The sequence below is a fragment of the Oncorhynchus tshawytscha genome, unplaced genomic scaffold (genome assembly GCF_018296145.1).
Source record: "Oncorhynchus tshawytscha isolate Ot180627B unplaced genomic scaffold, Otsh_v2.0 Un_scaffold_1381_pilon_pilon, whole genome shotgun sequence".
Classification (NCBI taxonomy): Eukaryota; Metazoa; Chordata; class Actinopteri; order Salmoniformes; family Salmonidae; genus Oncorhynchus; species Oncorhynchus tshawytscha.
The window spans coordinates 2,592-74,680 of record NW_024608852.1 but is presented as its reverse complement, the minus strand read 5'-3'; the positions used below and the strand labels follow the sequence as shown (position 1 = coordinate 74,680).

The 72,089-nt window shown below is 45.8% G+C and overlaps 2 protein-coding genes across 2 annotated transcripts; one reads left to right on the top strand and one right to left on the bottom strand.

Annotated features, from left to right (window-relative positions):
* Positions 1 to 21,355: 21,355 nt before the first annotated feature.
* On the bottom strand, positions 21,356 to 30,165 carry LOC121843893 (phospholysine phosphohistidine inorganic pyrophosphate phosphatase-like). The gene is made up of 6 exons (XM_042313757.1): positions 29,989 to 30,165; positions 25,511 to 25,698; positions 24,141 to 24,294; positions 23,171 to 23,234; positions 22,777 to 22,869; positions 21,356 to 21,451 (listed from the first exon to the last, which is right to left on the bottom strand). Exons 1-6 carry the CDS (start codon positions 30,117 to 30,119, stop codon positions 21,356 to 21,358), a joined length of 726 nt encoding a protein of 241 aa, XP_042169691.1. The 5' UTR covers positions 30,120 to 30,165.
* A 9,788-nt stretch (positions 30,166 to 39,953) lies between these two features.
* On the top strand, positions 39,954 to 66,662 carry LOC112240878 (ornithine aminotransferase, mitochondrial-like). The gene is given in 12 exon segments (XM_042313758.1): positions 39,954 to 40,153; positions 51,716 to 51,950; positions 52,677 to 52,901; positions 54,259 to 54,354; positions 54,597 to 54,724; positions 56,507 to 56,629; positions 56,996 to 57,037; positions 57,039 to 57,124; positions 58,902 to 59,016; positions 63,155 to 63,256; positions 63,258 to 63,300; positions 65,854 to 66,662. Coding segments are annotated over 11 exon segments (1,326 nt in total). The 5' UTR covers positions 39,954 to 40,153; positions 51,716 to 51,745; the 3' UTR covers positions 66,015 to 66,662.
* Positions 66,663 to 72,089: the final 5,427 nt, after the last annotated feature.

The following is a 72,089-nucleotide window of genomic DNA, read 5'->3' as shown; positions in this document are numbered from 1 at the left end:
TACAACACATTGTGTTCCCTCAGACCACTACTCTACTAGCACATACATATCTACAACACATTGTGTTCCTCAGACCACTACTCTACTAGCACATACATATCTACAACACATTGTGTTCCCTCAGACCACTACTCTACTAGCACATACATATCTACAACACATTGTGTTCCCTCAGACCACTACTCTACTAGCACATATCTACAACACATTGTGTTCCCTCAGACCACTACTCTACTAGCACATACATATCTACAACACATTGTGTTCCCTCAGACCACTACTCTACTAGCACATATCTACAACACATTGTGTTCCTCAGACCACTACTCTACTAGCACATATCTACAACACATTGTGTTCCCTCAGACCACTACTCTACTAGCACATACATATCTACAACACATTGTGTTTCCTCAGACCACTACTCTACTAGCACATATCTACAACACATTGTGTTCCTCAGACCACTACTCTACTAGCACATACATATCTACAACACATTGTGTTCCTCAGACCACTACTCTACTAGCACATACATATCTACAACACATTGTGTTCCCTCAGACCACTACTCTACTAGCACATTCTACAACACATTGTGTTCCCTCAGACCACTACTCTACTAGCACATACATATCTACAACACATTGTGTTCCCTCAGACCACTACTCTACTAGCACATTTCACAACACATTGTGTTCCTCAGACCACTACTCTACTAGCACATACATATCTACAACACATTGTGTTCCCTCAGACCACTACTCTACTAGCACATATCTACAACACATTGTGTTCCCTCAGACCACTACTCTACTAGCACATATCTACAACACATTGTGTTCCTCAGACCACTACTCTACTAGCACATATCTACAACACATTGTGTTCCCTCAGACCACTACTCTACTAGCACATACATATCTACAACACATTGTGTTCCCTCAGACCACTACTCTACTAGCACATATCTACAACACATTGTGTTCCCTCAGACCACTACTCTACTAGCACATATCTACAACACATTGTGTTCCCTCAGACCACTACTCTACTAGCACATATCTACAACACATTGTGTTCCCTCAGACCACTACTCTACTAGCACATACATATCTACAACACATTGTGTTCCCTCAGACCACTACTCTACTAGCACATATCTACAACACATTGTGTTCCCTCAGACCACTACTCTACTAGCACATATCTACAACACATTGTGTTCCCTCAGACCACTACTCTACTAGCACATACATATCTACAACACATTGTGTTCCCTCAGACCACTACTCTACTAGCACATACATATCTACAACACATTGTGTTCCCTCAGACCACTACTCTACTAGCACATACATATCTACAACACATTGTGTTCCCTCAGACCACTACTCTACTAGCACATACATATCTACAACACATTGTGTTCCCTCAGACCACTACTCTACTAGCACATACATATCTACAACACATTGTGTTCCTCAGACCACTACTCTACTAGCACATTTCACAACACATTGTGTTCCGTCAGACCACTACTCTACTAGCACATACATATCTACAACACATTGTGTTCCCTCAGACCACTACTCTACTACCACATATCTACAACACATTGTGTTCCCTCAGACCACTACTCTACTACCACATATCTACAACACATTGTGTTCCGTCAGACCACTACTCTACTACCACATATCTACAACACATTGTGTTCCTCAGACCACTACTCTACTAGCACATTTCACAACACATTGTGTTCCCTCAGACCACTACTCTACTAGCACATACATATCTACAACACATTGTGTTCCCTCAGACCACTACTCTACTAGCACATACATATCTACAACACATTGTGTTCCCTCAGACCACTACTCTACTAGCACATACATATCTACAACACATTGTGTTCCCTCAGACCACTACTCTACTAGCACATACATATCTACAACACATTGTGTTCCCTCAGACCACTACTCTACTAGCACATACATATCTACAACACATTGTGTTCCCTCAGACCACTACTCTACTAGCACATTTCACAACACATTGTGTTCCCTCAGACCACTACTCTACTAGCACATACATATCTACAACACATTGTGTTCCCTCAGACCACTACTCTACTAGCACATATCTACAACACATTGTGTTCCCTCAGACCACTACTCTACTAGCACATACATATCTACAACACATTGTGTTCCCTCAGACCACTACTCTACTAGCACATATCTACAACACATTGTGTTCCTCAGACCACTACTCTACTAGCACATACATATCTACAACACATTGTGTTCCCTCAGACCACTACTCTACTAGCACATACATATCTACAACACATTGTGTTCCCTCAGACCACTACTCTACTAGCACATACATATCTACAACACAACATCCATGTGTCCAATCTTCTGACTGGTACTGTACATCATTTTTGTTGGTCATTTTTTTCTTGTGGGAAGTCTGGTTTCTCTTTGCATCCTGATAGCCAGGTGTGTAGTGTCAGGTGTGTGTGTCAGGTGTGTGATGTCAGGTGTGTAGTGTCATGTGTGTGTCAGGTGTGTGATGCAGGTGTGTAGTGTCAGGTCAGGTGTGTAGTGTCAGGTGTGTGATGTCAGGTGTGTGATGTCAGGTGTGTGATGTCAGGTGTGTGTGTAGGTGTGTGATGTGTCAGGTGTGTGATGCCAGGTGTGTAATGTTACTGTGTGACTGTATGTTAAGCTACTACGGTATGCTACACTGTGTGATGTCTACTGCATGCTACAGGTGTACTGTGTGATGTCAGGTGTGTGATGCCAGGTACACTACTACTGTATGCTACACTACTACTGTATGCTACGCTACTACTGTATGCTACGCTACTACTGTATGCTACATTACTACAGTATGCTACGCTACTACTGTATGCTACATTACTACTGTATAATACATTACTACAGTATGCTACGCTACTACTGTATGCTACAGTATGCTACGCTACTACTGTATGCTACGTTACTACTGTATGCTACAGTATGCTACGCTACTACTGTATGCTACGTTACTACTGTATGCTACAGTATGCTTACTACTGTATGCTACACTACTACTGTATGCTACTACTGTATGCTACAGTATGCTACTGTATGCTACACTACTACTGTATGCTACACTACTACTGTATGCTACGTTACTACTGTATGCTACAGTATGCTATGTTACTACTGTATGCTACACTACTACTGTATGCTACACTACTACTGTATGCTACGTTACTACAGTATGCTACGTTACTACAGTATGCTACGTTACTACTGTATGCTACGTTACTACTGTATGCTACGTTACTACCGTATGCTACGTTACTACTGTATGCTACGTTACTACCAAGTGGTCACATATCGTTCGGGGCTCCACATCGTAAGAGGGGGGGGGGAATAAATGTTACAGAAATATTTTTACCAGCTCCTCCCACTTCCAATGTTGATCATCTCAACTAGACTCCTCCCACTTCCAATGTTGATCATCTCAACTACAGACTCCTCCCACTTCCAGTGTTGATCATATCAACTACAGACTCCTCCCACTTCCAATATTAACCATCACAACTACAGACTCCTCCCACTTCCAATGGCTTGTTGTAGTCTAACAAAGACTGTTGGGATATGAACTGAGCTACAACTCAGGGCCAAGGCTGTGCGTTGGGGACACACACACACTAGGGCCTTGAGCCCTTAAAAACAGTCTGATGACAATGATCACCAAGATGTGGCAGAACAAAATTACTAAAGAAAAATAAAAAATTTCCACATCTCTTGGGAGTTTTTATTTTTAAAATTTTATTTCACCGTTATTTAACCAGATAGGCCAGTTGAGAACAAGTTCTCATTTACAACTGTGACCTGGCCAAGATAAAGCAAAGCAGTGCGACACAAACATCAGAGTTACACATGGAATAAACAAACACAGTCAATAACACAATAGAAAAGTCTATATACAGTGTGTGAAAATGTAGTAAGATTAGGGAGGTAAGGCAATAAATAAGCCGTAGTGGCGAAATAATTACAATTTAGCAATTAAAACCTGGAGTGATAGATGTGCAGAAGATGAATGTGCAAGTAGAGATACTGGGGCGCAAAGGAGCAAAAATAATATGGGGATGAGGTAGTTGGGTGGGCTATTTACAGGTGCAATCAGTAAGCTGCTCTGACAGCTGGTGCTTAAAGCTAGTGAGGGAGATAGGAGTCTCCAGCTTCAGTGATTTTTGCAGTTTGTTCCAGTCATTTTCAGCAGAGAACTGGAAGGAAAGGCGGCCAAAGGTGGAGTTGGCTTTGGGGGTGACCAGTGAAATATACCTGCTGGAGCGCGTCCTACGGGCGGGTGTTGTTATGGTGACCAGTGAAATATACCTGCTGGAGCACATGCTACGGGTGGGTGTTGCTATGGTGACCAGTGAGCTGAGATAAGGCAGGGCTTTATCTAGCAAAGACTTATAGATGACCTGGAGCCAGTAGGTTTAACGACAATTATGAAGCGAGGGCCAGCCAACGAGAGCATGCAGGTCGCAGTGGTGGGTAGTATAAGGTGCTTTGGGGCTTTGGTGACAAAACAGATGGCACTGAGTCTGGAAGGAGAGTTTACAGTCTAACCAGACACATAGGTATTTGTAGTTCTCCACATAATCTCAGTCAGAACCGTCCAGAGTAGTGATGCTAGGCGGGCGGGCGCGGGCAGCGATCAGTTGAAGAGCATGCATTTGATTTTGCTAGCGTTTAATTTATTTTTATTTCACCTTTATTTACCTTTATTTAACCAGGTAGGTTAGTTGAGAACACCTTTTTTATTTAACCAGGTAGGCTAGTTGAGAACACCTTTATTTAACCAGGTAGGCTAGTTGAGAACACCTTTATTTAACCAGGTAGGCTAGTTGAGAACAAGTTCTAATTTAGAGCTGTGACCTGGTCAAGATAAAGCAAAGCAGTGTGACACAAACAACAACACAGAGTTACACATGGAATAAACAAACATACAGTCAATAACACAATAGAAAAAAAAGAAAGTCTATATACAGTGTGTGCAAATGGCGTGAGGAGGTAAGGCAATAAATAGGCCATAGTAGCGAAGTAATTACAATTTAGCAGATTAACACGAGTGATACAGTGGGGCAAAAAAGTATTTAGTCAGACACCAATTGTGCAAGTTCTCCCACTTAAAAAGATGAGAGGCCTGTAATTTATCATAGGTACACTTCAACTATGACAGACAAAATGAGAAAAAAAATCCACAAAATCACATTGCAGGGTTTTTAATGAATTTATTTGCAAATTATGGTGATCCAGTCCACTAGACCCAGTCCATCTCAATCCAGTCCACTAGACCCAGTCCATCTCCATCCAGTCCACTAAATCCAGTCCACTAGACCAAGTCCATCTCCATCCAGTCCACTAGATCCAATCCATCTCCATCCAGTCCACTAGATCCAATCCATCTCCATCCAGTCCACTAGATCCAGTCCATCTCAGGTAGTCATTACAGTAATGTTGTCCCAGTGTGCACAGACTCCTAAGAGCTGTGAGGTAGTACCTGGTGGGTTGCTGATTGGCTTATACTTTAAAGCAGTTAACTGTGTAAAATATAGTCATTAACTTACCTAACTAGCTGCCCTCTGACCATGAGGTTATTAACTTACCTAACTAGCTGCCCTCTGACCATGAGGTTATTAACTTACCTAACTAGTTGCCCTCTGACCATGAGGTTATTAACTTACCTAACTAGTTGCCCTCTGACCATGAGGTTATTAACTTACCTAACTAGCTGCCCTCTGACCATGAGGTTATTAACTTACCTAACTAGTTGCCCTCTGACCATGAGGTCATTAACTTACCTAACTAGCTGCCCTCTGACCATGAGGTTATTAACTTACCTAACTAGTCTGCCCTCCATCTTGGTCCAACATACCTAACTATCTCCTCCATTTGGCTATTAACATGGCTCTATCTCCTCTAATGACTGTTATTAACTTCTAACTCTCCTCCATCTTAACTTATTAACTTACCTAACTAGCTCTGTCTCTCCATGGCTCTCTATGTTAGTGGGTTACTAACTGTTGTCAGATCGTACCATGAGTAATCAACTGTGTGTAACTGGTGTATTGTGGTGGTGACCATGTGGTTCTTCCTGGTCCTCTCCTTACTGGCCCTGACGGAGCTTCAGGATGGTTTCCACAGCCTCTGCCATCTTGGCTCCAACATGGCCATCTCCTGTTATCTTGGGGTGCTTCTCATCACTGGGCCTATCTCCTCAGAAGACTGTGTTCTTCTATCTCCTCCATCTTGGCTCTATCTCTCCATGGCTCTCTATGTTAGACAGACTCCAGACAGTCAGATCGACAGACAGACAGAGTAATCACTGTGTGTGACAGACAGGGACAGGTGAAGGTGGACTTCAGACAGGCAGAGACAGACAGACAGACAGGCAGAGACAGACAGACAGGATGAGACAGACAGACAGAGAGACAGAGCCATCAGACAGACAGGAGAGATGGGTCTCCTCAGACAGACAGACAGAAACAGACAGACAGACAGAGACAGAGAAACAGACAGACAGACAGAGAGAGAGAGGGACAGAGAGACAGAGAAACAGACAGAGAGAGACAGACAGACAGACAGACAGACAGAAACAGACAGACAGAAACAGACAGACAGGCAGACAGACAGACAGACAGACAGGCAGAGACAGACAGACAGACAGACAGAGAGAGAGACAGACAGACAGACAGAGAGACAGACAGACAGACAGACAACAGACAGACAGACAGAGACAGAGAAACAGACAGACAGACAGAGAGAGAGAGGACAGAGAGACAGAGAAACAGACAGAGAGAGAGAGAAACAGACAGAGACAGACAGACAGAAACAAACAGACAGACAGAGACAGAGACAGAGACAGAGAGGGACAGAGAGAGGCTGAATGCAGTGTTGTGCAGCATTGAACATTGAGGAGGTCATACATGCCTTGTGTTAACTGTCTGTCAACAAATCAAATCACATTTTATTTGTCACATGCGCAGAATACAACAGGTTACAGTGAAACAGCGTACTGTACAAGCCCTTAGCCAACAGGTGTAGACCTTACAGTGAAACAGCGTACTGTACAAGACAACAGGTGAGACCTTACAGTGAAACAGCTTACTGTACAAGCCCTTAACCAACAGGTTTAGACCTTACAGTGAAACAGCTTACTGTACAAGCCCTTAACCAACAGGTATAGACCTTACAGTGAAACAGCTTACTGTACAAGCCCTTAGCCAACAGGTATAGACCTTACAGTGAAACAGCTTACTGTACAAGCCCTTAACCAACAGGTGTAGACCTTACAGTGAAACAGCTTACTGTACAAGCCCTTAACCAACAGGTGTAGACCTTACAGTGAAACAGCTTACTGTACAAGCCCTTAGCCAACAGGTATAGACCTTACAGTGAAACAGCTTACTGTACAAGCCCTTAACCAACAGGTGTAGACCTTACAGTGAAACAGCTTACTGTACAAGCCCTTAACCAAGTCAACAAACAGGTCACTGACCATCTCGAATCCCACCGTACCTTCTCCGCTGTGCAATCTGGTTTCCGAGCCGGTCACGGGTGCACCTCAGCATCACTCAAGGTAATAAACGATATCATAACCGCCATCGATAAAAGACAGTACTGTGCAGCCGTCTTCATTGACCTTGCCAAGGCTTTCGACTCTGTCAATCACCATATTCTTATCGGCAGACTCAGTAGCCTCGGTTTTTCGGATGACTGCCTTGCCTGGTTCACCAATTACTTTGCAGACAGAGTTCAGTGTGTCAAATCGGAGGGCATGCTGTCCGGTCCTCTGGCAGTCTCTATGGGGGTGCCACAGGGTTCAATTCTCGGGCCAACTCTTTTCTCTGTATATATCAATGATGTTGCTCTTGCTGCGGGCGATTCCCTGATCCACCTCTACACAGACGACACCATTCTATATACTTTCGGCCCGTCATTGGACACTGTGCTATCAAACCTCCAAACAAGCTTCAATGCCATACAACACTCCTTCCGTGGCCTCCAACTGCTCTTAAACGCTAGTAAAACCAAATGCATGCTTTTCAACCGATCGCTGCCTGCACCTGCATGCCCGACTAGCATCACCACCCTGGATGGTTCCGACCTTGAATATGTGGACATCTATAAGTACCTAGGTGTCTGGCTAGACTGCAAACTCTCCTTCCAGACTCATATCAAACATCTCCAATCAAAAATCAAATCTAGAATCGGCTTTCTATTTCGCAACAAAGCCTCCTTCACTCACGCCGCCAAACATACCCTAGTAAAACTGACTATCCTTCCGATCCTCGACTTCGGCGATGTCATCTACAAAATGGCTTCCAACACTCTACTCAGCAAACTGGATGCAGTCTATCACAGTGCCATCCGTTTTGTCACTAAAGCACCTTATACCACCCACCACTGCGACCTGTATGCTCTAGTCGGCTGGCCCTCGTTACATATTCGTCGCCAGACCCACTGGCTCCAGGTCATCTACAAGTCCATGCTAGGTAAAGCTCCGCCTTATCTCAGTTCACTGGTCACGATGGCAACACCCATCCGTAGCACGCGCTCCAGCAGGTGTATCTCACTGATCATCCCTAAAGCCAACACCTCATTTGGCCGCCTTTCGTTCCAGTACTCTGCTGCCTGTGACTGGAACGAATTGCAAAAATCGCTGAAGTTGGAGACTTTTATCTCCCTCACCAACTTCAAACATCAGCTATCTGAGCAGCTAACCGATCGCTGCTGCTGTACATAGTCTATTGGTAAATAGCCCACCCATTTTCACCTACCTCATCCCCATACTGTTTTTATTTATTTACTTGCTCTTTTGCACACCAATATCTCTACCTGTACATGACCATCTGATCATTTATCACTCCAGTGTTAATCTGCAAAATTGTAATTATTCGCCTACCTCCTCATGCCTTTTGCACACATTGTATATAGACTCCCCCCCTTTGTTTTCTACTGTGTTATTGACTTGTTAATTGTTTACTCCATGTGTAACTCTGTGTTGTCTGCTCACACTGCTATGCTTTATCTTGGCCAGGTCGCAGTTGCAAATGAGAACTTGTTCTCAACTGGCCTACCTGGTTAAATAAAGGTGAAATAAAAAAAATAAAAAAAATAAAAAACCAACAGGTGTAGACCTTACAGTGAAACAGCGTACTGTACAAGCCCTTAGCCAACAGGTATAGACCTTACAGTGAAACAGCTTACTGTACAAGCCCTTAACCAACAGGTGTAGACCTTACAGTGAAACAGCGTACTGTACAAGCCCTTAGCCAACAGGTATAGACCTTACAGTGAAACAGCTTACTGTACAAGTTTATTATACAGGTAAAGATCAGTAGTAAAATAACAATAGTTATGTGTGGAGTGTGGAGGCTATATACAGGTGGTACCGGTACAGAGTCAATGTGGAGGCTATATACAGGGGTACCGGTACAGAGTCAATGTGGAGACTATATACAGGATGTACCAAGTACAGAGTCAATGTGGAGACTATATACAGGGGGTACCGGTACAGAGTCAATGTGGAGGCTATATACAGGTGGTACCGGTACAGAGTCAATGTGGAGGCTATATACAGGTGGTACCGGTACAGAGTCAATGTGGAGGATATATACAGGGGGTACCGGTACAGAGTCAATGTGGAGGCTATATACAGGGGGTACCGGTACAGAGTCAATGTGGAGGCTATATACAGGTGGTACCGGTACAGAGTCAATGTGGAGGCTATATACAGGGGGTACCGGTACAGAGTCAATGTGGAGGCTATATACAGGGTATGTACCGGTACAGAGTCAATGTGGAGGCTATATACAGGTGGTACCGGTACAGAGTCAATGTGGAGGCTATATACAGGGGTACCGGTACAGAGTCAATGTGGAGGCTATATACAGGGGTACCGGTACAGAGTCAATGTGGAGGCTATATACAGGGGGTACCAGGGGGTACAGAGTCAATGTGGAGGCTATATACAGGGGGTACCGGTACAGAGTCAATGTGGAGGCTATATATAGGGGGTACTGGTACAGAGTCAATGTGGAGGCTATATACAGGGGGTACCAGTACAGAGTCAATGTGGAGGCTATATACAGGGGTACTGGTACAGAGTCAATGTGGAGGCTATATACAGGGGGTACCGGTACAGAGTCAATGTGGAGGCTATATACAGGGGGTACCGGTACAGAGTCAATGTGGAGGCTATATACAGGGGGTACCAGTACAGAGTCAATGTGGAGGCTATATACAGGGGGTACTGGTACAGAGTCAATGTGGAGGCTATATACAGGGGGTACCAGTACAGAGTCAATGTGGAGGCTATATACAGGGGGTACTGGTACAGAGTCAATGTGGAGGCTATATACAGGGGGTACCGGTACAGAGTCAATGTGGAGGCTATATACAGGGTATTACGGTACAGAGTCAATGTGGAGGCTATATACAGGGTATTACGGTACAGAGTCAATGTGGAGGCTATATACAGGGTATTACGGTACAGAGTCAATGTGGAGGCTATATACAGGGTATTACGGTACAGAGTCAATGTGGAGGCTATATACAGGGTATTACGGTACAGAGTCAATGTGGAGGCTATATACAGGGTATTACGGTACAGAGTCAATGTGGAGGCTATATACAGGGGGTACCGGTACAGAGTCAATGTGGAGACTATATACAGGGGGTACCGGTACAGAGTCAATGTGGAGGCTATATACAGGGGGTACCAGTAAGAGTCAATGTGGAGGCTATATACAGGGTATTACGGTACAGAGTCAATGTGGAGGCTATATACAGGGGGTTACGGTACAGAGTCAATGTGGAGGCTATATACAGGGGGTACCGGTACAGAGTCAATGTGGAGGCTATATACAGGGGGTACCAGTACAGAGTCAATGTGGAGGCTACATACAGGGGGTACCAGTACAGAGTCAATGTGGAGGCTATATACAGGGTATTACGGTACAGAGTCAATGTGGAGGCTATATAGAGGGGGTACCAGTACAGAGTCAATGTGGAGGCTATATACAGGGGGTACTGGTACAGAGTCAATGTGGAGGCTATATACAGGGGGTACCGGTACAGAGTCAATGTGGAGGCTATATACAGGGGGTACTGGTACAGAGTCAATGTGGAGGCTATATACAGGGTATTACGGTACAGAGTCAATGTGGAGGCTATATACAGGGTATTACGGTACAGAGTCAATGTGGAGGCTATATACAGGGTATTACGGTACAGAGTCAATGTGGAGACTATATACAGGGGGTACCGGTACAGAGTCAATGTGGAGGCTATATACAGGGTATTACGGTACAGAGTCAATGTGGAGGCTATATACAGGGTATTACTGTACAGAGTCAATGTGGAGGCTATATACAGGGTGTTACGGTACAGAGTCAATGTGGAGGCTATATACAGGGTGTACTGGTACAGAGTCAATGTGGAGTCTATATACAGGGGGTACCGGTACAGAGTCAATGTGGAGTCTATATACAGGGTGTTACGGTACAGAGTCAATGTGGAGTCTATATACAGGGGGTACCGGTACAGAGTCAATGTGGAGTCTATATACAGGGTATTACGGTACAGAGTCAATGTGGAGGTTAGATACAGGGGGTACTGGTACAGAGTCAATGTGGAGACTATATACAGGGGGTCCGGGTACAGAGTCAATGTGGAGGCTATATACAGGGGGAGACTACCAGGGGGTCCGGTACAGAGTCAATGTGGAGGCTATATACAGGGGGTACCGGTACAGAGTCAATGTGGAGGCTATATACAGGGGGTACCGGTACAGAGTCAATGTGGAGTCTATATACAGGGTATTACGGTACAGAGTCAATGTGGAGGTTAGATACAGGGGGTACTGGTACAGAGTCAATGTGGAGACTATATACAGGGGGTCCGGGTACAGAGTCAATGTGGAGGCTATATACAGGGGGTACCGGTACAGAGTCAATGTGGAGGCTATATACAGGGGTACCGGTACAGAGTCAATGTGGAGGCTATATACAGGGGGTACCGGTACAGAGTCAATGTGGAGGCTATATACAGGGGGTACCGGTACAGAGTCAATGTGGAGGCTATATACAGGGTGTTACGGTACAGAGTCAATGTGGAGGTTAGATACAGGGGGTACCGGTACAGAGTCAATGTGGAGGCTATATACAGGGGGTACCGGTACAGAGTCAATGTGGAGGCTATATACAGGGGGTACCGGTACAGAGTCAATGTGGAGGCTATATACAGGGGGTACCAGTACAGAGTCAATGTGGAGGCTATATACAGGGGGTACCAGTACAGAGTCAATGTGGAGGCTATATACAGGGGGTTACGGTACCGAGTCAATGTGGAGGCTATATACAGGGTATTACGGTACAGAGTCAATGTGCGGGGGCACCGGTTAGTCGAGGTAATTAAAGGTAATATGTACATGTAGTTAGAGGTAAAGTGACTATGCATAGATAATAAACAGAGTAGCAGCAGTGTAATAGAGGGGCCTGGGTAGCCCTTTGATTAGCTGTTCAGGAGTCTCCTGGCTTGGGGGTAGAAGCTGTTTAGAAGCCTCTTGGACCTAGACTTGGTACTCCTCTTGGACCTAGACTGGGTACTCCTCTTGGACCTAGACTGGGTACTCCTCTTGGACCTAGACTGGGTACTCCTCTTGGACCTAGACTGGGTACTCAGTGGACCTAGACTGGGTACTCCTCTTGGACCTAGACTGGGTACTCCTCTTGGACCTAGACTGGGTACTCCTCTTGGACCTAGACTGGGTACTCCTCTTGGACCTAGACTGGGTACTCCTCTTGGACCTAGACTGGGTACTCCTCTTGGACCTAGACTGGGTACTCCTCTTGGACCTAGACTTGGTACTCCTCTTGGACCTAGACTTGGTACTCCTCTTGGACCTAGACTTGGTACTCCTCTTGGACCTAGACTTGGTACTCCTCTTGGACCTAGACTTGGTACTCCTCTTGGACCTAGACTGGGTACTCCTCTTGGACCTAGACTTGGTACTCCTCTTGGACCTAGACTTGGTACTCCTCTTGGACCTAGACTGGGTACTCCTCTTGGACCTAGACTGGGTACTCCTCTTGGACCTAGACTGGGTACTCCTCTTGGACCTAGACTGGGTACTCCTCTTGGACCTAGACTGGGTACTCCTCTTGGGCCTAGACTGGGTACTCCTCTTGGACCTAGACTGGGTACTCCTCTTGGACCTAGACTGGGTACTCCTCTTGGACCTAGACTTGGTACTCCTCTTGGACCTAGACTTGGTACTCCTCTTGGACCTAGACTTGGTACTCCTCTTGGACCTAGACTTGGTACTCCTCTTGGACCTAGACTGGGTACTCCTCTTGGACCTAGACTTGGTACTCCTCTTGGACCTAGACTTGGTACTCCTCTTGGACCTAGACTTGGTACTCCTCTTGGACCTAGACTGGGTACTCCTCTTGGACCTAGACTGGGTACTCCAGTGTACCGCTTGCCGTGTGGTAGCAGAGAAAACAGTCTATGACTAGGGTTGCTGGAGTCTGACAATTCTTAGGGCCTTCCTCTGACACCGCAGGTGGTCTGCACTGAGAGATGTGAGGGTTATGTGAGCTGGTCAGCTAATGGGGTGGTGTGTGTGTGTGTGTACAGGGTGTTATGTGTATGTGTGTGTGTGTGTACAGGATGTTGTGTGTGTGTACTGGGTGTTACGTCTCCTGTGACAGGATTACTGCCTCAGTCCCTCACCTTTCCACCCACCAGTTCACACACACTGACACTAAGATACACACACACACGCTGACACTAAGACACACACACACTGACACACACACACACGCTGACACTAAGACACACACACACACTGACTGACACACACACACACGCTAACACTAAGATACACACACACACACGCTAACACTAAGACAAACACACGGCTAGAAAAGGCTTATTGTGTTACCTGAGGTGGTGATGAGACAATGACACCTTCTGTCTCTGTCCTCCAGTCACCTCTTCTTAAAATCTGCCCTGGTCTTCTCTCACCTAGTTAGGCATGCCTGTCTGCCTGTCCTGTGTGTGTGTCTGCCTGTCCTGTGTGTGTGTGTGTGTGTGTTTGCCTGTCCTGTGTGTGTGTGTGTTTGCCTGTCCTGTGTGTGTGTTTGCCTGTCCTGTGTGTGTGTGTTTGCCTGTCCTGTGTGTGTGTGTGTGTGTGTGTCTGTGTGTGTGTGTGTGTGTTGCCTGTCCTGTGTGTGTGTGTGTGTTTGCCTGTCCTGTGTGTGTGTGTTTGCCTGTCCTGTGTGTGTGTGTGTGTTTGCCTGTCCTGTGTGTGTGTGTGCCTGTCCTGTGTGTGTGTGTGTGTGTGTGTGTGTCCTGTGTGTGTGTCTGCCTGTCCTGTGTGTGTGTGTCTGCCTGTCCTGTGTGTGTGTGTGTGTTGCCTGTCCTGTGTGTGTGTGTCTGCCTGTCCTGTGTGTGTGTGTGTGTGTCTGCCTGTCCTGTGTGTGTGTGTGTGTGTCTGCCTGTCCTGTGTGTGTGTCTGTGTGTGTCTGCCTGTCCTGTGTGTGTGTGTGTCTGCCTGTCCTGTGTGTGTGTGTCTGCCTGTCCTGTGTGTGTGTGTGTGTGTGTGTCTGCCTGTCCTGTGTGTGTGTGTGTGTCTGCCTGTCCTGTGTGTGTGTCTGTGTGTGTCTGCCTGTCCTGTGTGTGTGTGTGTGTGTGTCTGCCTGTCCTGTGTGTGTGTGTGTGTCTGCCTGTCCTGTGTGTGTGTGTCTGTGTGTGTCTGCCTGTCCTGTGTGTGTGTCTGTGTGTGTCTGCCTGTCCTGTCCTGTGTGTGTGTGTGTGTGTGTGTCTGCCTGTCCTGTGTGTGTGTCTGTGTGTGTGCCTGTCCTGTGTGTGTGTCTGTGTGTGTCTGCCTGTCCTGTGTGTGTGTCTGTGTGTGTCTGCCTGTCCTGTGTGTGTGTGTGTGTCTGCCTGTCCTGTGTGTGTGTGTGTGTGTGTGTGTCTGCCTGTCCTGTGTGTGTGTGTGTGTGCTGCCTGTCTGCCTGTGTGTGTGTGTGTGTCTGCCTGTCCTGTGTGTGTGTCTGTGTGTGTCTGCCTGTCCTGTGTGTGTGTGTGTGTGTGTGTGTCTGCCTGTCCTGTGTGTGTGTCTGCCTGTCCTGTGTGTGTGTCTGCCTGTCCTGTGTGTGTGTCTGTGTGTGTCTGCCTGTCCTGTGTGTGTGTGTGTGTGTCTGCCTGTCCTGTGTGTGTGTCTGCCTGTCCTGTGTGTCTGCCTGTCCTGTGTGTGTGTGTGTGTGTGTGTGTGTGTGTGTGTGTTCATTAAGCAGCCTTTGTCATCTGCTCTGCCATGAATAATGAAGGGTAGCCAGGTCAATGAACAGAAAGTATTCATGACAGAGCAGTTAGTGGTTCTGCTGAGGTAATGGACTGGTACTGGTACTGCTGAGGTAATGGACTGGTACTGCTGAGGTAATGGACTGGTACTGGTACTGCTGAGGTAATGGACTGGTACTGCTGAGGTAATGGACTGGTACTGCTGAGGTACTGTAATGGACTGGTACTGCTGAGGTAATGGACTGGTACTGGTAGTGCTGATGTAATGGACTGGTACTGGTACTGCTGAGGTAATGGACTGGTACTGCTGAGGTAATGGACTGGTACTGCTGAGGTAATGGACTGGTACTGGTACTGGTACTGCTGAGGTAATGGACTGGTACTGACAGGTACTGCTGAGGTAATGGACTGACTGGTACTGCTGAGGTAATGGACTGACTGGTACTGCTGAGGTAATGGACTGACTGGTACTGCTGAGGTAATGGACTGGTACTGCTGAGGTAGTGGACTGATACTACTGAGGTAGGACTGGACTGCTGAGGTAATACTGGAGGTAATGGACTGATACTACTGAGGTAATGGACTGATACTGCTGAGGTAATGGACTGACTGGTACTGCTGAGGTAATGGACTGGTACTGCTGAGGTAATGGACTGGTACTGCTGAGGTAATGGACTGACTGGTACTGCTGAGGTAATGGACTGGTACTGGTACTGCTGAGGTAATGGACTGGTACTGGTACTGCTGAGGTAGTGGACTGGTACTGGTACTGCTGAGGTAATGGACTGGTACTGGACTGAGGTAGTGGACTGGTACTGCTGAGGTAATGGACTGGTACTGCTGAGGTAGTGGACTGGTACTGCTGAGGTAGTGGACTGGTACTGCTGAGGTAATGGACTGGTACTGCTGAGGTAATGGACTGGTACTGGTACTGCTGAGGTAGTGGACTGGTACTGCTGAGGTAGTGGACTGGTACTGCTGAGGTAATGGACTGGAATTGGTACTGCTGAGGTAATGGACTGGTACTGGTACTGCTGAGGTAGTGGACTGGTACTGCTGAGGTAGTGGACTGGTACTGCTGAGGTAGTGGACTGGTACTGCTGAGGTAATGGACTGGTACTGCTGAGGTAATGGACTGACTGGTACTGCTGAGGTAATGGACTGGTACTGCTGAGGTAATGGACTGGTACTGCTGAGGTAATGGACTGGTACTGCTGAGGTAATGGACTGACACTGCTGAGGTAATGGACTGGTACTGCTGAGGTAATGGACTGACTGGTACTGCTGAGGTAATGGACTGGTACTGTACTGCTGAGGTAACTGGACTGGTACTGCTGAGGTAATGGACTGACTGGTACTGCTGAGGTAATGGACTGACTGGTACTGCTGAGGTAATGGACTGGGTACTGCTGAGGTAATGGACTGACTGGTACTGCTGAGGTAATGGACTGACTGGTACTGCTGAGGTAATGGACTGACTGGTACTGCTGAGGTAATGGACTGACTGGTACTGCTGAGGTAATGGACTGACTGGTACTGCTGAGGTAATGGACTGACTGGTACTGCTGAGGTAATGGACTGGGAATAGGACTGTGGACTGGGCACTGGGGATGGGTCTGAAGATATCTGAATATACTAACTACTGTGATATGTGGTTGTCTCACCTAGCTATCTGAATATACTAACTACTGTATATATACTAACTACTTTCAGGTCACTGGCCCAACACTCTAACCACTAGGCTACCTGCCGCCCCTACACTCTAACCACTAGGCTACCTGCCGCCCCTACACTCTAACCACTAGGCTGCCCTGCCCCCTCTACACTCTAACCACCAGGCTGCCCTGCCCCCTCTACACTCTAACCACCAGGCTACCTGCCCCCTCTACACTCTAACCACCAGGCTACCTGCCCCCTCTACACTCTAACCACCAGGCTACCTGCCGCCCTCTACACTCTAACCACCAGGCTACCTGCCGCCCCTACACTCTAACCACCAGGCTACCTGCCGCCCCTACACTCTAACCACTAGGCTACCTGCCTCCCCCACTCTAACCACTAGGCTACCTGCCTCCCCCACTCTAACCACTAGGCTACCTGCCTCCCCCCACTCTAACCACTAGGCTACCTGCCGCCCCTACACTCTAACCACCAGGCTACCTGCCGCCCCCACTCTAACCACTAGGCTACCTGCCTCCCACTACACTCTAACCACTAGGCTACCTGCCTCCCCACTCTAACCACTAGGCTACCTGCCTCCCCCACTCTAACCACTAGGCTACCTGCCTCCCCCACTCTAACCACTAGGCTACCTGCCTCCCCTACACTCTAACCACTAGGCTACCTGCCGCCCCACTCTAACCACTAGGCTACCTGCCTCCCCCACACTCTAACCACTAGGCTACCTGCCGCCCCTACACTCTAACCACTAGGCTACCTGCCTCCCCACTCTAACCACTAGGCTACCTGCCTCCCCACTCTACACTCTAACCACTAGGCTACCTGCCTCCCCCACTCTAACCACTAGGCTACCTGCCTCCCCCACTCTAACCACTAGGCTACCCTGCCGCCCCTACACTCTAACCACTAGGCTACCTGCCGCCCCTACACTCTAACCACTAGGCTACCTGCAGCCCCTACACTCTAACCACTAGGCTACCTGCAGCCCATATGTATTAGGAATTGTTATTTTGCATTACACAAGCTACATATGTTTCACATAATACTTATGTCATACATTTGGGTTAAGACCGAACCATATATTATTGAAGTCTTTCTATAAAATGACTTATTTGTCAGGTCAATAGATATTTATCTCAGAGTAACAACGGGTTTCTCAATCTGTAACAGTACTGTGCGTGGTATGTGGTGAGTTTGTGTGTGTGTGTGTATAAGATAGTTGTGTGTGTCTATAATGATTGTGAGTTGTGTGTGTCTATAATAGATTGTGAGTTGTGTGTGTGTGTGTGTGTGTGTGTATAATAGATTGTGAGTTGTGTGTGTCTATAATAGATTGTGAGTTGTGTGTGTCTATAATAGATTGTGAGTTGTGTGTGTGTGTGTGTGTGTGTGTGTGTGTGTGTGTGTGTGTGTGTGTGTGTGTGTGTGTGTGTTCTTCAGGCCCATTTTATGTGCATATGAAATTGCAGAACTATTTGTAGCCTGAAGTTCGGGAGATTTACCTAGAGGGGATGGTTCCATGGAAACTTACCGTCTAAATGACGGGCCCAAAGCCTAGAGCCACACTGAGCTGAACACACACACACACACACACACACACACACACACACAGCTGACACACACACACACACACACACACACACACACACACAGGTCAAATGAAGAATTGGTTGCAAGAACCTCCATCTCTACTATGAGCTGTGTATCTGTTAAGGGGGAGGGGTTTACACTCAGCTACCAAACATTCCATCCCATAATAAAATGTTCAGACAACAAAAAAGCATGTTTTTTAAATATTTTTTCTTCCATTTATAATCTTATGGCCTTTACTTCCTAATCGGCTTTGGTATCACGATTCCATAACCCCAAAGGAGGATGAGGAGAAGGTCATAAACAGGGTCATTACTATCACATCTGGCTGGAGATATCAATAAGTGCCTTTCATCTCCCTCCGTGTTCTCCCTCAGTAGGGTACAATGCAGGTAGCCATATTGGAAGGTTCTGGTTAACAGATTTAGGAGGTTATAGCAGCCATATTGGAAGGTTCTGGTTAACAGATTTAGGAGGTTATAGCAGCCATATTGGAAGGTCTGGTTAACAGATTTAGGAGGTCATAGCAGCCATATTGGAATGGTTAACAGATTTAGGAGGTTATAGCAGCCATATTGGAAGGTCTGGTAACAGATTTAGGAGGTTATAGCAGCCATGTTGGAAGGTCTGGTAACAGATTTAGGAGGTTATAGCAGCCATATTGGAAGGTCTGGTTAACAGATTTAGGAGGTCATAGCAGCCATATTGGAAGGTCTGGTTAACAGATTTAGGAGGTCATAGCAGCCATATTGGAAGGTCTGGTAACAGATTTAGGAGGTCATAGCAGCCATATTGGAAGGTCTGGTAACAGATTTAGGAGGTTATAGCAGCCATGTTGGAAGGTCTGGTTAACAGATTTAGGAGGTTATAGCAGCCATTGGGAAGGTCTGGTAACAGATTTAGGAGGTTATAGCAGCCATGTTGGAAGGTCTGGTAACAGATTTAGGAGGTCATAGCAGCCATATTGGAAGGTCTGGTTAACAGATTTAGGAGGTTATAGCAGCCATATTGGAAGGTCTGGTTAACAGATTTAGGAGGTTATAGCAGCCATATTGGAAGGTCTGGTAACAGATTTAGGAGGTCATAGCAGCCATATTGGAAGGTCTGGTAACAGATTTAGGAGGTTATAGCAGCCATATTGGAAGGTCTGGTTAACAGATTTAGGAGGTTATAGCAGCCATATTGGAAGGTCTGGTTAACAGATTTAGGAGGTTATAGCAGCCATATTGGAAGGTCTGGTTAATAGATTTAGGAGGTTATAGCACCCATATTGGAAGGTCTGGTTAACAGATTTAGGATGTTATAAGCAGCCATGTTGGAAGGTCTGGTGGGAACTACACAGGAGGCCTGAGACAGAGCATTGACAGAGCAGCGCCTGGTTGACTTGGTCTAGTCCCAAATGGCACCCTATCCCCTACATAGTGCACTACTACTTTTGAACTACGAAAGGTAACAGGGTTCCATTTGGACCGTAACCTTGGAGACAGCCAGCTGTGTTTTCCCACATCTCGCTGTGGTTTATGGCTGTTCCCTGCTCTCCACAGAGTTTACGGGGTCATGCAAGGCTAAACGAGGCTAAATCTCACGTCTCACACTCACAATGTGAAAGTAGCAGATAGTGTTTGTGTGAGGCTGAACAGCCATCTGCACATCAGTTACATCACACACACACACACACACACACACACACAGCCCCCTTTGGCTCAGATCAGTGCCAATTTGTCACCGTGTGTATGTGTGTGTGTGTGTACACTACCGTTCAAAAGTTTGGGGTCACTTTATCTTGGCCAGGTCGCAGTTGTAAATGAGAACTTGTTCTCAACTGGCCTACCTGGTTAAATAAAAGGTGTTCTCAACTAGCCTACCTGGTTAAATAAAAGGTGTTCTCAACTAACCTAACTGGTTAAATAAAGGTGTTCTCAACTAACCTACCTGGTTAAATAAAAGGTGTTATCAACTAACCTACCTGGTTAAATAAAGGTGTTCTCAACTAACCTACCTGGTTAAATAAAAGGTGTTCTCAACTAACCTACCTGGTTAAATAAAAGGTGTTCTCAACTAACCTACCTGGTTAAATAAAGGTGTTCTCAACTAACCTACCTGGTTAAATAAAGGTGTTCTCAACTAACCTACCTGGTTAAATAAAGGTGAAATAAAAATAAATTAAAAAACAGAGGGTATGGATGGGATTGCGGGGTGGCAGGGTAGCCTAGTGGTTAGAGCGTTGGACTAGTAACTGGAAGGTTGCAAGTTCAAACCCCCGAGCTGACAAGGTACAAATAAATCTGTCGTTCTGCCCCTGAACAAGGCAGTTAACCCACTGTTCCTAGGCCGTCATTGAAAATAAGAATTTGTTCTTAACTGACTTGCCTGGTTAAATAAAGGTAAAATTAATAAATTGTGGCACAGCTGCATTTAACATTTGGATAACATAAAGATATTTTCAGCATATTCTTAATGAAATAAAGTAAACTCTAAATGGTCAGTTTCACAGACACAGAGTAATAAGCCTTGGACCAAGAAGTTCTCAAATCGGGACTCTCCATCGAAAATAGTATTTTTAGTCCTTAGATTGAGGTGTTGTGTTAGACCGCCCCCTTGTGGGTCGTTGATGGGACAGTTGGTTTCTGCCTGCATTCATTTCAACGATGTGAAGCCAAACATACGGACGGTCAACATACATAAACAAACACCTACCTGTATTTTCCTGTCCTCACTTGGACACCCTTCATTCCACAGTGTTGGGCCCCGCCCACATCATTCACCAGATCGTCACCAATCATCAGAGTCTGACAGACAGAGAGAAAGGAGAGAAAGGAGAGAGAGAGAGAAAGGAGAGAGAGAAAAAGGAGAGAGACAGAAAGGAGAGAGAGAGAGAGGAGAGAGAGAGAGAAAGGAGAGAGAGACAGAAAGGAGAGAGAGAGAGGGAGAGAGAGAAAGGAGAGAGAGAGAGAGAAAGGAGAGAGAAAGAGAGAGAAAGGATATAGATAGACAGAAAGAGAGCAGGAGGAGAGAGAGACAGAAAGGAGAGAGAGAAAGAAAGGAGAGAGAAAGGAGAGAGAGAAAGAAAGGAGAGAGAAAGGAGAGAGAGACAGAAAGGAGAGAGAGAGAAAAGAAAGGAGAGAGAAAGGAGAGAGAGACAGAAAGGAGAGAGAGAGAGAGGAGGAGAGAGAGAGAGAAAGGAGAGAGAGACAGAAAGGAGAGAGAGAGAGAAAGGAGAGAGAGACAGAAAGGAGAGAGACAGAAAGGAGAGAGAGAAGAAAGGAGAGAGAGACAGAAAGGAGAGAGACAGAAAGGAGAGAGAGAAAGAAAGGAGAGAGAGAGAGAAAGGAGAGAGACAGAAAGGAGAGAGAGAGAGAAAGAAAGGAGAGAGAAAGGAGAGAGAGACAGAAAGGAGAGAGAGAGAGAAAGGAGAGAGAGAGAGAAAGGAGAGAGAGACAGAAAGGAGAGAGAGAGAGAAAGGAGAGAGAGACAGAAAGGAGAGAGACAGAAAGGAGAGAGAGAGAGAAAGGAGAGAGAGACAGAAAGGAGAGAGACAGAAAGGAGAGAGAGAGAGAAAGGAGAGAGAGACAGAAAGGAGAGAGAGAGAGAAAGGAGAGAGAGAGAGAAAAGGAGAGAGAGACAGAAAGAGAGCAGGAGGAGAGAGAGACAGAAAGGAGAGAGAGAGAGAAAGGAGAGAGAGACAGAAAGGAGAGAAAGAGAGAAAGGAGAGAGAAAGGAGAGAGAAAGGATATAGATAGACAGAAAGAGAGCAGGAGAGAGAGAAGAAAGGAGAGAGAGAGAAAAGGAGAGAGAGAGAGAGAAAAGGAGAGAGAGAGAAAAGAGAGAAAGGAGAGAGAGACAGAAAGAGAGCAGGAGGAGAGAGAGAGAAAGGAGAGAGAAAGAGAGAAAGGAGAGAGAAAGGAGAGAGAGAGAGAGAGAAAGGAGAGAGAGAGAGAGAAAGGAGAGAGAAAGGAGAGAGAAAGGAGAGAGAAACAGAAAGGAGATAGATAGACAGAAAGAGAGCAGGAGGAGAGAGAGAGAGCAGGAGGAGAGAGAGAGAGAGCAGGAGGATGGCTCAGAATCCTTATTAAATGAATGTGTGTGCTGGACATTTTTTTGTTGTAAAATCTACCTGTTGTGACTGAATCCCCATGTCATCTAGAACTTTCTGAAAGAACATGGGGTCTGGCTTCCCGATGACCTCAGCTTCTACATCACAGGCATACTGATGGAGAGAAACACAACCACCGTTGAAACAGAGATGATGAAGTTCCCACAAGGTCTCAGGGAGATATCAACGTGCTTTGACTTAAAAAAATAAAATGTTTTTAAAAGTAGGTGAGTTTGACTTCTTTTAAAAATATATAAATATTTATTTTATACGCTCATCTGTTACTGTCACTTTGTCATATTGTTTTTGAATATCTTTTAATTTTTGTTTTGAATGTTAATAATTGTAAAATGCAAAAATAAAATATATATATTTTTAAACTCACCTACTGTGTGTGTAGCGTAATATCACCCACCTCCAATGCCTTCATGTAAACCCCAACATCCAGGTTCAGGCCTTCATCCTCTTTGTAGTACTTCCTATAAAGATCACACAGTGGACCTCAGGGTTAAAGTAGAGCTGCAGGTCACTTCCTGTAAAGATCACACAGTGGACCTCAGGGTTAAAGTAGAGCTGCAGGTCACTTCCTATAAAGATCACACAGTGGACCTCAGGGTTAAAGTAGAGCTGTAGGTAACTTCCTGTAAAGATCACACAGTGGACCTCAGGGTTAAAGTAGAGCTGTAGGTAACTTCCTATAAAGATCACACAGTGGACCTCAGGGTTAAAGTAGAGGTCACTTCCTGTAAAGATCACACAGTGGACCTCAGGGTTAAAGTAGAGGTCACTTCCTATAAAGATCACACAGTGGACCTCAGGGTTAAAGTAGAGCTGTAGGTCACTTCCTGTAAAGATCACACAGTGGACCTCAGGGTTAAAGTAGAGGTCACTTCCTGTAAAGATCACACAGTGGACCTCAGGGTTAAAGTAGAGCTGCAGGTCACTTCCTGTAAAGATCACACAGTGGACCTCAGGGTTAAAGTAGAGGTCACTTCCTGTAAAGATCACACAGTGGACCTCAGGGTTAAAGTAGAGGTCACTTCCTATAAAGATCACACAGTGGACCTCAGGGTTAAAGTAGAGGTCACTTCCTGTAAAGATCACACAGTGGACCTCAGGGTTAAAGTAGAGGTCACTTCCTGTAAAGATCACACAGTGGACCTCAGGGTTAAAGTAGAGGTCACTTCCTATAAAGATCACACAGTGGACCTCAGGGTTAAAGTAGAGGTCACTTCCTGTAAAGATCACACAGTGGACCACAGGGTTAAAGTAGAGCTGTAGGAATATCCTTCTGAATAAATCAGGCCTTTATTACTGGGTTGTTACTACACGATAATAACATTATTATCCAAGAATAGAGAGAGAGAGAGAGAGATCACACCTACCCTCTGCCCAGAGAGAACAGTACTGGTTTCTCCAGCCCTATGAGAACTCTGAAGGCATCGTTGAGGTTCTGGTAGGAGAACTTCTCTGCTGCGTCTCCTATGACAACACAGTTTGGGTTGGCCTTTTCAACACTGTCAAACTCAGGGACAACACCTGCAACGAACCAAACAAACACGGTATACATGATCACTTTGTATAGAAATTGACTAATAAAAAATAAAAAAGAGCAAGGCTAGGTAAGAGACAGGCTAGGTAAGAGGCAGGCTAGGTAAGAGACAGGCTAGGTAAGAGGCAGGCTAGGTAAGAGACAGGCTAGGTAAGAGACAGGCTAGGTAAGAGACAGGCTAGGTAAGAGGCAGGCTAGGTAAGAGGCAGGCTAGGTAAGAGACAGGCTAGGTAAGAGGCAGGCTAGGTAAGAGGCAGGCTAGGTAAGAGGCAGGCTAGGTAAGAGGCAGGCTAGGTAAGAGGCAGGCTAGGTAAGAGACAGGCTAGGTAAGAGGCAGGCTAGGTAAGAGGCAGGCTAGGTAGTAAGAGGCAGGCTAGGTAAGAGACAGGCTAGGTAAGAGACAGACTAGGTAAGAGGCAGGCTAGGTAAGAGACAGGCTAGGTAAGAGACAGGCTAGGTAAGAGACAGGCTAGGTAAGAGGCAGGCTAGGTAAGAGACAGGCTAGGTAAGAGGCAGGCTAGGTAAGAGACAGGCTAGGTAAGAGGCAGGCTAGGTAAGAGACAGGCTAGGTAAGAGGCAGGCTAGGTAAGAGGCAGGCTAGGTAAGAGACAGGCTAGGTAAGAGACAGGCTAGGTAAGAGGCAGGCTAGGTAAGAGGCAGGCTAGGTAAGAGGCAGGCTAGGTAAGAGACAGGCTAGGTAAGAGACAGGCTAGGTAAGAGACAGGCTAGGTAAGAGACAGGCTAGGTAAGAGACAGGCTAGGTAAGAGGCAGGCTAGGTAAGAGACAGGCTAGGTAAGAGACAGGCTAGGTAAGAGACAGGCTAGGTAAGAGGCAGGCTAGGTAAGAGGCAGGCTAGGTAAGAGTAGCTGTGTGTGTGTGTGTGAAACTTGTGAGCTGTGGAAAGATTCTCTTAATGTACAATAAACATCATTTGGGGGCTCCCGAGTGGCACAGCTGTCTAAGGCCCTGCATCTCAGTGCTTGAGGCATCACTACAGACACCTTGGTTCAATTCCAGGCTGTATCACAACCGGCCGTGATTGGGAGTCCCATAGGGCGACGCACAATTGGCCCCAGCGTCGCCCGGGTTTGGCCGGGTTTTGGCCCGTCATTGTAAATAAGAATTTGTTCTTAAAACTGTCTTGCCTAGTTAAATAAATAAAAATTACATTTAAAAAATATATAATTAACATCAATCAATACCGTCATAGACCAGCAGGTGGGGTCGTAGCCCCCTCTCCTTCAGGACAGCCACGGCAGCCGGGGCTGGAGAGAACACCTCAGACACACAGATATCAAAGCCCATCCTCTGCAGCTTGGCTACAAACACCTCCCGTGTGGCCTGGGTCTCGTTGGTACAGAAACGCACCTGCAGGTCCGAGGCCTTTAGCCTGTACGGAGAAAGCTTTTTGGGACATAATCCATTTTTTACATTTAACATTCGAGTCATTTGGGCAGATGTTGTTATCCAGAACGATTTACAGTAAAGTGTATTCATCATAAATTAGCTAGGTGAGACGACCGCAAATCTCAAGTCATAGTCAGGAAATGTCCCTCAATGTAGTCAGGAAATGTCCCTCAATGTAGTCAGGAAATGTCCCTCAATGTAGTCAGGAAATGTCCCTCAATGTAGTCAGGAAATGTCCCTCAATGTAGTCAGGAAATGTCCCTCAATGTAGTCAGGAAATGTCCCTCAATGTAGTCAGGAACACAGTCAGTGATAGTATGAAAAGACAAGTCGAGTGTAAATTCATTATTTTAAAATGTTTTTTTTTTTTTTTGCGTTATGGGATTTAATCAAGACATTTTGATAACCTCATTCACCACTCACTAATTCTCATTCACCAAACACTTCCTTATATGCGCTATATAAAGTTATCCAGGGGATGAGGTTTGATTACCATTGGGTTGTAGTTCTTCTGTTTTAAATCACGGATACTATTTCTCCATGCACCTGCTGGTAGTAAGTCCAGGTGAGTTTTCTGTTCTAATAGGAGTTTGATATTATAACCTTGGTTAGACTACAGAACAGATCCTTTACTAATAGGAGTTTGATATTATAACCTTGGTTAGACTGCAGAACAGATCCTTTACTAATAGGAGTTTGATATTATAACCTTGGTTAGACTGCTGAACAGATCCTTTACTAATAGGAGTTTGATATTATAACCTTGGTTAGACTGCAGAACAGATCCTTTACTAATAGGAGTTTGATATTATAACCTTGGTTAGACTACAGAACAGATCCTTTACTAATAGGAGTTTGATATTATAACCTTGGTTAGACTACAGAACAGATCCTTTACTAATAGGAGTTTGATATTATAACCTTGGTTAGACTACAGAACAGATCCTTTACTAATAGGAGTTTGATATTATAACCTTGGTTAGACTACAGAACAGATCCTTTACTAATAGGAGTTTGATATTATAACCTTGGTTAGACTACAGAACAGATCCTTTACTAATAGGAGTTTGATATTATAACCTTGGTTAGACTACAGAACAGATCCTTTACTAATAGGAGTTTGATATTATAACCTTGGTTAGACTACAGAACAGATACAGTGAAACCACATTTTCTTTATTCTGAACCAAAAAAAAACAACCCCAGAAGAGAAATAGAAACAAATCCAATCATTAGGATACAATGAATCTCTCCACGTCTCGTCCCGAAAGGACATTAAACTGATCTGCACGTTTACACATTACATTTATTTTTGTATTTTATTGGGATTGTAGAAATAATGTATTCAGTGCTTCAGTGAGTGACAGCTCTGAAGCAATCTTGCCACCACACCCCTTATCAGTTTCGTTTGACATTAGGTTACCCAGCAGACTGACCCCCCAAAACCAGACTCACCTGAGACTAACCCATTCCATAGTTAAACAACATTCAGAACCGAACTTAAGACGTGTAAATGAAGTGTCATATAGCTGTTGTAGAGCTGTAATAGAGCTTCCTGTTTCTGCAGTACGTCATGTGTTGTGTCATATAGCTGCTGTAGAGCTGTAATAGAGCTTCCTGTTTCTGCAGTACGTCATGTGTTGTGTCATATAGCTGTTGTAGAGCTGTAATAGAGCTTCCTGTTTCTGCAGTACGTCATGTGTTGTGTCATATAGCTGCTGTAGAGCTGTAATAGAGCTTCCTGTTTCTGCAGTACGTCATGTGTTGTGTCATATAGCTGCTGTAGAGCTGTAATAGAGCTTCCTGTTTCTGCAGTACGTCATGTGTTGTGTCATATAGCTGCTGTAGAGCTGTAATAGAGCTTCCTGTTTCTGCAGTACGTCATGTGTTGTGTCATATAGCTGCTGTAGAGCTGTAATAGAGCTTCCTGTTTCTGCAGTACGTCATGTGTTGTGTCATATAGCTGCTGTAGAGCTGTAATAGAGCTTCCTGTTTCTGCAGTACGTCATGTGTTGTGTCATATAGCTGCTGTAGAGCTGTAATAGAGCTTCCTGTTTCTGCAGGACGTCATGTGTTGTGTCATATAGCTGCTGTAGAGCTGTAATAGAGCTTCCTGTTTCTGCAGTACGTCATGTGTTGTGTCATATAGCTGCTGTAGAGCTGTAATAGAGCTTCCTGTTTCTGCAGTACGTCATGTGTTGTGTCATATAGCTGTTGTAGAGCTGTAATAGAGCTTCCTGTTTCTGCAGTACGTCATGTGTTGTGTCATATAGCTGCTGTAGAGCTGTAATAGAGCTTCCTGTTTCTGCAGTACGTCATGTGTTGTGTCATATAGCTGCTGTAGAGCTGTAATAGAGCTTCCTGTTTCTGCAGTACGTCATGTGTTGTGTCATATAGCTGCTGTAGAGCTGTAATAGAGCTTCCTGTTTCTGCAGTACGTCATGTGTTGTGTCATATAGCTGCTGTAGAGCTGTAATAGAGCTTCCTGTTTCTGCAGTACGTCATGTGTTGTGTCATATAGCTGTTGTAGAGCTGTAATAGAGCTTCCTGTTTCTGCAGTACGTCATGTGTTGTGTCATATAGCTGCTGTAGAGCTGTAATAGAGCTTCCTGTTTCTGCAGTACGTCATGTGTTGTGTCATATAGCTGCTGTAGAGCTGTAATAGAGCTTCCTGTTTCTGCAGTACGTCATGTGTTGTGTCATATAGCTGTTGTAGAGCTGTAATAGAGCTTCCTGTTTCTGCAGTACGTCATGTGTTGTGTCATATAGCTGCTGTAGAGCTGTAATAGAGCTTCCTGTTTCTGCAGTACGTCATGTGTTGTGTCATATAGCTGCTGTAGAGCTGTAATAGAGCTTCCTGTTTCTGCAGTACGTCATGTGTTGTGTCATATAGCTGCTGTAGAGCTGTAATAGAGCTTCCTGTTTCTGCAGTACGTCATGTGTTGTGTCATATAGCTGCTGTAGAGCTGTAATAGAGCTTCCTGTTTCTGCAGTACGTCATGTGTTGTGTCATATAGCTGCTGTAGAGCTGTAATAGAGCTTCCTGTTTCTGCAGTACGTCATGTGTTGTGTCATATAGCTGCTGTAGAGCTGTAATAGAGCTTCCTGTTTCTGCAGTACGTCATGTGTTGTGTCATATAGCTGCTGTAGAGCTGTAATAGAGCTTCCTGTTTCTGCAGTACGTCATGTGTTGTGTCATATAGCTGCTGTAGAGCTGTAATAGAGCTTCCTGTTTCTGCAGTACGTCATGTGTTGTGTCATATAGCTGTTGTAGAGCTGTAATAGAGCTTCCTGTTTCTGCAGTACGTCATGTGTTGTGTCATATAGCTGTTGTAGAGCTGTAATAGAGCTTCCTGTTTCTGCAGTACGTCATGTGTTGTGTCATATAGCTGCTGTAGAGCTGTAATAGAGCTTCCTGTTTCTGCAGTACGTCATGTGTTGTGTCATATAGCTGCTGTAGAGCTGTAATAGAGCTTCCTGTTTCTGCAGTATGTCATGTGTTGTGTCATATAGCTGTTGTAGAGCTGTAATAGAGCTTCCTGTTTCTGCAGTACGTCATGTGTTGTGTCATATAGCTGCTGTAGAGCTGTAATAGAGCTTCCTGTTTCTGCAGTACGTCATGTGTTGTGTCATATAGCTGCTGTAGAGCTGTAATAGAGCTTCCTGTTTCTGCAGTACGTCATGTGTTGTGTCATATAGCTGTTGTAGAGCTGTAATAGAGCTTCCTGTTTCTGCAGTACGTCATGTGTTGTGTCATATAGCTGCTGTAGAGCTGTAATAGAGCTTCCTGTTTCTGCAGTACGTCATGTGTGTTCTGCTACTACATTTCAATATGAACGAATCTGATGGCTTAATCGTTGTAGTACCATCGTTGCTGATGTATAAAACCTCACTTTTCTCACTGCTTCTACCTATGGAGACAGTCATATAAAAACGCCACACGTCTAAAGACTATGAATGCAAGATTTCCAACAGGTGTCGACCATACCGAATAAAGGAGTGAAAACACGAGAGTTGACTAGGAACTGATGAGTTCAATCTCAAACCAGAACAACCACACGGCCGCTTCACTGCTGGCTGCCGATCGGTAATAGATTTGCCCCGGTAATAAATTATTATTATTTGCATATTTAGAACATGCAACATTTCTATCTGAAGGAGTCTCGCTAATAATATGTTTCCACCGGACCCACTGTCCCGAAACAGTATCCGTCCTCTGAATGCCACTGGGCATAGCTCGACGTCTACCTAGTAGCTTATCTAACCTCCTCACCTTTTCACCGCTTCTACGGAGCCTGGAATTGGTGTGCCGCCGTCTTCTCCAGCATCATATAACACGCCGCACATGTCTAAAATCACACCTTTCAGACTTTTGACGGAGTTTTCCCAGCTGGTAGCTGCCATCTCGAAAAAGTGACACAGTAAAAAGAGCTGATTCTTCTTCTTCTTATTCTGGATCGCATCCAACGTTTATCTGCGTACACCGCCACCTACTGTACTGGAGTGGGAGGCCAGTCACAGCCTACCTACATTAAATTCTCTTCATTATTCCTGTTCCTCTGAGAAATTGAAATAGCGCCCACCCTACCTGACACCCTTGACCCACTCCAATTTGCTTACCGCCCAAATAGGTCCACAGACGATGCAATCTCAACCACACTGCACACTGCCCTAACCCATCTGGACAAGAGGAATACCTATGTGAGAATGCTGTTCATCGACTACAGCTCGGCATTCAACACCATAGTACCCTCCAAGCTCGTCATCAAGCTCGAGACCCTGGGTCTCGACCCCCCCCTGTGCAACTGGGTACTGGACTTCCTGACGGGCCGCCCCCAGGTGGTGAGGGTAGGCAACAACATCTCCTCCCCGCTGATCCTCAACACTGGGGCCCCACAAGGGTGCGTTCTGAGCCCTCTCCTGTACTCCCTGTTCACCCACGACTGCGTGGCCATGCACGCCTCCAACTCAATCATCAAGTTTGCGGACGACACAACAGTGGTAGGCTTGATTACCAACAACGACGAGACGGCCTACAGGGAGGAGGTGAGGGCCCTCGGAGTGTGGTGTCAGGAAAATAACCTCACACTCAACGTCAACAAAACTAAGGAGATGATTGTGGACTTCAGGAAACAGCAGAGGGAACACCCCCATCCACATCGATGGAACAGTAGTGGAGAGGGTAGCAAGTTTTAAGTTCCTCGGCATACACATCACAGACAAACTGAATTGGTCCACTCACACAGACAGCATCGTGAGGAAGGCGCAGCAGCGCCTCTTCAACCTCAGGAGGCTGAAGAAATTCGGCTTGTCACCAAAAGCACTCACAAACTTCTACAGATGCACAATCGAGAGCATCCTGGCGGGCTGTATCACCGCCTGGTATGGCAACTGCACCGCCCTCAACCGTAAGGCTCTCCAGAGGGTAGTGAGGTCTGCACAACGCATCACCGGGGGCAAACTACCTGCCCTCCAGGACACCTACACCACCCGATGCTACAGGAAGGCCATAAAGATCATCAAGGACATCAACCACCCGAGCCACTGCCTGTTCACCCCGCTGTCATCCAGAAGGCGAGGTCAGTACAGGTGCATCAAAGCTGGGACCGAGAGACTGAAAAACAGCTTCTATCTCAAGGCCATCAGACTGTTAAACAGCCACCACTAACATTGAGTGGCTACTGCCAACACACTGTCAATGACACTGACTCTACTCCAGCCACTTTAATCATGGGAATTGATGGGAAATGATGTAAATATATCACTAGCCACTTTAAACAATGCTACCTTATATAATGTTACTTACCCTACATTGTTCATCTCATATGCATACGTTGATACTGTACTCTATATCATCGACTGCATCCTTATGTAATACATGTATCACTAGCCACTTTAACTATGCCACTTGGTTTACATACTTATCTCATATGTATATACTGTACTCGATATCATCTACTGTATCTTGCCTATGCTGCTCTGTACCATCACTCATTCATATATCCTTATGTACATATTCTTTATCCCCTTACACTGTGTATAAGACAGTAGTTTTGGAATTGTTAGTTAGATTACTTGTTGGTTATTACTGCATTGTCGGAACTAGAAGCACAAGCATTTCGCTACACTCGCATTAACATCTGCTAACCATGTGTATGTGACAAATAAAATTTGATTTGATTTGATTTGATTTGATTTGATTTGATTTGATTTGATAACGGTATCCCCTGTATATAGCCTCCAAATTGACTCTGTACCGGTACCCCCTGTATATAGCCTCCACATTGACTCTGTACCAGTACCCCCTGTATATAGCCTCCACATTGACTCTGTACCGGTACCCCCTGTATATAGCCTCCACATTGACTTTGTACCGATACCCCCTGTATACAGCCTCCACATTGACTCTGTACCGGTACCCCCTGTATATAATCTCCACATTGACTCGGTACTGGTACCCCCTGTATATAGCCTCCACATTGACTCGGTACTGGTACCCCCTGTATATAGCCTCCACATTGACTCTGTACCAGTACCCCTGTATGTAGCCTCCACATTGACTCTGTACCGGTACCCCCAGTATATAGCCTCCACATTGACTCTGTACCGGTACCCCCTGTATATAGCCTCCACATTGACTCTGTACCGGTACCCCCTGTATATAGCCTCCACATTGACTCTGTACCGTAATACCCTGTATATAGCCTCCACATTGACTCTGTACCGGTACCCCCTGTATATAGCATCCACATTGACTCTGTACCGGTACCCCCTGTATATAGCCTCCACATTGACTCTGTACCGGTACCCCCTGTATATAACTTCCACATTGACTCTGTACCGGTACCCCCTGTATATAGCCTCCACATTGACTCTGTACCGGTACCCCCTGTATATAGCCTCCACATTGACTCTGTACCGGTACCCCCTGTATATAACCTCCACATTGACTCTGTACCGGTACCCCTGTATATAGCCTCCACATTGACTTTGTACCGGTACCCCCTGTATATAGCCTCCACATTGACTCTGTACCGGTACCGCCTGTATATAGCCTCCACATTGACTCTGTAAAGGTACCCCTGTATATAGCCTCCACATTGACTCTGTACTGGTACCCCTGTATATAGCCTCCACATTGACTTTGTACCGGTACCCCCTGTATATAGCCTCCACATTGACTCTGTACCGGTACCGCCTGTATATAGCCTCCACATTGACTCTGTACTGGTACCCCCTGTATATAGTCTCCACATTGACTCGGTACTGGAACCCCCTGTATATAGCCTCCACATTGACTCGGTACTGGTACCCCTGTATATAGCCTCCACATTGACTCTGTACCAGTACCCCCTGTATATAGCCTCCACATTGACTCTGTACCGGTACCCCTGTATATAGCCTCCACATTGACTCTGTACCGGTACCCCTGTATATAGCCTCCACATTGACTCTGTACAGGTACCCCCTGTATATAGCCTCCACATTGACTCTGTACAGGTACCCCCTGTATATAGACTCCACATTGACTCTGTACCGGTACCCCCTGTATATAGCCTCCACATTGACTCTGTACTGGTACCCCCTGTATATAGCCTCCACATTGACTCTGTACCAGTACCCCCTGTATATAGTCTCCACATTGACTCTGTACCGTAATACCCTGTATATAGCCTCCATATTGACTCTGTACCGTAATACCCTGTATATAGCCTCCACATTGACTCTGTACCAGTACCCCCTGTATATAGCCTCCACATTGACTCTGTACCGTACCCCCTGTATATAGCCTCCACATTGACTCTGTACCGGTACCCCCTGTATATAGCCTCCACATTGACTCTGTACCGGTACCCCCTGTATATAGCCTCCACATTGACTCTGTACCGGTACCCCTGTATATAGTCTCCACATTGACTCTGTACTGGTACCCCTGTATATAGCCTCCACATTGACTCTGTACCGGTACCCCTGTATATAGCCTCCACATTGACTCTGTACTGGTACCCCTGTATATAGCCTCCACATTGACTCTGTACTGGTACCCCTGTATATAGCCTCCACATTGACTCTGTACTGGTACCCCCTGTATATAGCCTCCACATTGACTCTGTACCGGTACCCCCTGTATATAGCCTCCACATTGACTCTGTACTGGTACCCCTGTATATAGCCTCCACATTGACTCTGTACCGGTACCCCCTGTATATAGCCTTCACATTGACTCTGTACCGGTACCCCCTGTATATAGCCTCCACATTGACTCTGTACCGGTACCCCCTGTATATAGCCTCCACATTGACTCTGTACTGGTACCCCTGTATATAGCCTCCACATTGACTCTGTACCGGTACCCCTGTATATAGTCTCCACATTGACTCTGTACTGGTACCCCTGTATATAGCCTCCACATTGACTCTGTACCGGTACCCCTGTATATAGCCTCCACATTGACTCTGTACTGGTACCCCTGTATATAGCCTCCACATTGACTCTGTACTGGTACCCCTGTATATAGCCTCCACATTGACTCTGTACTGGTACCCCTGTATATAGCCTCCACATTGACTCTGTACTGGTACCCCCTGTATATAGCCTCCACATTGACTCTGTACTGGTACCCCTGTATATAGCCTCCACATTGACTCTGTACTGGTACCCCCTGTATATAGCCTCCACATTGACTCTGTACTGTTACCTCCTGTATAATGCCTCCACATTGACTCTGTACTGGTACCCCTGTATATAGCCTCCACATTGACTCTGTACTGGTACCCCCTGTATATAGCCTCCACATTAACTCTGTACTGGTACCCCCTGTATATAGCCTCCACATTGACTCTGTACTGGTACCTCCTGTATGTAGCCTCCACATTGACTCTGTACTGGTACCCCTGTATATAGCCTCCACATTGACTCTGTACTGTTACCTCCTGTATATAGCCTCCACATTGACTCTGTACTGGTACCCCCTGTATATAGCCTCCACATTGACTCTGTACCGGTACCCCTGTATATAGCCTCCACATTGACTCTGTACCGGTACCCCCTGTATATAGCCTCCACATTGACTCTGTACCGGTACCCCCTGTATATAGCCTCCACATTGACTCTGTACCGTAATACCCTGTATATAGCCTCCACATTGACTCTGTACCGGTACCCCCTGTATATAGCCTCCACATTGACTCTGTACCGGTACCCCTGTATATAGCCTCATTATTGTTATTTTATTGTATAACGTTTTATTCTATTTTTTACTTTAGTTTATTTAGTAAATATTTTCTTAACTCTATTTCTTGACCTGCATTGTTGGTTAAGGGATTGTAAAGTGAGCATTTCACGGTAAGGTCCACTACACCTGTTGTATGTGACAAATAACGTCGGATTTGATTGGATTTGAAGTGCCTCCCAGAACACCAGAATCAGTGAAGTCATCTCATTGGCTGTGTTATGTGACTGTATGTCTGCTTTTTTTCAGAAAGAGATGTAGGCCTCAAGTGGTGAAGCAAGACCTCTTCAGGTATAATATAAATTAGAACTGTATATAGCTTCATAAGTAATTGAAATAAGAATAATTTTATGTCTGTATTCAGATATAATACTGCATGAAATGCAAGTAAGCATTTCATTGGACAGTTCACATGTGTATCCTGTACTAATACAGAACTTGTATTCAGATATAAAATACATTCTAAACTTTAACAAAGGATCACGTTCATAGTAATCTCATCTCTACTAATTTTAGATAACGCTTTTGCTTTCCTGACGTGTCTCCCTTGTGGTGGGTGAACACTGGGTGACTCAACAGTGAGTTCGATTATATTTGAATAATTTAACTAGGCAAGTCAGTTATTAAGAACACATTCTTATTTTCAATGACGACCTAGGAACAGTGGGTTAACTGCTTGTTCAGGGGCAGAACGACAGATTTGTACCTTGTCAGCTCAGGGACTTGAACTTGCAACCTTCCGGTGACTAGTCCAACACTCTAACCACTAGGCTACACTGCCGCCTCTACACTTTAACCACTAGGCTACCCTGCCGCCTCTACACTCTAACCACTAGGCTACCCTGCCGCCTCTACACTCTAACCACTAGGCTACCTGCCGCCTCTACACTCTAACCACTAGGCTACCCTGCCCCCTCTACACTCTAACCACTAGGCTACCTGCCGCCTCTACACTCTAACCACTAGGCTACCCTGCCGCCTCTACACTCTAACCACTAGGCTACCTGCCTCCTCTACACTCTAACCACTAGGCTACCCTGCCGCCACTACACTCTAACCACTAGGCTACCCTGCCCCCTCTACACTCTAACCACTAGACTACCCTGCTGCCTCTACACTCTAACCACTAGGCTAACCTGCCGCCTCTACACTCTAACCACTAGGCTACCCTGCCGCCTCTACACTCTAACCACTAGGCTACCTGCCGCCTCTACACTCTAACCACTAGGCTACCCTGCCGCCTCTACACTCTAACCACTAGGCTACCTGCCGCCTCTACACTCTAACCACTAGGCTACCCTGCCGCCTCTACACTCTAACCACTAGGCTACCCTGCCGCCTCTACACTCTAACCACTAGGCTATCCTGCCGCCTCTACACTCTAACCACTAGGCTACCCTGCCCCCTCTACACTCTAACCACTAGACTACCCTGCCGCCTCTACACTCTAACCACTAGACTACCCTGCCGCCTCTACACTCTAACCACTAGGCTACCCTGCCGCCTCTACACTCTAACCACTAGGCTACCCTGCCGCCTCTACACACTAACCACTAGGCTACCTGCCGCCCCTACACTCTAACCACTAGGCTACCCTGCCGCCTCTACACTCTAACCACTTGGCTGGCCGATGGTATTATTGAGTCGTTTCATTTTACTGTTCAAAGGGAATGCATGCAGCTGGCTATAGGTGCAGACTGCTGCAACCTGATTGGCTGAGCGCGATACGCAAACATCCGGGGACTAAGCATAAAACAAAATCTCATGTAATCCCCTTTTTAGATGTAATTTTAGAGGCAGAAAAATGGGAAGACTGTGCAATGGGTGTGTGTGTTAGACTTTCACTAACGACTGTATACAGGCCACAGTATTTCACCCTTAATCCTGCTACCTTTCAATCACAATCAAAACAGACCTTTTGGTTATACTTATCAATGAAGACATTTTTATTGATTTGATCAGACCATACTTTATGCACATGTTTTTTTTTAAATTAAACACCTCACTTCATATTTATTAAATAGCATACATGTATGATTCAATATATTCAAGAGACATCTACACTTTTTATGGTAAATCAAATCAAAGTTTATTTGTCACATGCGCCGGATACAACAGGTGTAGGAGACCTTACAGTGAAATGCTGAATACAACAGGTGTAGTAGACCTTACAGTGAAATGCTGAATACAACAGGTGTAGGAGACCTTACAGTGAAATGCTGAATACAACAGGTGTAGTAGACCTTACAGTGAAATGCTGAATACAACAGGTGTAGGAGACCTTACAGTGAAATGCTGAACACAACAGGTGTAGTAGACCTCACAGTGAAATGCTGAATACAACAGGTGTAGTAGACCTCACAGGGAAATGCTGAATACAACAGGTGTCGTAGACCTCACAGTGAAATGCTGAACACAACAGGTGTAGTAGACCTCACAGTGAAATGCTGAATACAACAGGTGTAGTAGACCTCACAGGGAAATGCTGAATACAACAGGTGTCGTAGACCTCACAGTGAAATGCTGAATACAACAGGTGTAGTAGACCTTACAGTGAAATGCTGAATACAACAGGTGTAGTAGACCTTACAGTGAAATGCTGAATACAACAGGTGTCGTAGACCTCACAGTGAAATGCTGAATACAACAGGTGTAGTAGACCTCACAGTGAAATGCTGAATACAACAGGTGTCGTAGACCTTACAGTGAAATGCTGAATACAACAGGTGTTGTAGACCTCACAGTGAAATGCTGAACACAACAGGTGTAGTAGACCTCACAGTGAAATGCTGAATACAACAGGTGTAGTAGACCTCACAGGGAAATGCTGAATACAACAGGTGTCGTAGACCTCACAGTGAAATGCTGAATACAACAGGTGTAGTAGAAATTACAGTGAAATGCTGAATACAACAGGTGTAGTAGACCTTACAGTGAAATGCTGAATACAACAGGTGTAGTAGACCTTACAGTGAAATGCTGAATACAACAGGTGTCGTAGACCTCACAGTGAAATGCTGAATACAACAGGTGTAGTAGACCTCACAGTGAAATGCTGAATACAACAGGTGTCGTAGACCTTACAGTGAAATGCTGAATACAACAGGTGTTGTAGACCTCACAGTGAAATGCTGAACACAACAGGTGTAGTAGACCTCACAGTGAAATGCTGAATACAACAGGTGTAGTAGACCTCACAGTGAAATGCTGAATACAACAGGTGTAGTAGACCTCACAGTGAAATGCTGAATACAACAGGTGTAGTAGACCTTACAGTGAAATGCTTACTTACAGGCTCTAACCAATAGTGCAAAAAAGGTATTAGGTGAACAATAGGTAGGTAAAGAAATAAAAACATCAGTATAAAGACAGGCTATATACAGTAGAGAGGCTATGTACAGTATAGGTTATATACAATAGAGGCTATATACAGTATAGGTTATATACAATAGAGGCTATATACAGGAGAGAGGCTATATACAGTAGAGGCTATGTACAGTGGAGAGGCTATATACAGTAGAGGGGCTATATACAGTAGAGGCTATATACAGTAGAGAGGCTGTATACAGTAGAGAGGCTATATACAGTAGAGGGTATATACAGTAGAGAGGATATATACAGTAGAGAGGCTGTATACAGTAGAGAGGCTATATACAGTAGAGAGGCTATATACAGTAGAGGCTATATACAGTAGAGAGGCTATTTACAGTAGAGAGGTTATATACAGTAGAGAGGCTATATACAGTAGAGAGGTTATATACAGTAGAGAGGCTATATACAGTAGAGAGGCTATATACAGTAGAGAGGCTATATACAGTAGAGAGGCTATATACAGTAGCGAGGCTATATACAGTAGAGAGGCTATATACAGTAGTGAGGCTATATACAGTAGTGAGGCTATATACAGTAGAGAGGCTATGTACAGTAGAGAGGTTATATACAGTAGAGAGTTTATATACAGTAGAGAGGTTATATATAGTAGAGAGGCTATATATAGTAGCAAGGCTATATACAGTAGAGAGGCTGTATACAGTAGAGAGGCTATATACAGTAGTGAGGCTATATACAGTAGAGAGGCTATATACAGTAGCGAGGCTATATACAGTAGAGAGGCTATATACAGTAGAGAGGCTATATACAGTAGAGAGGCTATATACAGTAGAGGTTATATACAGTAGAGAGGCTATATACAGTAGAGAGGCTATATACAGTAGAGGTTATATACAGTAGAGAGGCTATATACAGTAGAGAGGCTATATACAGTAGCGAGGTGAAGATTGTTCTCTATCGGACTATTTATTTTGACCCCCTGATTAGTCACCGTTCACTAAACCTGAAACCACTGTGTTTTGCTGAATGTCCTAGGGCCCAGCTGCTGTTCAAACACACGTAGACTATGTTACGTAACTATTGCAACTTCACTGGCTGTGTCAACAAGTAGGGCTGTGATATTGGTCAATTTCTGTCTTTGAAAGAGCAAAGCCAGTTGAGGAGTAAAAAAAAAAAATGATATTGATCTTTAAAGATAACCGATACATATATTTAATTGATTTGATATGATTTCTTTTCAACATGCAAAATGAAGACTAAGCTATTCAAATCATGAACCTCACACCTTGACTTCCTGTTGATTATGATGAATTTAAAACAAGAGATCACACTTACTCTTCCAAAGAATATCATTTAAAAACAAAACCAAAAAAAAGCTTATTAAATACAACAAAACAGGAAACAAATAGGCAGTAGGGGCATGAAGGTATTTATGCACATATCAACACGTCGAAATGTGACCAACAACATCGGAATGATGTGTTGATATTGCATCATTGAAGTTGCTGCATCATCCGTGCTTACCGCTCAATGTCATTTAGCGCATGTTGGACCAATTCTAGACATGCACCACTTAACCTTTACTAATGGCTACTTGGAATAGTTTCCCCAAGACAAACGGTGATATGATATGATATATATATATATATATATATATAAAGAAGGGGTAATCTCTTTTGAAGTGCATATCCAACTCCATGTAAATGGGTGTAGATAGACAGCATCTTGGGGCGGGACAGTGAACCTCAGCTGGTCTCGCTCACAGCAGCTTCTCTCCTGACTGCCGAGCGCGCGGCAGTGGAACGTTTCCTGTTTCTGAACATTTAAAAAAAAACAACACGTTATTTTCAAGAGGAGGTCATATATTTTTTAAAAGGTAATTCGAGTGATATTGTATATTCAGCTAAAAGTACAAGTTCATTTTTTTTGGGGGGATTGATTAGTTAGCTTTTGCTGGTAGGAGTTTCTCCGGTTTCCCCGAGCAGACGGTGTGGTTAGGTAACGGGAGCCAGCCGGTGTTTTATCACGTAACGTAGTTACAGCTAGCTAGCTAACTAACTAAAGTGGCGTTTTGCAATACCATCTGGTTTAGCTAACGAATGTAGCTAGTTAACGAGTTAGCTACATTAATCCAACCCAAAATAAACCATATTTCGTCGGTAAGCGCACAAGCTGGTGAAGGTGAGCTAGCAAGTTAGCATGCTAGCAACAGTATCTCAGGTAGCTTCGTCCCACAACTAACGTTAGCTAATATACATGGTCATTTAATTAAAACGGATAACAATTTTAAGACTTAAAAAGAAAAACTTTTAATGTTACGGATGGCAGGAGTCCAAATTATTGTTAATATAATTGATTTAAATGGAAAAATAGAAGGACGAAGCTACCGCTCAGGTAATTTTCCATGAACTCGGCAGTGACAGATGGGGTTTGGTTGGTGAGGAGGGCAGTCAGCTAAATTATTTCCATGCTAACTAGCTAGGATTAGCTCTGTCTGTCTGTCTCTCTCTGTCAGTCTGTCACTGTCTGTCTGTCTGTCTCTTTCTGTCAGTCTGTCACTCTGTCTGTCTGTCTGTCTGTCTGTCTGTCTGTCTCTCTCTGTCAGTCTGTCACTGTCTGTCTGTCTGTCTCTCTCTGTCAGTCTGTCACTCTGTCTGTCAGTCTGTCACTCTGTCTGTCTGTCTGTCTGTCTCTTTCTGTCAGTCTGTCACTCTGTCTGTCTGTCTGTCTCTCTGTCTCTCTGTCTTTGTGTGTCAACAGGCTCGACCTGTTTTCATTTCAATGACAAATGGGATTGTTGACAGTGGTTCATTTGTGAATTGGAGGTGCCGGGAACACATAGTGAGTGTTAGAGCCGGGGTGCTCTGAGGTACCGGATTAAACAGCCAAATCTCTTATTATCTATGGTAGTGAAATGGACAGCGCTCTCCAAGGTGCTGATGAATCCCATAGCATTTTAGAAGTCACTGCTTTAGAAGCCTCTGATAGGCTAATTGACATAATTTGATACGCATAGCCTATATGCCAACATACTGTAGAATAGAGGTGGGGTTGACACGCGTTGCCTCAATCTGAACGTTAACCTCAATCTGAACGTTAACATGCGCTGCCTCAATCTGAACGTTAACACGCGCTGCCTCAATCTGAACGTTAACCTCAATCTGAACGTTAACACGCGCTGCCTCAATCTGAACGTTAACCTCAATCTGAACGTTAACACGCGTTGCCTCAATCTGAACGTTAACCTCAATCTGAACGTTAACACGCGTTGCCTCAATCTGAACGTTAACCTCAATCTGAACGTTAACACGCGTTGCCTCAATCTGAACGTTAACACGCGCTGCCTCAATCTGAACGTTAACACGCGCTGCCTCAATCTGAACGTTAACACGCGTTGCCTCAATCTGAACGTTAACACGCGCTGCCTCAATCTGAACGTTAACCTCAATCTGAACGTTAACCTCAATCTGAACGTTAACACGCGCTGCCTCAATCTGAACGTTAACACGCGCTGCCTCAATCTGAACGTTAACACGCGTTGCCTCAATCTGAACGTTAACACGCGCTGCCTCAATCTGAACGTTAACACGCGCTGCCTCAATCTGAACGTTAACACGCGTTGCCTCAATCTGAACGTTAACACGCGTTGCCTCAGTCTGAACGTTAACCTCAATCTGAACGTTAACACGCGTTGCCTCAGTCTGAACGTTAACACGCGCTGCCTCAATCTGAACGTTAACCTCAATCTGAACGTTAACACGCGCTGCCTCAATCTGAACGTTAACCTCAATCTGAACGTTAACACGCGCTGCCTCAATCTGAACGTTAACACGCGTTGCCTCAATCTGAACGTTAACACGCGTTGCCTCAATCTGAACGTTAACACGCGTTGCCTCAATCTGAACGTTAACCTCAATCTGAACGTTAACATGCGCTGCCTCAATCTGAACGTTAACATGCGTTGCCTCAATCTGAACGTTAACCTCAATCTGAACGTTAACACGCGCTGCCTCAATCTGAACGTTAACACGCGTTGCCTCAATCTGAACGTTAACCTCAATCTGAACGTTAACACGCGCTGCCTCAATCTGAACGTTAACACGCGTTGCCTCAGTCTGAACGTTAACCTCAATCTGAACGTTAACACGCGCTGCCTCAATCTGAACGTTAACACGCGTTGCCTCAATCTGAACGTTAACACGCGTTGCCTCAATCTGAACGTTAACACGCGTTGCCTCAATCTGAACGTTAACCTCAATCTGAACGTTAACACGCGCTGCCTCAATCTGAACGTTAACACGCGTTGCTTGCGCTACGGTTTTGGAAGCATAAGTACTTTTATCTTTCATGTCAGCCACAAATATTTTTCTAAAAACAAAATATTAAATTGATACACACTTTGTCAAGGTTAGTGTTCCCACAAGCCCATATCTGGCTCATGGACATCTACAAGTCTCTGCTAGGTAAAGCCCCACCTTATCTCAGTTCACTGGTCACCATAGCAGCACCCACCCCTTAGCACGCGCTCCAGCAGGTTTATCTCACTGGTCATCCCCAAAGCCAATTCCTCCTTTGGCTGCCTTTCCTTCCAGTTCTCTGCTGCCAATGACTGGAACAAACTGCAAAAATCTCTGAAGCTGGAGACTCATATCTCCCTCACTAGCTTTAAGCACCAGATGTCAGAGCAGCTCACAGATCACTGCACCTGTACGTAGCTCATCTGTAAATAGCCCATCCAACTACCTCATCCCCATACTGTATTTATTTATTTATCTTGATCCTTTGCACCCCAGTATCTCTACCTGCACATTCATCTTTTGCACATTCTACCATTCAAGTGTTTAAATTGCTAAATTGTAATTACTTCGCCACCATGGCCTATTTATTGCCTTCCCTTATCCTACCTCATTTGCACACACTGTAAAAATACTTTTTTTTTTACTGTATATTTTGTTTATTCCATGTGTAACTCTGTGTTGTTTCTGTCGCACTGCTTTGCTTTATCTTGGCCAGTTCGCAGTTCTAAATGAGAACTTGTTCTCAACTGGTTCTACCTGGTTAAATAAAGGTGAAATAAATCAAATCATTAATATCTCTCATGTTATAGCACTTGGGCAAGGAGCCTTGGGCCAGTAGCCAGTGAAAGCATTTCTGGTGAGACTGATTGATTTGGTAATTACAGCTTTTCATAAGCTGTGAGGATAGATAATAGCAACATATAGAGGCATATAAACTGGGCCACGCTGCTGTGGTAGTCAGCTGACCTGAGGGATAGAGGGAGGTGAACTCTCAGTCCTATTCATTAGTGTTTAACTGTAGCAACTCCCCCTTATTGGACAAGTTGAGGTAGTGAGTGAGTCCCTCTGTTTCAGTCTGTTTTTCCTCTGTTTTGGTGCCTAGTGAATATGACCGTGAACTCTGGTCTTGTGGTGGTCGGTCACATGGCCTGTGAGTTGGACCTGGTCTTAATTTAGCTGTGGCTTGTGATGTACAGGGGTGTGTTTGGGGAGGTGGTGCCGACCACAACCTATCACCTTCTTCCATGACCAATTTGGACAGGGGGTGGGTTTTGGGGAGGTGGTGCCGACCACAACCTATCACCTTCTTCCATGACCAATTTGGACAGGGGGTGGGTTTTGGGGAGGTGGTGCCGACCACAACCTACCACCTTCTTCCATGACCAATTTGGACAGGGGGTGGGTTTTGGGGAGGTGGTGCCGACCACAACCTATCACTTTCTTCCATGACCAATTTGGCAAATCAAACATTGCCCTCATGGGACAGACATGAACCTTTGTGAGGTCAGGGACTTGACTCCTGACTGACTCACTTAACTGTCTGGTTAAAGACCATCAACACCACTATGGAGTTAGCATTCTCCCTACTGTTCAATCCATGTGGATTTAGTTGTCCTGCTGATGTGTCCTGTGTTCATTCTATGAAATATGTGATCTTAAAAAAAAAAAACTGGAATTGAATGTTAATCTAGTGAACAACAAGCTCTTTAGAATTGGTCAAATGTTAAACTAGTGAACAACAAGCTCTTTAGAATTGGTCAAATGTTAAACTAGTGTTTTTTCATAGGTAAAGTTTAGCCTTATTTCTCAGCTAGAAAGTTTAGATAATATCATGAAGACCCCACCTGTAAAGAGGTGTAACTTACACAGCCCTAAACAGCCTTTCCAGTGGGCCGGTCAGTGGGCCGGTCATTTAAATGTGTAGTGTCACTTGATCATCTCATCTAGATTAATGAATCAGACTCCAGCCATGTGATTGCCTGTTCTCTTTCAACTGCAGTGTATTATCTCTCCGTTCTATTGCAGCATACCAACTCGGTCTAGCCTGCACTCTTTTCACTAGACTCTTCCTGGGACTCCCTGCGTTGTTTCCGTAGCAACAGTGCTGCCAATCAGAGAGAAAAGATCTGGAACGAGTGAACACTGACAAGTTCATTTAATAGTATGGGGTTTAGTTGATGTGAACCCAGGGCATCCAGAGGTCTAGCAGTGGTCAGGTTTTCTATTGTGCAGCTGTGTTTGAAAGAGAAGTGCAACTCGGCATTCCTGCTGAATACACACTGAGTGGAGGATCACATACTGATGCCAGGCTGGTATATCATTATCACAGAATGCACCCTACCACCCTTGGTGGCCAGGGTTGGATGAGGACACGTTGTACCCCACCACCCTTTGTGACCAGGGTTGGATGAGGACACGTTGTACCCCACCACCCTTTGTGACCAGGGTTGGATGAGGACAGGTTGTACCCCACCACCCTTTGTGACCAGGGTTGGATGAGGACAGGTTGTACCCCACCACCCTTTGTGACCAGGGTTGGATGAGGACAGGTTGTACCCCACCACCCTTTGTGGCCAGGGTTGGATGAGGACAGGTTGTACCCCACCACCCTTTGTGACCAGGATTGGATGGGGACAGGTTGTACACCACCACCCTTTGTGGCCAGGGTTGGATGAGGACAGGTTGTACCCCACCACCCTTTGTGACCAGGGTTGGATGAGGACAGGTTGTACCCCACCACCCTTGGTGGCCAGGGTTGGATGAGGACAGGTTGTACCCCACCACCCTTTGTGACCAGGGTTGGATGAGGACAGGTTGTACCCCACCACCCTTTGTGACCAGGGTTGGATGAGGACAGGTTATACCCACCACCCTTTGTGGCCAGGGTTGGATGAGGACAGGTTGTACCCCACCACCCTTTGTGACCAGGGTTGGATGAGGACAGGTTGTACCCCCACCACCCTTGGTGGCCAGGGTTGGATGAGGACAGGTTGTACCCCACCACCCTTGGTGGCCAGGGTTGGATGAGGACAGGTTGTACCCCACCACCCTTTGTGACCAGGGTTGGATGAGGACAGGTTGTACCCCACCACCCTTTGTGGCCAGGGTTGGATGAGGACAGGTTGTACCTCCACCACCCTTGGTGGCCAGGGTTGGATGAGGACAGGTTATACCCCACCACCCTTTGTGACCAGGGTTGGATGAGGACAGGTTGTACCCCCACCACCCTTTGTGACCAGGATTGGATGGGGACAGGTTGTACCCCCACCACCCTTTGTGACCAGGGTTGGATGAGGACAGGTTGTACCCCACCACCCTTTGTGGCCAGGGTTGGATGAGGACAGGTTGTACCCCACCACCCTTTGTGACCAGGGTTGGATGAGGACAGGTTGTACCCCACCACCCTTGGTGGCCAGGGTTGGATGAGGACAGATTGTACACTACCACCCATCCAAGGTTGGATGAGGACAGGTTGTACCCGACCACCCTTTGTGGCCAGGGTTGGATGAGGAGAGGTTGTACCCCACCACCCATCCAGGCTTGGATGAGGACAGGTTGTACCCCACCACCCATCCAGGGTTGAATGAGGACAGGTTGTACCCCACCACCCATCCAGGGTTGGATGAGGACAGGTTGTACCCCACCACCCATCCAGGGTTGGATGAGGACAGGTTGTACCCCACCACCCATCCAGGGTTGGATGAGGACAGGTTGTACCCCACCACCCATCCAGGGTTGGATGAGGACAGGTTGTACCCCACCACCCATCCAGGGTTGGATGAGGACAGGTTGTACCCACCACCCATCCAGGGTTGGATGAGGACAGGTTGTACCCCACCACCCTTTGTGGCCAGGGTTGGATGAGGACAGGTTGTACCCCACCATCCATCCAGGGTTGGATGAGGACAGGTTGTACCCCACCACCCTTTGTGGCCAGGGTTGGATGAGGACAGGTTGTACCCCCACCACCCTTTGTGACCAGGATTGGATGGGGACAGGTTGTACCCCACCACCCTTGGTGGCTAGGGTTGGATGAGGACGGGTTGGATGAGGACAGGTTGTACCCCACCACCCATCCAGGCTTGGATGAGGACAGGTTGTACCCCACCACCCTTTGTGGCCAGGGTTGTGTGAGGACAGGTTGTACCCCACCACCCATCCAGGGTTGGATGAGGACAGGTTGTACCCCACCACCCATCCAGGGTTGGATGAGGACAGGTTGTACCCCACCACCCATCCACGGTTGGATGAGGACAGGTTGTACCCCACCACCCTTTGTGGCCAGGGTTGGATGAGGACAGGTTGTACCCCCACCATCCATCCAGGGTTGGATGAGGACAGGTTGTACCCCACCACCCTTTGTGGCCAGGGTTGGATGAGGACAGGTTGTACCCCACCACCCTTTGTGACCAGGGTTGGATGAGGACAGGTTGTACCCCACCACCCTTTGTGGCCAGGGTTGGATGAGGACAGGTTGTACCCCACCACCCATCCAGGGTTGTTTGAGGACAGGTTGTATCCCACCACCCTTTGTGGCCAGGGTTGGATGAGGGACAGGTTGTACCCCACCACCCATCCAGGGTTGGATGAGGACAGGTTGTACCCCACCACCCATCCAGGGTTGGATGAGGACAGGTTGTACCCCACCACCCATCCAGGGTTGTATGAGGACAGGTTGTACCCCACCACCCATCCAGGGTTGAATGGGGACAGGTTGTACCCCACCACCCATCCAGGGTTGTATGAGGACAGGTTGTACCCCACCACCCATCCAGGGTTGAATGGGGACAGGTTGTACCCCACCACCCTTTGTGGCAAGGTCTGTTTTGTAATTTCACCCCCTGACGACCAGGGTCCGATTCATGATTTCACTCCCTGACGACCAGGGTCTGATTCATGATTTCACCCCCTGACGACCAGGGTCTGATTCATGATTTCAACCCCTGATGACCAGGGTCAGATTTATGATATCACCCCCTGATGATCAGTGTCAGATTCATGATTTCACCCCCTGATGACCAGGGTCTCATTCGTGATTTCACCCCCTGATGACCAGGGTCAGATTTATGATATCACCCCCTGATGATCAGGGTCAGATTCATGACGACTGTGACATCAGCTACCAGAAGCTCTGTGACCCATTGTCGTTGTGAGACTTCTGCTTAAGGTTTTCTGTTACTCTAGAACCTGGCTGATCTCTTGTTATCGTTAACTTGTGGGCTGTGTTCACTAGGAACGAAACGGAATAAAACGGTCTGATACGGAGTGAAATGGGCAACTTTGTAGACTGTAGCAGACGTTCCAGTGCATTTTCTTCTGTTTGGTGCCTCATTGAACTAGGAATGTGACAAATATAAAACAATTCTTAATATTATTATTTTTTAAATAGTGTTAAATGTTTTTAAAAATGACTTCACAATCCAAATATGGTTCCTTGTATGAACTGCACTGCCCCCTAGCAGTTAGTCTACCCCTGTCCTGGCAACCGACTTACCGGTCCTCACTAGTTACCACAGCCACAAAGTCAGTAAACCTATTTCTACAATTAATATGATTTAAAACCTAATCCTAACCACACTGATAACCTTATGCCTCACCTTAAAATAACACCAAAAATATACTTTTTGTTTTTGTGATTTTTAATTTTTTTTTACAATAAAGCCAGTTTTGACTTATTGGCTGTGGTAACTAGTGGAACCCCTACTGCTGTCCCCACCCACTCAGTAACGATGGTACTTACTACTGTCCTCCAACCACTCAGTAACGATGGTACTTACTGCTGTCCTCCACCCACTCAGTAACGATGGTACTTACTGCTGTCCTCCACCCACTCAGTAACGATGGTACTTACTGCTGTCCTCCACCCACTCAGTAACGATGGTACTTACTGCTGTCCTCCACCCACTCAGTAACGAGGTACTTACTGCTGTCCTCCACCCACTCAGTAACGATGGTACTTACTGCTGTCCTCCACCCACTCAGTAACGATGGTACTTACTGCTGTCCTCCACCCACTCAGTAACGATGGTACTTACTGCTGTCCTCCACCCACTCAGTAACGATGGTACTTACTGCTGTCCTCCACCCACTCAGTAACGATGGTACTTACTACTGTCCTCCACCCACTCAGCAACGATGGTACTTACTGCTGTCCTCCACCCACTCAGTAACGATGGTACTTACTGCTGTCCTCCACCCACTCAGTAACGATGGTACTTACTGCTGTATTCGATAGGCCAAGAATTGAAAAACGACAAACCTCAGTTTTCCCACTTCCTGGTTGGATTTCTCTCAGGTTTTCGCCTACAATATGAGTTCTCTTATACTCATAGACATCATTCAAACAGTTTTAGAAACTTCAGAGTGTTTTCTATCCAAATCTACTAATACTATGCATATATTAGCAACTGGGACTGAGTAGCAGGCAGTTTACTCTGGGCACGCTCTTCATCCAAACGTGAAAATGCTGCCCCCTATCCCAAACAGGTTATGGTATTGAAGCAGACATCCTCCACCATTTGACAATTGCTGCATATCAACTCCAATCGTTTCTGTAATCAGCACTGTGATTATCTCCCTCCGTCCCTCATTGCACTGTCGGGTCTCACTGTGCCTCCCTTTCGGCAGTGGGTCGGGTCTCACTGTGCCTCCCTTTCGGCAACACAAAATAAAGTATATTTGGGTACAAAAATAAAATCCAAATTAAAACAATAGCAGGGCATAAACCGTCATTATTATTCCTCCTCATACACCGATAACAATACATTAGTCACTGGACACAGGTCTCACTGTGCCTCCCTTTCGGCAGTGGGTCGGGTCTCACTGTGCTTCCCTTTCGGCATTGGACCTGTACTGCCAGTCTAGCTCAATTCCAACTCGCCAAAGTTTGCATTTCATCACCTTCTCATTTAACTTTCCAAAGTTTGGCCATACAGGACTTCCCTGCTGGCTGTTCCCAGTCTCACTCTCTGACCTATCAGAACCAACAGAACATATAAGATGTTCTGTCAGAGGCCAAAGAAATATCCCGTGGAGTACCGCAGGGATCCATTTTAGGGCCACTCTAATTTCTTATATACGTTAATGATATACCAGATGCAGTGAAGTGCAAACTGTTGCTTTATGCTGATGATTCAGCGGTATACTGATATCAGGGAAGGATACAGTTCACATAGAGGAGACCCCGAGTATGGAATTGTAGTTTTGTTTTTAGAGATTGTTGTCAGTCAACCAAATTTGTCACCTATATATTTACGAAAAAACGTGTCTATTTTCTTTGGAACAGAATGCAGATTGCTTAAAGGTTGACAAGATAAAAGTGAACTGTGCAGGCAAGGAGATTGAATCAAAAACAAGTGTATCTTATCTTGGTGTGTCCCTAGATCAATCCCTTATTTTCTGGAGACATGATTGCTCCTAAAAAAAATATATATTTCTAAAATGACAGAACAAATTGAAATGTTTTTTTTATCGTTACACTAGATATTTTAACATCCAAAGTTAAGAAACTGCTTGTCTCAACCATGATTCGGTGTCATTTTGATTATGCCTACTCTGCTTGGTATAGTGGGCTGTCAAAACAACTGAACAAGAGAATCCAGGTCATGAGCCCCCCTCATGTACCCCCCTCCCCCTAGGACCCACATAGGGGTACATGAGTTCTGGGAGGTGGGCTTGTTGCCTTTGGAGTCCAGAGTGGATCAACTTAAACTTCATTACATGTTTGACATCTATAGCCAACACCAGTTACAATACCAGAACCAGAGTTTGTCTTGTACTGCGAGGAGCATGTTTTTCCATACAGGCATTTGTCTATGGAATAGCCTCCCCTTGGAGATCAAGCAAAGGAAAAAGTAGAAATAGCTTTTAAAAGCTTTTCGTTTGGACAAGGTTGTCTAAGTAAGAGAAACCACTCCACTGCCTCTTCTGCCCCCTACTGCTGGACAGGTGTATCTATGTGAATGATAGGTCAAATGTTTGTTTAGGATCCATTCTCAAGGTGTTTTTAACATATGGATTCGATAATATATCCGTCGAGGCAGTTGGTTTCTCATAAGAAACGATTGGAAAAATGGCTACCTCAGTATTTTACGCAAGGTTTTCTCCGGGAGACACCATGCGTCCGCTCGCCCTATATAGTCTCTTACAGCCATTCTCCAATGGAAATGTCTAAAAAGACGTCACAATGCTGTAGTCACCTTGGGGAAAACGTAAGCTCATTCGTAGCTCATTCACAGCCATATAAGGAGTCATTGGCATGAGGCGGTTTCAAAAAATGCGGCACTTCCTGGTTGGATTTTTATCTGGGTTTTGCCTGTAACATCAGTTCTGTGGCACTCACAGACAATATCTTTGCAGTTTTGGAAACGTCAGTGTTTTCTTTCCAAAGCTGTCAATTATATGCATAGTCGAGCATCTTTTCGTGACAAAATATCTTGTTTAAAACCGGAACGTTTTTCATCCAAAAATTAAAAGAGCGCCCCCTATATCCAACTGGTTAAAAGCTTTTCATTTGGACAAGGTTGTCTAAGTAAGAGAAACCACTCCACTGCCTCTTCTGCCCCCTACTGCTGGACAGGTGTATCTATGTGAATGATAGGTCAAATGTGCAATAAATATATATATATTTTTTAAGGTCAAAATTAGATTTTTAAGGTTAGGGAAAGGTGCAGAGGATAGTGCCACTTTTTAGGATATCTATATATATATGAATGTATTTATGGTTGTTTGTGATTCTGTCTCTTCTATTTAATCATTATATTTGTTATTGTTTTGGAAACGAGTGTTTTTAATTAATACTTTCAAGTGATATCCTCGAGTGTTTTTAATTAATACTTTCAAGTGATATCCTCTGGCTCCACATTTGTACATTCTGTTGTGTCTGTTAACCAAAATAAATTCAATCCCCCCGTGTTGACTGTAGCAGACCTACTTGTTTCAATCCATTTTCTTCTGTTTGGTGCCTAATGAACACACCTCTGTGTCTCTCTCTCTGTCTGTCTCTCTGTCTGTCTCTCTGTCTGTCTCTCTATCTCTCTATCTCTCTCTCTGTCTCTCTCTCTCTCTCTCTGTCTCTCTGTCTCTCTGTGTCTCTGTGTCTCTGTGTCTCTCTGTGTCTCGGTCTCTCTCTCTCTGTGCAGACTGTAGAAGACATTAATCCAATTCCAAAGATGATTTCCAAACTGAGCCACAGCCTGAGGAGCGTTGCCCCGGCCCTGACCAGAGCTGTCCACTCTGGGACACGCCCCGCCTCTACCGCTGCCTCCAAACTGAAGATGGACCAACCGCTCACCGCTGAGGAGGTGTATGCCAGAGAGGAGAAGTATGGAGCACACAACTACCACCCACTTCCTGTGGCGCTGGAGAAAGGAAAGGGTGAGTGAGCCCACAGAGATCCTGTGTTGTCGGTAGACTCTGCGTCGGGACGTTGTCGGTAGACTCTGCGTCGGGGCGTTGTCGGTAGACTCTGCGTCGGGGCGTTGTCGGTAGACTCTGCGTCGGGGCGTTGGCGGTAGACTCTGCGTCGGGGCGTTGTCGGTAGACTCTGCGTCCGGACGTTGTCGGTGGACTCTGCGTCGGGGCGTTGTCGGTGGACTCTGCGTCGGGGCGTTGTCGGTGGACTCTGCGTCGGGGCGTTGTCGGTGGACTCTGCGTCCGGACGTTGTCGGTGGACTCTGCGTCGGGGCGTTGTCGGTGGACTCTGCGTCGGGGCGTTGTCGGTGGACTCTGCGTCGGGGCGTTGTCGGTGGACTCTGCGTCGGGGCGTTGTCGGTGGACTCTGCGTCGGGGCGTTGTCGGTGGACTCTGCGTCGGGGCGTTGTCGGTGGACTCTGCGTCGGGGCGTTGCCGGTGGACTCTGCGTCGGGGCGTTGCCGGTGGACTCTGGGGCGTTGCGGGACTCTGCCGGTTGACTCTGCGTAGGGACGTTGCCGGTGGACTCTGCGTCGGGACGCTGCCGGTGGACTCCTGACAGACTAACTAGTGTCCTGCCTACTGTACATCATTCTGGCTCCTGCCCTATTGGCCGTTCTGGTTCGGGACAAGGCTTGCTTCCAATACCTGTTCCCAACCCCCCTCTGCTCTGTCTCGTCTCCTCCCCAGGTCTGTATGTGTGGGACGTGGAGGGCAACAGATACTATGACTTCCTGAGCGCCTACAGTGCAGTGAACCAGGGCCACTGTCACCCCAAGATCATCGCTGCTCTGAACGCCCAGGCCTCCAGGCTCACCCTGACCTCCAGGGCCTTCTACAACGACATCCTGGGGGCCTACGAGCAGTACATCACCACCCTGTTTGGATACGACAAAGTACTGCCCATGAACACAGGTTAGGAGGCCTGATATGACCTGCCCATGAACACAGGTTAGGAGGCCTGATACAGTATGTACTGCCCATGAACAGGCCTACTGCCCATGAACACAGGTTAGGAGGCCTGATACAGTATGTACTGCCCATGAACAGGCCTACTGCCCATGAACACAGGTTAGGAGGCCTGATAGGTTAGGAGGCCTGATATGACCTGCCCATGAACACAGGTTAGGAGGCCTGATATGACCTGCCCATGAACACAGGTTAGGAGGCCTGATACAGTATGTACTGCCCATGAACAGGCCTACTGCCCATGAACACAGGTTAGGAGGCCTGATAGGTTAGGAGGCCTGATATGACCTGCCCATGAACACAGGTTAGGAGGCCTGATATGACCTGCCCATGAACAGGCCTACTGCCCATGAACACAGGTTAGGAGGCCTGATAGGTTAGGAGGCCTGATATGACCTGCCCATGAACACAGGTTAGGAGGCCTGATATGACCTGCCCATGAACAGGCCTACTGCCCATGAACACAGGTTAGGAGGCCTGATACAGTATGTACTGCCCATGAACAGGCCTACTGCCCATGAACACAGGTTAGGAGGCCTGATAGGTTAGGAGGCCTGATATGACCTGCCCATGAACACAGGTTAGGAGGCCTGATATGACCTGCCCATGAACAGGCCTACTGCCCATGAACACAGGTTAGGAGGCCTGATAGGTTAGGAGGCCTGATATGACCTGCCCATGAACACAGGTTAGGAGGCCTGATATGACCTGCCCATGAACAGGCCTACTGCCCATGAACACAGGTTAGGAGGCCTGATATGACCTGTCCATGAACACAGGTTAGGAGGAGGCCTGATATGTACTGCCCATGAACAGGCCTACTGCCCATGAACACAGGTTAGGAGGCCTGATAGGTTAGGAGGCCTGATATGACCTGCCCATGAACACAGGTTAGGAGGCCTGATATGACCTGCCCATGAACAGGCCTACTGCCCATGAACACAGGTTAGGAGGCCTGATACAGTATGTACTGCCCATGAACAGGCCTACTGCCCATGAACACAGGTTAGGAGGCCTGATAGGTTAGGAGGCCTGATATGTACTGCCCATGAACACAGGTTAGGAGGAGGCCTGATATGTACTGCCCGTGAACACAGGTTAGGAGGCCTGATACGACCTGCCCATGAACTCTGGTTAGGAGGAGGCCTGATATGACCTGCCCATGAACTCTGGTTAGGAGGCCTGATGGAGAGACTGCTCACTAGCGGTCTGACATGTCGATCTGCTGTGGAGGTCCGTGGTACACAACATGTCAATTCTAAAGTAGAGTGACATTAATGCTCTTTCCCTCTTTGTGGACCAGGTGTGGAGGGAGGAGAGACGGCCTGTAAGCTGGCCCGTAAGTGGGCCTACACTGTGAGGGGCGTTCCCAAGAATCAGGCCAAAATCATCTTTGCAAGTAAGTCGGTATACAGCACCTTTTTTGGGGGGGGCATTGTTATGGTGGTGCAGTAGGGCTTGAACCCCGTCATGGCTGCTTGCAGCTATATTTGTTACAATGTTATTTTGAATGGCATATTCCTGTAATCGTGTTCTAGTTCATTTAGTTCCCTCACGTGGCAGAATGCATTGGAACTCTGTGCGGTGAATACCATAGAAGAAGGATACTAATTGTAATGTGGCTAACCTCTCCTCCTGTAGATGGTAACTTCTGGGGGAGAACCATGGCCGCCATCTCGAGCTCGACAGATCCTAGCAGTTACGAGGACTTCGGTCCCTTCATGCCCGGCTTTGGGCTCATCCCCTACAACGACATCCCTGCTCTGGAGGTACGTGCTGACATGACCACGTCCTCTATAATACTGAACCTTGATGTTACCTCTCTACAGGCCAGTTTCCTGAACCATGATGTTACCTCTCTACAGGCCAGTTTCCTGAACCTCTATAATCCTGAACCTTAATGTTACCTCTCTACAGGCCAGTTTCCTGAACCTCTATAATCCTGAACCTTGATGTTACCTCTCTACAGGCCAGTTTCCTGAACCTCTATAATCCTGAACCTTGATGTTACCTCTCTACAGGCCAGTTTCCTGAACCTCTATAATCCTGAACCTTGATGTTACCTCTCTACAGGCCAGTTTCCTGAACCTCTATAATCCTGAACCTTGATGTTACCTCTTTACAGGCCAGTTTCCTGAACCTCTATAATCCTGAACCTTAATGTTACCTCTCTATAGGCCAGTTTCCTGAACCTCTATAATACTGAACCTTGATGTTACCTCTCTACAGGCCAGTTTCCTGTTCCTCTATAATCCTGAACCTTGATGTTACCTCTCTACAGGCCAGTTTCCTGAACCTCTATAATCCTGAACCTTAATGTTACCTCTCTACAGGCCAGTTTCCTGAACCTTAATAATACCTGATGTTACTCTCTACAGGCCAGTTACCTTAATGTTACCTCTCTACAGGCCAGTTTCCTGAACCTCTATAATCCTGAACCTTGATGTTACCTCTTTACAGGCCAGTTTCCTGAACCTCTATAATCCTGAACCTTAATGTTACCTCTCTATAGGCCAGTTTCCTGAACCTCTATAATACTGAACCTTGATGTTACCTCTCTACAGGCCAGTTTCCTGTTCCTCTATAATCCTGAACCTTGATGTTACCTCTCTACAGGCCAGTTTCCTGAACCTCTATAATCCTGAACCTTAATGTTACCTCTCTACAGGCCAGTTTCCTGAACCTCTATAATCCTGAACCTTAATGTTACCTCTCTACAGGCCAGTTTCCTGAACCTCTATAATCTGAACCTGATGTTACCTTGAGGCCAGTTTCCTGTTACCTGATGTTACCTCTACAGGCCAGTTTCCTGAACCTCTATAATCCTGAACCTTGAACCTTCTACAGGCCAGTTTCCTGAACCTTATAATACTGAACCTTAATGTTACCTCTCTACAGGCCAGTTTCCTGAACCTCTATAATACTGAACCTTGATGTTACCTCTCTACAGGCCAGTTTCCTGAACCTCTATAATACTGGAGAAATGGCCAGTTTCCTGAACCAACCTGATGTTACCTCTCTACAGGCCAGTTTCCTGAACCTCTATAATCCTGAACCTTGATGTTACCTCTCTACAGGCCAGTTTCCTGAACCTCTATAATACTGAACCTGATGATGTTACCTCTCTCTACAGGCCAGTTTCCTGAACCTCTATAATACTGAACCATGATGTTACCTCTCTACAGGCCAGTTTCCTGAACCTCTATAATCCTGAACCTTGATGTTACCTCTCTACAGGCCAGTTTCCTGAACCTCTATAATCCTGAACCTTGATGTTACCTCTCTACAGGCCAGTTTCCTGAACCTCTATAATCCTGAACCTTGATGTTACCCCTCTACAGGCCAGTTTCCTGGAGCCAGATCAGGCCTAGTCCTGTTTGAGCATGCTTAGTCCAGACGAAGTCTTGGTCTGGAGAAATGGGCCTTTCTTCCATATTGAGTCAGTATACTCAGCAAAGGGAGAGTCTCCATCACTGTAAAATCCATTGATGAGATCTGATCACGGAGATTTGATCTGTTATCACTGACGGTGTGCTGATGGTTGTGCCCAGAAAGCTCTCCAGGACCCTAACGTAGCAGCCTTCATGGTAGAGCCCATCCAGGGAGAGGCTGGGGTCGTGGTCCCTGACCCCGGATACCTCACCACTGTCAGACAACTCTGCACTCAGAACAACGTGAGTACGAGACGTTTCGGCATCGACACAAAAAGGCCTTGAGAATCAACGGTTGATCTGTTTTTGTCTTTTGGAAACAGACACTTTTGGTTGATTGTTTTATTGTTGTTGTTAAATAAAAAATAAAAATACTGATATAGCTTTTTCCTTGTTACTGTGCTTCCCTGTGTTTGGGTCTCTAGAGACCAGGTTATTATAAAACACTTTTGTGCCAACTATTGATTTTAAAAATACCTTTTTTATAAATGAAATGTGATTGAATATCTCCTTCTGCATGGTGTTTAGGTGCTGTTCATAGCCATGGCTGTAATGTAGAGGCCCAGTCAGACATAGACTCTACTGATACCTCTCTGTTCCCATGCTTAGGTGCTGTTCATAGCCGACGAGGTGCAGACTGGACTGGCCCGTCATGGGCAGACGTCTGGCCGTGGACCATGAAGAAGTACGTCCTGATATCGTGATCCTGGGAAAGGCTCTGTCAGGAGGTGTCTACCCATGTGAGTAAACACAACACTGTTACTCTACGTTCTCTGCAATGTTGTTGTGCTCCTCGTTTTTGATTGACTGAATGAAAATGCTGTCTAATAATTTAGTATGGGATGGGTCTCATTTAATACATGAATATTCATGGTTTAATTCACTTCCTTTTGTGACTCACTGCTTATTCAGCCTGTTGGGACTGTTGGGACTGTTGGGACTGGGTCATGTTGGGACTGGGTCATGTTGGGACTGTTGGGACTGGGTCATGTTGGGACTGGGTCATGTTGGGACTAGGTCATGTTGGGATCATTATGGGACTGGGTCATGTTTGGGACTGGGTCATGTTGGATCATGTTGGGACTGGGTCATGTTGGGACTGGGTCATGTTGGGACTGGGTCATGTTGGGACATGTTGGGACTGGGTCATGTTGGGACTGGGTCATGTTGGGACTGGGTCATGTTGGATCATTATGGGACTGGGTCATGTTGGGACTGGGTCATGTTGGGACTGGGTCATGTTGGGACTGGGTCATGTTGGGACTGGGTCATGTTGGGACTGGGTCATGTTGGGACTGTTGGGACTAGGTCATGTTGGGACTGGGTCATGTTGGATCATGTTGGGACTGGGTCATGTTGGGGTTGGGTCATGTTGGGACTGGGTCATGTTGGGACTGTTGGGACTGGGTCATGTTGGGACTAGGTCATGTTGGGACTCATTGGATCATTATGGGACTGGGTCATGTTTGGACTGGGTCATGTTGGATCATTATGGGACTGGGTCATGTTTGGACTGGGTCATGTTGTGACTGGGTCATGTTGGGACTGTTGGGACTGGGTCATGTTGGGACTAGGTCATGTTGGGACTGGGTCATGTTGGATCATTATGGGACTGGGTCATGTTGGGACTGGGTCATGTTGGGACATGTTGGGACTGGGTCATGTTGGGACTGGGACTGGGTCATGTTGGGACTGGGTCATGTTGGGACTGTTGGTCATGTTGGGACTAGGTCATGTTGGGACTGGGTCATGTTGGGTCATTATGGGACTGGGTCATGTTGGGGTTGGGTCATGTTGGGGCTGGGTCATGTTGGGACTGGGTCATGTCAGTCTATGATATATACCTGTTGTCATGTTGGGACTGGGTCTGGGAGGTGTCTGTTGGGACTGGGTCATGTTGGGACTGGGCCATGTCAGTCTCTGATATATACCTTGTCCTGCCAGGTGTCTGTTGGGACTGGGTCATGTTGGGACTGGGTCATGTTGGGACTGGGTCATGTTGGGACTGGGCCATGTCAGTCTCTGATATATACCTTGTCCTGCCAGGTGTCTGTTGGGACTGGGTCATGTTGGGACTGGGTCATGTTGGGACTGGGTCATGTTCTCTGATATATACCTTGGAGGTGTCTGTTGGGACTGGGTCATGTTGGGACTGGGTCATGTTGGGACTGGGTCATGTCAGTCTCTGATATATACCTTGTCCTGCCAGGTGTCTGTTGGGACTGGGTCATGTTGGGACTGGGTCATGTTGGGACTGGGTCATGTCAGTCTCTGATATATACCTTGTCCTGCCAGGTGTCTGTTGGGACTGGGTCATGTTGGGACTGGGTCATGTTGGGACTGGGTCATGTCAGTCTCTGATATATACCTGTCCTGCCAGGTGTCATGTTGGGACTGGGTCATGTTGGGATATATACCTTGTCCTGCCAGGTGTCTGTTGGGACTGGGTCATGTTGGGACTGGGTCATGTTGGGACTGGGCCATGTCAGTCTCTGATATATACCTTGTCCTGCCAGGTGTCTGCGGTGCTGTGTGATGATGAGGTGATGCTGACCATCAAGCCTGGAGAGCACGGCTCTACGTACGGAGGAAACCCTCTGGCCTGTGGCGTTGCCATGGCAGCTCTAGAGGTACGTGGTAGCTAGCTTTAAGTTATTCAGCTAGTTAATTATTTAGCTATGGACAGATTCAACTAGTTAGTTATTTGGCTATGGACATATTCAGCTAGTTAGCTAGCTAGTTAGTTATTTGGCTATGGACAGATTCAGCTAGTTAGCGAGCTAGCTATGGACAGATTCAGCTAGTTAGTTATTTAGCTATGGACAGATTCAGCTAGTTAGTTAGTTATTTAGCTATGGACAGATTCAGCTAGTTAGTTATTTGGCTATGGACAGATTCAGCTAGTTAGTTAGTTATTTAGCTATGGACAGATTCAGCTAGTTAGTTATTTGGCTATGGACAGATTCAGCTAGTTAGCTAGCTAGTTAGTTAATTAGCTATGGACAGATTCAGCTAGTTAGTTATTTGGCTATGGACAGATTCAGCTAGTTAGCTAGCTAGCTAGTTATTTAGCTATGGACAGATTCAGCTAGTTAGTTATTTGGCTATGGACAGATTCAGCTAGTTAGCTAGCTAGCTAGTTATTTAGCTATGGACAGATTCAGCTAGTTAATTATTTAGCTATGGACAGATTCAGCTAGGATAATTCATTTAGCTATGGACAGATTAAAACATTAGGAGAGATGGAGACCCCGCACACTTAATAATGTGGACAAATCCAAAACAGAGGTATAGATTCAAACATTGACACATTGAAGAAACAATAGTCCCACTTTAGCTTTGGCTAGGCTGGATGTCTTGGGTGACTCCTCCTACCATTCATCCTTTTAGCTTTGGCTAGGCTGGATGTCTTGGGTGATTCCTTCTACCATCCATCCTTTTAGCTTTGGCTAGGCTGGATGTCTTGGGTGACTCCTCCTACCATTCATCCTTTTAGCTTTGGCTAGGCTGGATGTCTTGGGTGACTTTCATCCTTTTAGCTTTGGCTAGGCTGGATGTCTTGGGTGACTCCTTCTACCATCCATCCTTTTAGCTTTGGCTAGGCTGGATGTCTTGGGTGACTCCTTCTACCATCCATCCTTTTAGCTTTGGCTAGGCTGGATGTCTTGGGTGTCTCCTTCTACCATCCATCAGTCTGGGCAGTCACGTATACTGCATGGTCAGAAGTATGTGGACGCCCCTTCAAATTAGTGGATTCGGCTATTTCAGCCACAGCCGTTGCTGACAGGTGTGTAAAATCGAGCACACAGCCATGCAATCTCCATAGACAAACATTGTCAGTAGAATGGCCTTACTGAAGAGCTCAGTGACTTTCAACGTGGCACTGTCATAGGATGCCACCTTTCCAACAAGTCAGTTCGTAAACTTTTTACCCTGCTTGTGCCGCTCTGGTGAATTGTAAGTGCTGTTATTGTGGAAACGTCTAGGATCAACAACGGTTCAGCCGCAAAGTGGTAGGCCACACAAGCTCACAGAACAGGCACGCCAAGTGCTGAAGAGCGTAAATATAGTTTGTCCTCGTTGCAACACTCACCACAGAGTTCCAAACTGCCTCTGGAAGCAACATCAGCACAACAACTGTTAGTCGGGAGTTTCATGAAATGGGTTTCCATGGCTGAGCAGCTGCACACAAGCCTAAGATCACCATGTGCAATGCCAATCACGCTTCACCATTGGCAGTCCGACGGACAAAACAGAGTTTGGCGGATGCCAGGAGAACGCTACCTGCCCCAATGCATAGTGCCAACTGTAAAGTTTGGTGGATGAGGAATAATGGACTGTTTTTCATGGTTCAGGTCCCTTAGTTCCAGTGAAGGGAAATCTTAACGCTTCAGCATACAATGCCGTTCTAGACAATTCTGTGCTTTGTGGCAACAGTTTGGGGAAGGCCCTTTCCTCATTTCAGCATTACAATGCCCCAGTGCACAAAGTGAGGTCCATACAGAAATGGTTTGTCGAGGTAGGTGTGGAAGAACTTGACTGGCCTGCACAGAGCCCTGACCTCAACTCCATCAAACAAGTTTGGGATGAATTGGAACATCGGCTGCGAGCTGGGCCAAATCGCCCAACATCAGTGCCCGACCTCACTAATGCTAAAGTCCCCATCAGCAATGTACCAACATCTAGTGGAAAGCCTTCCCAGAAGAGTGGAGGCTGTTATAGCAGCAATGTACCAACATCTAGTGGAAAGCCTTCCCAGAAGAGTGGAGGCTGTTATAGCAGCAATGTTCCCACATCTAGTGGAAAGCCTTCCCAGAAGAGTGGAGGCTGTTATAGCAGCAACAGGGGGACCAACTCCATATTAATGCCCATGATTTTTGTTTGAGATATTGGACCAACATCTTGTTGCCATGTAGTGTCTCATTCATTCCTTCAAGCAGTCAAGTCATCATATCTGGCTAGCTGGTTTAGTAAGACGGGATACTCCCCAGAGCAACATACAGATGAGAGTACTGTATCTGACTAGCTGGTTTAGTAAGATGGGATACTCCCCAGAGCAACAGACAGATGAGAGTACTGTATCTGACTAGCTGGTTTAGTAAGACGGGATACTCCCCAGAGCAACAGACCGATGAGAGTACTGTATCTGACTAGCTGGTTTAGTAAGATGGGATACTCCCCAGAGCAACAGACAGATGAGAGTACTGTATCTGACTAGCTGGTTTAGTAAGATGGGATACTCCCCAGAGCAACATACAGATGAGAGTACTGTATCTGACTAGCTGGTTTAGTAAGACGGGATACTCCCCAGAGCAACAGACAGATGAGAGTACTGTATCTGACTAGCTGGTTTAGTAAGATGGGATACTCCCCAGAGCAACAGACAGCTGAGAGTACGGTATCTGACTAGCTGGTTTAGTAAGATGGGATACTCCCCAGAGTAACATACAGATGAGAGTACTGTATCTGACTAGCTGGTTTAGTAAGATGGGATACTCCCCAGAGCAACAGGCTACATACAGAAAACTAATTAAAAAGGCAGACTAACTAAACGGAGCACAGAGATATATACACAAAATCTTTCCCTCAGCCTTTACATGCGGAAACGGTCAGAAAAGTTGGGGGACTGGGGCACAGTGAGTGTGACGTCGCTCTTCTTCAGCTCCAGCAGTTTGTAGTGCTGGCAAGCAGGCTGAGAACGGTGCTGAAAAACTGATTGATGATTATTGAGAGTTTATATGATTGTTTTCTGGATGGGATACTCCCAGAGCAACAGATAGATGAGAGTACTGTATCTGACTAGCTGGTTTAGTAAGATGGGATACTCCCCAGAGCAACAGACAGCTGAGAGTACGGTATCTGACTAGCTGGTTTAGTAAGATGGGATACTCCCCAGAGCAACAGACAGCTGAGAGTACTGTATCTGACTAGCTGGTTTAGTAAGATGGGATACTCCCCAGAGCAACAGACAGCTGAGAGTACTGTATCTGACTAGCTGGTTTAGTAAGATGGGATACTCCCCAGAGTAACAGACAGATGAGAGCATTTCAAAGCAGTGGGTGGGACCATCCTATCTCCTCTGACCACAGAACTTGGGCTCCTATCTCCTCTGAGTGATTGCTATGTACAGCAGAGGGGCTATGTACAGCAGAGGGGCTACGTACAGCAAGTAGAGAGGCTACATACAGTAAGTAGAGAGGCTACATACAGTAGAGGGGCTACATACAGTAAGTAGAGGGGCTACATACAGTAGAGGGGCTACATACAGTAGAGAGGGCTACATACAGTAGAGGGGGCTACATACAGTAGAGGGGCTACATACAGTAGAGGGGCTACATACAGTAGAGGGGGCTACATACAGTAGAGGGGCTACATACAGTAGAGGGGCTACGTACAGCAGAGGAGGGCTATGTACAGCAGAGGGGCTACGTACAGCAGAGGGGCTACGTACAGCAGAGGGGCTACGTACAGCAGAGGGGGCTACGTACAGCAGAGGGGCTACGTACAGCAGAGGGGCTACGTACAGCAGAGGGGCTACGTACAGCAAGTAGAGGGGCTACGTACAGCAAGTAGAGAGGCTACATACAGTAAGTAGAGAGGCTACATACAGTAAGTAGAGAGGCTACATACAGTAAGTAGAGAGGCTACATACAGTAAGTAGAGAGGCTACATACAGTAAGTAGCGAGGCGACATACAGATACCGGTTCGTCAGGCTGATGTGAGGTAGTAACAGGCCTCCTCTAACAGTACGTTGTCCTCCCTGACAGGTTCTGGAGGAAGAGAAGCTGGCGGAGAACGCTGAGAAGATGGGCCAGTTGCTGAGGTCAGAGCTGTCGAAGCTTCCTAAAGAGATCGTCCCCATCGTCCGGGGGAAAGGGTCTCCTCAACGCCATCGTCATCAAGGAGACTAAAGGTACGGGTGTAATCACTGGCTGTTAGATGTCGTCAAGGAGAATCATGTGGAATCACTTGGCTGTTAGACATGCCATCGTCGTCAAGGAGACTAAAGGTACGGGTGTATCTGATGTGGAATCACTTGGCTGTTAGACACGCCATCGTCGGGAGACTAAAGGGTTTCTGATGTGGAATCACTTGGCTGTTAAATGCCATCTTCAACAGTTCTGGCCCGACTAACACAAACCATCTGATTGGAATCACTTGGCTGTTAGACATGCCATCGTCCTGTCAAGGGTTGACTCTTCTTCCTGTTGAGCAGGGTTGGGTAACTCTTCTTCCTGATGTGGAATCACTTGGCTGTTAGAGCAGGGTGGGTTGGGTAACTCCTGTTGAGCAGGGTCTTCTTCCTGTTGAGCAGGGTTGGGTAACTCTTCTTCCTGTTGAGCAGGGTTGGGTAACTCTTCTTCCTGTTGAGCAGGGTTGGGTAACTCTTCTTCCTGTTGAGCAGGGTTGGGTAACTCTTCTTCCTGTTGAGCAGGGTTGGGTAACTGGCGGCTCCCTCTGATAATTTGCAGGGTTGGGTAACTCTTCTTTCCTGTAGACTAAAGGCTCCCTCTGAAATTCTTTATTACATTTTTAGTAACTCAGTCGGGCTGTCTCGACTTACTGTTGCTAGGTAGAACAGTAGAATACATGTGTGTGTTATTATAATGATATATTACTGATCTGATTATAATGATATATTACTGAATCACTGTTATTATAATGATATATTACTGTTTATTATAATGATATATTACTGACCTGTTATTATAATGATATATTACTGATCTGATTATAATGATATATTACTGACCTGTTATTATAATGATATATTACTGACCTGTTATTATAATGATATATTACTGACCTGTTATTATAATGATATATTACTGATCTGTTGTTATAATGATATATTACTGATCTGTTATTATAATGATATATTACTGACCTGTTATTATAATGATATATTACTGACCTTTATTATAATGATATATTACTGACCTGTTATTATAATGATATATTACTGACCTGTTATTATAATGATATATTACTGACCTGTTATTATAATGATATATTACTGATCTGTTATTATAATGATATATTACTGACCTGTTATTATAATGATATATTACTGATCTGTTATTATAATGATATATTACTGATCTGTTATTATAATGATATATTACTGACCTGTTATTATAATGATATATTACTGATCTGTTATTATAATGATAATTACTGATCTTTATTATAATGATATATTACTGACCTGTTATTATAATGATATATTACTGACCTGTTATTATAATGATATATTACTGACCTGTTATTATACATGATATATTACTGACCTGTTATTATAATGATATATTACTGACCTGTTATTATAATGATATATTACTGACCTGTTATTATAATGATATATTACTGACCTGATATATATATTACTGACCTGTTATTATAATGATATATTACTGATCTGTTGTTATAATGATATATTACTGACCTGTTATTATAATGATATATTACTGACCTGTTATTATAATGATATATTACTGACCTGTTATTATAATGATATATTACTGACCTGTTATTATAATGATATATTACTGACCTGTTATTATAATGATATATTACTGACCTGTTATTATAATGATATATTACTGATCTGTTATTATAATGATATATTACTGACCTGTTATTATAATGATATATTACTGATCTGTTATTATAATGATATATTACTGACCTGTTATTATAATGATATATTACTGACCTGTTATTATAATGATATATTACTGATCTGTTATTATAATGATATATTACTGACCTGTTATTATAATGATATATTACTGACCTGTTATTATAATGATATATTACTGACCTGTTATTATAATGATATATTACTGACCTGTTATTATAATGATATATTACTGACCTGTTATTATAATGATATATTACTGACCTGTTATTATAATGATATATTACTGACCTGTTATTATAATGATATATTACTGACCTGTTATTATAATGATATATTACTGACCTGTTATTATAATGATATATTACTGATCTGTTGATATATTACTGACCTGTTATTATAATGATATATTACTGACCTGTTATTATAATGATATATTACTGACCTGTTATTATAATGATATATTACTGACCTGTTGCATGTCTTCACTAACTAACTTAACGCCCGTAAAGAGACAGTGTATAATTTTCTGTCATGCATCTCAATAGGTAGTTATTTTACACTTTGTAAAAACCTAATATTCCTAATGACTTTGTAATTTTAATGGCAGGTATTTGGATCAACAGTTTATCTTTTTATACTAAACAAATGTATTTACACAACATGTGCTTCTATCTATCTTAAATGTGATGTTGTTGCTCTGTAGGCTGAAGCTTTGACCCCGTGTGTGTGTGTGTGTGTGTGTGTGTGTGTGTGTGTGTGTGTGTGTGTGTGTGTGTGTGTGTGTGTGTGTGTGTACGCGCTCTCACTTTTCTTTCCCCTCAGACTATGATGCCTGGAGAGTGTGCATGCGTCTCCGTGACAACGGACTGTTGGCCAAGCCCACCCACGGTGACATCATCCGTCTGGCCCCTCCCCTCATCATTAAAGACCACGAGGTCAGAGAGTGTGCTGACATCATCCAGAGAACCATCATGTCCTTCTAGAACCGCCCGGGAACTTATTCTAGAACACTGGAACAAACAGTGACAGCCTTCTAATCTAACTGATCTGACAAACAACAACTATCAATCTGATGTTACTAACTCTAAACATTTAGCAAATAAGTGTTATTGTATTGTAAGCAGTACTCTCTTAAGTTAATTTACTATGAGAATGTATGTGGAGAATAATTTTTTTGGTTTTGGTTTTCCACAGTACTGCCATTTTGTCGTAATGTCAATCTAAGCATCATTCGATCCTGAGAAGGTTTTCTCTTTTGAAGTGCTGGGACTGAAATGAGTTTTACAGGGTAACACTGCTGCTCCGAAGCAACTTGGGATGACCTTTAAGCCAGGGATGTTTTTAACTCTTGCATCTGCTTAGCTGGAAGACGGTTCAGATACGGATTTTAATTTAGTTGTTAAATCTGGCAACTACGACTGCAGCAAAATGTTTTAAAAAATGTAATGTGCTTAAACAAAAGTTTTTCACTTTATAAAACGGAGCAGTTTAAAAAACAAAGAAACATATTTAATTATTTAAATGTTAAAGTCATTTATTTGCTTGCTGGTGAAATGAGCAGAAATGTTTTACTGAAAGACAGGTATAACCAATAAGAATATTTTAACAATAAAAACGATGAAAGAATTGAACTGCTGTTCTGTTCTGTTATTCAAACAAACCACAGAAAACCCTTTATAGACTACTACCCTGTAGACCCTACTACCCTGTTCCGTTCTGTTATAGACTACTACCCTGTTCTGTTCTGTTCTGTTCTGTTATTCAAACAAACCACAGAAAACCCTTTATAAACTACTACCCTGTAGGCCCTGGTCTAAAGTAGTGCCCTACTACCCTGTAGGCCCTGGTCTAAAGTAGTGCACTACTACCCTGTAGACCCTGGTCTACTACCCTGTAGACCCTGGTCTGTTAGTCACTACAAACCACCCTATAGACCTGGTCTAAAGTAGTGCACTACTACCCTGTAGGCCCTGGTCTAAAGTAGTGCACTACTACCCTGTAGGCCCTGGTCTAAAGTAGTGCACTACTACCCTGTAGGCCCTGGTCTAAAGTAGTGCCCTACTACCCTGTAGGCCCTGGTCTAAAGTAGTGCCCTACTACCCTGTAGGCCCTGGTCTAAAGTAGTGCCCTACTACCCTGTAGGCCCTGGTCTAAAGTAGTGCACTACTACCCTATAGGCCTGGTCTAAAGTAGTGCCCTACTACCCTGTAGGCCCTGGTCTAAAGTAGTGCCCTACTACCCTAAGGCCCTGGTCTAAAGTAGTGCCCTACTACCCTGTAGGCCCTGGTCTAAAGTAGTGCACTACTACCCTGTAGGCCCTGGTCTAAAGTAGTGCACTACTACCCTGTAAACCCTGGTTAAAGTAGACTACTACCCTGTAGGCCCTGGTCTAAAGTAGTGCACTACTACCCTGTAGACCCTGGTCTAAAGTAGTGCTGTTATTCAAACTAACCACAGTAGGCCCTGGTTAAAGTAGACTACTACCCTATAGGCCCTGGTCTAAAGTAGTGCACTACTACCCTGTAGACCCTGGTCTAAAGTAGTGCCCTACTACCCTGTAGGCCCTGGTCTAAAGTAGTGCACTACTACCCTGTAGGCCCTGGTCTAAAGTAGTGCACTACTACCCTGTAGACCCTACTACCCTGTTCTGTTCTGTTCTGTTATTCAAACAAACCACAGAAAACCCTTTATAGACTACTACCCTGTAGGCCCTGGTCTAAAGTAGTGCACTACTACCCTGTAGATCCTACTACCCTGTTCTGTTCTGTTATAGACTACTACCCTGTAGTTCCTGGTCTAAAGTAGTGCACTACTACCCTATAGAACCTGTTCTGTTCTGTTCTGTAGTCAAACTACCCTAGAAAACCTGGTCTAAAGTATGCCCTACTACCCTGTAGGCCCTGGTCTGTAGTGCCCTACTACCCTGTAGGCCCTGGTCTAAAGTAGTGCACTACTACCCTGTAAACCTGGTCTAAAGTAGTGCACTACTACCCTGTAGGTCCTGGTCTAAAGTAGCGCCCTACTACCCTGTAGGCCCTGGTCTAAAGTAGTGCACTACTACCCTGTAGATCCTGGTCTAAAGTAGTTCTGTTACTACTACCCTGTAAACCTGGTCTAAAGTAGTGCACTACTACCCTGTAGATCCTGGTCTAAAGTAGCGCACTACTACCCTGTAGGACCCTGGTCTAAAGTAGTGCCCTACTACCCTGTAGGCCCTGGTCTAAAGTAGTGCACTACTACCCTGTAGGTCCTGGTCTAAAGTAGTGCACTACTACCCTATAGAGCCTGGTCTAAAGTAGTGCACTACTACCCTGTAGACCTGGTCTAAAGTAGTGCACTACTACCCTGTAGGCCCTGGTCTAAAGTAGTGCACTACTACCCTATAGGTTCCTGGTCTAAAGTAGTGCACTACTACCCTGTAGGCCCTGGTCTAAAGTAGTGCCCTACTACCCTGTAGGCCCTGGTCTAAAGTAGTGCACTACTACCCTATAAACCTGGTCTAAAGTAGTGCACTACTACCCTGTAGGCCCTGGTCTAAAGTAGTGCCCTACTACCCTGTAGGCCCTGGTCTAAAGTAGTGCACTACTACCCTGTAGGCCCTGGTCTAAAGTAGTGCACTACTACCCTGTAGAACCCTGGTCTAAAGTAGTGCACTACTACCCTGTAGGCCCTGGTCTAAAGTAGTGCCCTACTACCCTGTAGATCCTGGTCTAAAGTAGTGCCCTACTACCCTGTAGATCCTGGTCTAAAGTAGTGCCCTACTACCCTGTAGATCCTGGTCTAAAGTAGTGCCCTACTACCCTGTAGATCCTGGTCTAAAGTAGTGCCCTACTACCCTGTAGGCCCTGGTCTAAAGTAGTGCCCTACTACCCTGTAGACCCTGGTCTAAAGTAGTGCACTACTACCCTGTAGACCCTGGTCTAAAGTAGTGCACTACTACCCTGTAGGCCCTGGTCTAAAGTAGTGCCCTACTACCCTGTAGGCCCTGGTCTAAAGTAGTGCACTACTACCCTGTAGGCCCTGGTCTAAAGTAGTGCCCTACTACCCTATAGGCCCTGGTCTAAAGTAGTGCCCTACTACCCTGTAGGCCCTGGTCTAAAGTAGTGCCCTACTACCCTGTAGGCCCTGGTCTAAAGTAGTGCACTACTACCCTGTAGACCCTGGTCTAAAGTAGTGCACTACTACCCTGTAGAAACTGGTCTAAAGTAGTGCCCTACTACCCTGTAGGCCCTGGTCTAAAGTAGTGCCCTACTACCCTGTAGGCCCTGGTCTAAAGTAGTGCACTACTACCCTGTAGGCCCTGGTCTAAAGTAGTGCACTACTACCCTGTAGGCCCTGGTCTAAAGTAGTGCCCTACTACCCTGTAGACCCTGGTCTAAAGTAGTGCCCTACTACCCTGTAGGCCCTGGTCTAAAGTAGTGCACTACTACCCTGTAAACCTGGTCTAAAGTAGTGCACTACTACCCTGTAGGCCCTGGTCTAAAGTAGTGCCCTACTACCCTGTAGGCCCTGGTCTAAAGTAGTGCACTACTACCCTGTAGGCCCTGGTCTAAAGTAGTGCACTACTACCCTATAAACCTGGTCTAAAGTAGTGCACTACTACCCTGTAGGTCCTGGTCTAAAGTAGTGCACTACTACCCTGTAGGCCCTGGTCTAAAGTAGTGCCCTACTACCCTGTAGGCCCTGGTCTAAAGTAGTGCACTACTACCCTATAAACCTGGTCTAAAGTAGTGCACTACTACCCTGTAGGTCCTGGTCTAAAGTAGCGCACTACTACCCTATAGGCCCTGGTCTAAAGTAGTGCCCTACTACCCTGTAGGCCCTGGTCTAAAGTAGTGCACTACTACCCTGTAGGTCCTGGTCTAAAGTAGTGCACTAATACCCTATAGAGCCTGGTCTAAAGTAGTGCACTACTACCCTATAGAGCCTGGTCTAAAGTAGTGCCCTACTACCCTATAGAGCCTGGTCTAAAGTAGTGCACTACTACCCTATAGAGCCTGGTCTAAAGTAGTGCACTACTACCCTATAAACTTGGTCTAAAGTAGTGCACTACTACCCTATAAACCTGGTCTAAAGTAGTGCACTACTACCCTGTAGGCCCTGGTCTAAAGTAGTGCACTACTACCCTATAGGTTCCTGGTCTAAAGTAGTGCACTACTACCCTGCCCTGGTCTAAAGTAGTGCCCTACCCTATAGGCCCTGGTCTAAAGTAGTGCCCTACTACCCTATAGACCCTGGTCTAAAGTAGTGCACTACTACCCTATAACCCTGGTCTAAAGTAGTGCACTACTACCCTGTAGGCCCTGGTCTAAAGTAGTGCACTACTACCCCTGGTCTGAAAGTAGTGCACTACTACCCTCCGCAGGCCCTGGTCTAAAGTAGTGCACTACTACCCTGTAGGCCCTGGTCTAAAGTAGTGCACTACTACCCTATAAACCTGGTCTAAAGTAGTGCACTACTACCCTGTAGGCCCTGGTCTAAAGTAGTGCCCTACTCCCCTGTAGACCCTGGTCTAAAGTAGTGCCCTACTACCCTATAGGCCCTGGTCTAAAGTAGTGCCCTACTACCCTATAGACCCTGGTCTAAAGTAGTGCCCTACTACCCTATAGGCCCTGGTCTAAAGTAGTGCCCTACTACCCTATAGGCCCTGGTCTAAAGTAGTGCCCTACTACCCTATAGGCCCTGGTCTAAAGTAGTGCCCTACTACCCTATAGACCCTGGTCTAAAGTAGTGCCCTACTACCCTGTAGACCCTGGTCTAAAGTAGTGCACTACTACCCTATAGGCCCTGGTCTAAAGTAGTGCCCTACTACCCTGTAGACCCTGGTCTAAAGTAGTGCACTACTACCCTATAGGCCCTGGTCTAAAGTAGTGCCCTACTACCCTGTAGACCCTGGTCTAAAGTAGTGCACTACTACCCTGTAGACCCTGGTCTAAAGTAGTGCCCTACTACCCTGTAGACCCTGGTCTAAAATAGTGCCCTACTACCCTGTAGGCCCTGGTCTAAAGTAGTGCACTTACTACCCTGTAGACCATGGTCTAAAGTAGTGCACTACTACCCTATGGGCCCTGGGCCAAAGTAGTGCACTACTACCCTGTAGGCCCTGGTCTAAAGTAGTGCACTACTACCCTGTAGGCCCTGGTCTAAAGTAGTGCACTACTACCCTGTAGGCCCTGGTCTAAAGTAGTGCACTACTACCCTATAGAGCCTGGTCTAAAGTAGTGCACTACTACCCCTGTAGGCCCTGGTCTAAAGTAGTGCCCTACTACCCTGTAGGCCCTGGTCTAAAGTAGTGCACTACTACCCTATAAACCTGGTCTAAAGTAGTGCACTACTACCCTGTAGGCCCTGGTCTAAAGTAGTGCACTACTACCCTGTAGGCCCTGGTCTAAAGTAGTGCACTACTACCCTGTAGGCCCTGGTCTAAAGTAGTGCACTACTACCCTATAAACCTGGTCTAAAGTAGTGCACTACTACCCTGTAGGCCCTGGTCTAAAGTAGTGCCCTACTACCCTGTAGATCCTGGTCTAAAGTAGTGCCCTACTACCCTGTAGACCCTGGTCTAAAGTAGTGCACTACTACCCTGTAGACCCTGGTCTAAAGTAGTGCACTACTACCCTATAGACCCTGGTCTAAAGTAGTGCACTACTACCCTATAGACCCTGGTCTAAAGTAGTGCCCTACTGCCCTGTACACCCTGGTCTAAAGTAGTGCACTACTACCCTGTAGGCCCTGGTCTAAAGTAGTGCACTACTACCCTGTAGACCCTGGTCTAAAGTAGTGCACTACTACCCTATAGACCCTGGTCTAAAGTAGTGCACTACTACCCTATAGACCCTGGTCTAAAGTAGTGCACTACTACCCTATAGACCCTGGTCTAAAGTAGTGCCCTACTACCCTGTACACCCTGGTCTAAAGTAGTGCACTACTACCCTGTAGGCCCTGGTCTAAAGTAGTGCACTACTACCCTGTAGACCCTGGTCTAAAGTAGTGCACTACTACCCTATAGACCCTGGTCTAAAGTAGTGCACTACTACCCTATAGACCCTGGTCTAAAG

Coding starts and splice junctions, on each gene's coding strand:
- LOC121843893 (XM_042313757.1), bottom strand. CDS start 30,119: ATGGCAGCTACCAGCTGGGAAAACTCCGTCAAAAGTCTGAAAGGTGTG. Junction 23,235..24,140: donor CTGTTCTCTCTGGGCAGAGG/GTAGGTGTGATC, acceptor TGATCTTTATAG/GAAGTACTACAAAGAGGATG. Junction 21,452..22,776: donor TGGGGATTCAGTCACAACAG/GTAGATTTTACA, acceptor TCTGTCTGTCAG/ACTCTGATGATTGGTGACGA.